Source organism: Myodes glareolus, chromosome 1 (genome assembly GCF_982192425.1).
Source record: "Myodes glareolus chromosome 1, mMyoGla1.1, whole genome shotgun sequence".
Lineage (NCBI taxonomy): Eukaryota > Metazoa > Chordata > Mammalia > Rodentia > Cricetidae > Myodes > Myodes glareolus.
In genome coordinates this window covers 100,746,701-100,818,789 of record NC_142026.1, presented here as the reverse complement: position 1 = coordinate 100,818,789, position 72,089 = coordinate 100,746,701, and the positions used below count along the sequence as shown (strand labels likewise).

At 41.4% G+C, this 72,089-nt stretch overlaps 1 pseudogene; it reads right to left on the bottom strand.

Moving 5' to 3' along the window:
- Positions 1-17,698: 17,698 nt before the first annotated feature.
- LOC125394611 (microtubule-associated protein 1 light chain 3 beta pseudogene) lies at positions 17,699-50,257 on the bottom strand (annotated as a pseudogene).
- Between the last annotated feature and the right edge of the window lie 21,832 nt (positions 50,258-72,089).

The window sequence follows — 72,089 nt, the reverse complement described above, 5'->3', positions numbered from 1 at the left end:
AGCAGGAGGGATACATGTGCCTTTAATACAGATCTTGAGGCCAGAGGGAACATCTTTAATCTGTGTCATACTTTCTGCTGGAAGTGTGTCACTGTGAGGTGGGCTTTGAGGTCTTTTCTCAGGCTTCACTCAGTGTGACAATCAGTCAACTTCCCGTTGCCTCTGAGTCAGGGCGTAGGCCTCTCTGCTCCAGCACACATCCCGCTACACGCTGCCAGGCTCCCTATCATTAATCATAAAGGACTGGACCTCTGAAACTGTAAGCTAGCCACCCTCATTTAAATGTTTTCTTTGTAAGAGTTGTTGTGGTCATGGTGTCTCTCCACAGCAATAAAAGCCCAAACTAAGACACCTACACAGTAAAATACAGAACAATCTGGACTAGAGTTGAGATCCTGTCTGAACATAAGCAATAATAAAATAAGTAAATAGTATGTTCTATTATGGAATTTGGTGCAAAGTTAAGATGAGAGCAAACAGTTGGCCTCCCAATCACTCTCAATGAACAAGATGGGGGCTGAAGACAAATTGTTGCTTGGTATCCAAGAGAACTGGGATCCCAGACTCCCAAGAATAACAGACCCTGGAGGTGCTTTGGGGTCCTGTATAAAATAAGCCACACACATCCTCCTGAACACCTAAAATCATCTCAAAATTCCTCCCAATTTAACAGTGTAAATGTCACATAAACAGTTGTTACTCTGTAGGCTTTGGGGATGTGCACAAGAAAAACAGATCTAAACATACTCTGTTCAGATAGAAATTTTTCTCCAATAATTTTCATTACACAGTTAGTTGCATCCAGATATAAATTTGTATTGCACACTATTTCAAGGGCAGCTTTGCATTAAGAAATAACCTCATTTGGGGCTAGAGAAATGGAATATTGGTTAAGAGCCTTATCCACTCTTCCAGATGACTCAGGTTTGATTCCCAGCGCCCATATGGCAGCTCACAACTGGCTATAATTTTATCCCCCCAAAAGCTGATGATTTGAATTTCTTGGAGAACATGATGCTATTTAAAAAGACTGTGTGTGTGTGTGTGTGTGTGTGCTTGTACACATATATGTGACTGTTGCTTGTAGTTTTACTGTCATGCAAATAATATAAATAAGACAATAATACCAGTAGATAACTGATGTGGAATTCCCCTCTGTATGCTGTGAATATGTTTTATTACAATTGGCTAATAAAGAAGCTGTTTCAGTCAGTGGCTTAGCAGAGCAAAGTCAGGTGGGAATCTGAAAAAGAGAGAGAGAGAGAGAGAGAGAGAGAGAGAGAGAGAGAGAGAGAGAGAGAGGAATCAGAGAGATACTGTGTAGCTGACGAAGGAGACAGACACCCCAGAACCTTTACCAGTAGGTCACAGCCTTGTGGTGATATACAGATTAATAGAAATGTGTCAATTTAAGAAGAGTTAGTTAATAAGAGGCCTGAGCTAATAGGCCAAGCAGTGTTGTAACTAATGTCATTTCTTTGTGATTACTCTGGTCTGAGCAGCCAGGAAACAGAACATACAGTCTCCGTTTAAAAATAACATAGCAAATAGAAAGGTTGATATAGGAAAAAAAATTACCTATGAACTCTTGAGTACAATGGGAGTGAAGGCTGAGGTGGAAAAACCAACAAAGGAGACTGCATCAAAAGGTCTAAGAATGAAAACCTCCAGAGTGCACTTCCTAAGATATCAGTTAGAGAGAATGTTTTGCAAACAGAGGGAGTGATGACAGGTCAAATTCTTTCAAGGGTCAAGAGAAGAGGTCTACATCTCACCCTGAGGGCAGGGATGCTTGTGCAGATCTTATTGGAAGCAGTTAGGGCAGGCAGTCCTTGAGAAGGAAGCCAGTTGTGTGACTGGAAAACTATTAAGAGCAGGAAGTTAAGGAAAGACAGAAACTTATAAGTGATTTGCTCAAGCATTTGGGCTGTAAAAAGCAAGGGAAAGGTCAGGAGTTAGAGAGACTTGAGACCCAGGAAGGACTATTTGCTGCTTATGTTTATTGGAGACGCATCCAGTGAAACTAACACACAAAACACTCGGATGGACGAAGTTAGAGGCTAGAAAGGGAAACTTCTTAGGACTGAGGAAAGGGAAGCCATTAAGGAGGACATTCTTTTCCATGACAACCGAAGAAAGCGGGGAGTAGTAAAGAGTCACTGGGAAGTGGATGAATTTGATATTCGAACTTGGAGCAGGAGTCTTTCTCCATCGTCAGGCTGCACTGTGAGGGCTGGAGCAGTGGGGGTGGGGCTGCACTGCACACTGTGAGGGGTGGAGTAGTGGGGGTGGGGCTGCACTGCACACTGTGAGGGGTGGAGCAGTGGGGGTGGGGATGCACTGCACACTGTGAGGGGTGGAGCAGTGGGGGTGGGGATGCACTGCACACTGTGAGGGGTGGAGCAGTGGGGGTGGGGCTGCACTGCACACTGTGAGGGGTGGAGCAGTGGGGGTGGGGATGCACTGCACACTGTGAGGGGTGAAGCAGTGGGGGTGGGAATGCACTGCACACTGTGAGGGATAGAGTCCTAGGAGCAGGGATGCACTGCACATTGTGAGAGGTGGAGCAGTAGGGGTGGGGATGCACTGCACACTGCAAGGGGTGAAGTAGTGGAGATGGGATGAGGACCGGAGCTGATGTTAGATGACTGAGAGGAAGTCGTCATGAGGTTTGAACTCACCATAATGAAGACTGGTGGAACTGACTTGCTCAATAAATAAAAAGTTTCCCAATAGTAGAGTTCACTCAAGTATAAACCAAGCATGGTGGCCCAGACCTGTAATCCCAATACTTGGAGAGGGTAAGGCAATGAGATTCTAACGAGATGGAGGGCAGTGTGACTAATACAGCAAACACCAGGCAGGGCTATGTAGCAAGGCCTGGTCTCAAAAACGAAAGCATTATTTAATTATATGAATACTGACCCAGGTGTGCTCACACACAGGGCTAAGAAGTCAGTTGAAAGGATGGGCAAACGTTCAAAGTCAGTCTCTGTGGTGGTGAGCACCTTTAATCACAGCACTCAGCAGAGGCAAAAGGACCCTATGAGATAACGGGCAACTGGGGTTACACAGTGAGACCGTGTCTTAAATGCATAAACAAAAATAATTTAAAAATATTTTAGACCTTGGCAATAGTGGCACATAGCTTTAATCTCAGTATTTGAGAGACAGAGGAAGGTATATCTCTGAGTTCGAGGCCAACCTGGTCTACACAAGGAAACCCTGACATACATACATATATATATATATATATATATACCAACCCTGGCTCCATAATGAGATTCTAATTCATGATCAATTATTTAATTAGAAAATATTAAACATCCCATAGATTTTGTGTTTTCTGGTCTTTGTTTTTCTGCAGTCATACTTTTAAGTTCACTGGGGAAGGTCAAGAATTCGAGGTCATTACTTCTATAACCTTAAAGCTATGTGGTAGAGGTGACATCTGCCTTACTTCAGTCAGACCAGTTCTAAATCCTGGTTCAGGTGTTCCCTACTCCACTGGAGTGGGACTAGAGGAGAGCAACCGCATTTGAGACAGGGCGCTGAGACACAGCCCAGGAAGGTTGAACTGGAACTACATATGTGCCTAAGATAGGTTTGAATTCATTCCAATCCTCCAGCCTCAGCCACCCTGGTCTATGCCTGGCTAGAAAATCTATTTTAACCTTTAAAAAAATCCTATCATTTGGATCAAGTCACAAGATGGCCCAGGGACAGGCCCCCCAAAGTTATCTCAGCTGTCAAGTGAGTAAAGACAAAGCTAAATAATGAAGCTACATTTTGTGCCACCAACTTCAAATTTTAAGGGAACTAAGACACAAGAACAAATTATAATAGACAATAGACAGAAAGACAGACAGATGGATAATAGATAGATACATAGATAGATAGATACATAGATAGATAGATACATAGATAGATAGATACATAGATAGATAGATACATAGATAGATGATAATAACATATATCCATAGTAGATTTTAATACCACTTATTGGAAACTAGGGAGAGCCAGTTTCTGGCACAAATTCAGCTTTAAGACTAATTTATCTGTTGTACAAAGCCAAGAGAATAAAGAGTCGTTTGACCTGATGTGACATTGTTGGTCAAATTTTCCCAAGTTCCTACTATTTGTGGGACATTGGTCTGGGAATCTGAACAGATTGTGCAGATAGGGATTAAATGGCTTCAAATGTGGATTGAAAGTTTGCCGAGCCAGGCAGATGACAGGCACGGCTTTGTAATCTTAGAAGGGCTTCCTCCCACCCTCTATTCCCTAATCACAGACTGGGAACATGTGTGTGGTGTCACCAAAATGATGGGTGCTAGAACCAATATATGGGAATGAAAGAAACTGCTGTGCTCATGGGCGACTATATCATGATGGATAAAAAGAGAGGATCAAAAAGGGTGAAAAAGAGGTCAGAAGTTCACGGAGTAAAACAGAAAAGGGCAGAACCATCTGGGAACACTAAGGCTTTATTAGTTTTTCTCAAATACTGTAACGGTATTGATGGCAAAACGACAGCGGTTTGGATGGTGACTTTTCTTTGCACGAGATCTATGGCCCATCTTCTCATTCCATTCTGACCAGAGTGAATATGGACTTTCCATTCTTATGACCAGTGCAGGCAGAAATCCTTCAAAGACGGTTCCGTGTGAGTCCTTACCTTTGGTCTTCGACTACTCCTGGTATCTTGTCACTCTGGGCCGATGTCACTGGTCACCCTGTTAAGTCTGTACCTTTATCCTCAATGTTTTCTTTGGTAAACCTCTGCACAGATTTCTACCTTGCCCTTCCACTACGAATCCCTGCTGACCCATGCTGAGCTCAGAGTTGGGTTTAGTCTCTCTCCTACAAGATCCTACAATTGTGGTGTAGTGGTTTAAATGAGAATACCCTTCATAGGTTCTGTCATTTGAATACTTGGTCCACATTTGACAGTGCTGGTTGGCTTAAACGATGTGGCCATGCTGAAGGCAATATGTCACTGAGGACAGGCTTTGAGGGCTTGGCCTCTGGCTCTGCCGAGTGTGTCCTCACTGCTTCCTCCTTTTAGTTCAAGATGTGAGCCGTCAGCATTTGCTCCAGCCATTGTGTCTGCTGATTGTTGCCATACTTCTCCATCAGGACAGACTCTTGTCCCTCCGGAACCTGTAAACCAAAGTAAACCTTGTCTTCTCTAAGTTGTTTTAGCTGTAGTGTTTTATCATGGTAATACAGAAGGAACTAGCATCTTCCTCATTTGTGCAGTATAATAATAAAGAGAAGTGAGGAGAATAAGCTCCAGAGAAGATGAAAAAATAAATATAAGCTGTGGGAAGCAACCATATTGGGCAACAGGAAGCAATGATAGATCTAAAAAGAACACATGAAGGTGAAGCACTATTAATACCCAGAAGCCAGTGGGAGGGGGGTAGAGTCTAACAAGGTACCAGTAAGTAGAAAGACTGGCATCCATCACATTGGCTCTTCACTAAGGGTATGTTCAGCTTCTGTTCTCAAGATATATTTTCCTTTACCTTGTCAGAAATTGCTCCAACTGGAGCTGGAAATGCAGCACTGAGGTAAACTTGCCTGGCGTGCCGGAGGGAGACCCTGAATTGGACTCCCAAAACCACAAACAGAAAAAAAAAAAAAAAGGCTTTCATTAAAACTACCAAGTGAGCTGGGTATATTGATTCATGCCTGTAATTCCCATACCCAAAAAGCTGAGACAGGAGGATTGCTTTGAGTTTGAGACCAGTCTGAGATACACAGAGAATTTGACTCCAGACAGGGATACATGCTAAGACACTGTCTCCGGGAGGCGGGGGGGGGTGATATATCAAGTGAAAGAGAAACAACCACATATGGTTTAAGAACAAGAGAAATATGATTTTTAGGAAGCTATTTATACAGTATCTCTTTACGTTCTTTCTTTGCCTTCTTTCTCGCACTCCCCTCTTCCTTCTTACCGTCATTTTCTTTCTTAACAGGATCATATTATATGGTGCAGGCTGACCTCTTGAACCCACAACCCTGACACTTTCAAGGTCTCACATGTCTCAAGGGCTGGGACCACAGGCATAAGCTACCACAGATGGCAATATGCTTTTTTAATGATTATTTTAGTTAGCATACAAAATCATGAGTTTTGATATGACATTTTCATTTGAATCACTGTTGTCTGTTCATATTTGCCACTCTATTCGCTTCCCTTGTCTCCCCTCTTCACCCCTGGCTGAAACATGGTTTATAAGGACCCACAGAATAATATAGAGCAATATCTTACTCATTGCAGACCGCACAGTATTCATCATAGCTGTTAATCTCTGCCTTGGTAGCTCAAATATGACTGCTGATAATATATAAACAAGTGGCATGTGGCTGCGGGTCAATAAAGTTTTATTTACAAAAACAAGCAGTCTGTGGACTTCTCATGGGCTAACTCTTAGATTAGTGTGTGAGTTTTTAATCAGATGCTATCATGTATGTAACCCAGACTTGTTAATCAAATATTGGCGAAATGTGGTTCAGTATATTTGTATTTGATTAGCTATTCACTAATCTGTTAAAATGTAAATTTTATGAGGGCAAAATCTTTACTTTGTCTACCATTTTCCTTCTAGCACCTAGAAACATCCCTGACACGTAGTAGATAGTATGCAAATATGATTCACAAATGAATAAATCAAACTATTTCCCATTCAGCGATGTCTTCACCATATGAAAGTTAAGTTAATAAAGCATCTGGCCCAGAAAGTTTCACTCAGAAACTCAAGAGTGATTTGTTTTCCTAGTAAAATTTCTAGAAGTTGTCCTATTTTGTCTACCTGCCCTAACTAAATAAATTTCCTGTCCAAACATCTCCACCATGCCCATTAGGGAAATGATAAATCATCTATGTTTTAAGTCAACACTTGCATTCCTTTAATTTTCTTGCCCAGTTGAAGTGCCATTTCTTTGTCCTTGAATTTCCTCTTTATTCATAGTGTAAAACCACACCCTCCGTGCCCTGCACTGCTTGTTCTTTGCATTTCTTTTGTAGTAGTCAGTGCTAATTTTTTTCTGAGGCTGTAGAGATTTTTTTTTTTTTTAATTTTTGCCGGTCCCACCTGCAGAACAGATAAAATAAAAAGGGAAGTTTTAACATTCATATTCATGAGTATTTCAAAAAAGTGAGTCTGGGACTATAGTAATCGCCTAAGTAATGAGGTATGGCCAGGGTGCTTTACCCACTACCCCACCTTTTCTGAGCATCACACTAGCTCCTGACTTTCCAGAGGCTTATTGTCCAACTCGCCGCTGGGTTGCAAGATTATGACAGAGTCCAGGCTAGGAACGGGAGCTATTTCATGGGTTCGTGCACAGATGTCTGCATGGCAGTAGGGGAAGGAGGTGTTCAGCAAAGTCTCAGGACACACAGGCTGGATACCCTATGGGGTAGGCAGAGAAAACACCAAGTCCACACAGTTTGTAGACACTAGCTCTGTGTGCTCCCTGTCCATGGTCACTACACTTACTCAGCATTGCTGAGTCTACTGCAAACTCCATTTCTTCATAAGCAAATGCTCTACTACACCTCATACAGTGCATGTACATACACATAGATACATACACACACAAACACATACACATACATACACAAACACATACATACACGAACACATACATACACATACGTACACACAAAAAAATGCACACACAAACGCATTCGCACATAAACACATACAAGTGTTATGGGAGTAACTTCCGCTGCCTCAACCAATAGTCGCTGAAATACGAGCCCACAGTGCAGCAGGGAGCGACTTCCGCTCCGTCAGCCAATAGCTGCTGAAATACCAGCCCACTGGGGCATGGTATATTTCTCTTTTAAAAAGAGAAGCAGATCCGGATCAGGCTCTCTTGGTTCCGGCTCTTGGTTCCGGTGCTTGCTCCCGGCTCCTGCTCCCGGCTCCTGCTCCAGCGACTAGGCTCCCTTCCTGACGGTTTATGGTGTATGTAAGTTTTACCCCCCAAAATAAATAACCCCTTAAAACATAACTGGTATGGGATTGATTTGCCGATATACAAGAACACATACCTATACACACATAAACACATACAAGAACACATACCTACACATACATCCACACAAACATATACACTCACACAGCAGTTTTAAAGCCTAGTGTAGAGAGTATAATGGCATAGGTCTGATCTTAGTGTCACTGAGACAAAACAGCAGCACACATAAAACCAATCTAGGCTTTTAACCCTATCTCAAAACAAAAGACAAAAGTCAAAGAAGAAGAAAGAAGGAGGAAGAGGAGAAAGAAAGAAAGAAAGAAAGAAAGAAAGGAGGGAGGGAGGGAGGGAGGGAGGGAGGGAGGGAGGGAGGGAGGGAGGGAGGGAGGGAGGGAGGGAAGAGAGAGAGAGACCTATTTCCTTCTCTTTCTGTTCTGAGTATACCTCTTCCAGGCTACAAAACTGATTCTGTTGCCAGAAAAAAGGTCAAACACAAAAAGAAAGATTCAGCGTTCCATATCCATAAGGAAGCCACCAACCTTCCCATGGCCTGAAGGGCCTTTCAGATCTGTGTTTCTTGACTCACTGACCTCTCTCAGCCTCTGCCCTGTACTCAGAATGCTAGTGAGCTCTACCTTCTGAATTTTCTTTAAAAATGTCAATAAACATTCTCACCTCAGGGTTTCCTATCGCCCGTGACCTTTGCTTAGGATTCCTTCCCACAGACAAACAATCTTTTAGCTTTTTACTCAAAAATTATTTCTTAGCAGAAGCTTCCCTTGCCATTTTACCTCAAATTATAGGCTTTTCTAGTTTTACATGCTCTCGTCCCAGCATTTTCTCCCAGCTAATATCTCTTTAGCATATTTATTTTATATTGCTGACAGTCAATCCCCTCCTCCAGAATGTAATGCCCATGAAGCTCAGGTTTCCTCTGCTACTCAGTCCCTAAAAAGTGTCTAACACATAGAAGCACATACATTTATTGAATGAATGAATGAATAAATGAGTAAGTGAGTGAATGAATGAATGTTTTTTATTTTTTTTAAAAGAAAGAGCAATTATGTTGAGCATTATAGTTCACTAGAAGCAAGGAAGATGCAATGGTTTAAAAGCCTGATCTCTGGTGATGTTTATTAGGCTCACTCTAGAGTCACCTTCCCATTTTAGAGGTAAAGGACAACAGCGATTTTGAAAATATAAACAGGAAGTTCTCTATAGAATAGCCACATATTCCTAATCATTTCCTATGACAATTTGTACACAGTCTAGCTGTGCAAATAAGGTCACTTCTACGTAACTGACAGGCATTTCCTTTCCCTCTGAAATGAACTGACAAGACATCACACATGATTGATTAGCAGAATTCTTTTTTTTTATTTTTTTTTTGTAATTTTATTAAATTATAAAAAGTTTCCATTTACGCCCCTCCTCCCAACACCCTCCCACTCCCCCCCTCCCTCTCCTCCTCCCTCTTTGTCCCCAAGGGAAGTCAGGGTCTCCTGCCCTGTGGGAAGTCCAAGTTCCTCCCCCCTCACTCCAGGTCCAGGAAGGTGAGCATCCAAACAGACTGGATCCCAAAAATCCAGTATATGCAGAGGAAACAAGTCCCAGGAAAAGACTCGGAAAGACTGCAGGCCAGCCACATTCAGAAAAACCAGCCACATTCAGAGAATCTGGTTGGATCACATGCTCGTTCAGTCACGGTCCATCTGGCCTTGGTAAACTCTCATTAGATCCGACCCCTTGTATCAGTGGGTGATAGTATCCCTCGCAGTCCTTCGTCATTTTCTTCCTCCTTTTGCTCCTCGTTTGGATCTTGGGGGGCTCAGTTCGGTGCTCCAACGCGGGCCTCCATCTGTTTCGTCATCCAACGCCAGATGAGGGATCTATGGTGATAAGCAAAATATTCATCAGTATGGTCACGGGCCAAGGCCGGTTCAGGCACCCCCTCCTCTGTCCAGAGAACAATCTGGGGATCTCTCCTTGGACCTGGGATCCCATATATAATCAAGTTTCCTGTAAACTCTAATATGACTCCCTTAGTTGAAATATATTCTTCCCTGATCCCACATTCATCCTTCCTCCCTTCCCCCCATCCCGGTCAACCGAGCTTTCTCCATTCCTCCCCTACTCCCTTCTCTCTAACCATCTCCCCTTCCAACAACCCTCCCACCCCCCTCCCCCATGCACCCAAGATTACCTGGGACTCTTGACTATTTCCTACCTCCTGGCGGATAGGTAAATAATCTTCATCAGGTTCGTATTCTTATTTAGCTTCTCTAGGATCACGAATAATAGGCTCAAAGACCTTTAATTATGGTTAGAATCCACTTATGAGTGAATACATACCGTGTTCCTCTTTTTGGGTCTGGCTTACCTCACTCAGTAAAGCGTTTTCTATGTCCATCCATTTGCATGCAAAATTCAGGATGTCATTATTTTTTACCGCTGAGTAAAACTCTAATGTGTATATGTTCCACACCTTTTTTAACCATTCTTCTATTGAGGGGCACCTAGGCTGTTTCCAGGTTCTGGCTATTACAAATAGTGCTGCTATGAACATAGTTGAACAAACGCTTTTGTAGTATGTTTGGGCATCTCTAGGGTATATTCCCAAGAGAGGAATTGCTGGGTCCTGAGGGAGGTTGACTCCCAGTTTCCTGAGAAACCGCCACACTGATTTCCAAAGTGGCTGCACAAGTTTGCATTCCCACCAACAATGGATGAGTGTTCCCCTCATTCCACATCCCCTCCAGCATAGGCTATCATTGGTGTTTTTAACTTTAGCTATTCTGACAGGTGTAAGATGGTATCTCAAAGTGGTTTTGATTTGCATTTCCCTGATCGCTAAGGAGGTTGAGCATGACCTTAAGTGTCTTCTGGCCATTCGAAGTTCATCTGTTGTGAATTCTCTGTTCAGATCAGTACCCCATTTTTTAATTGGGTTAATTAGAGTTTTAGTGTCTAGTTTCTTGAGTTCTTTGTATATTCTGGAGATCAGACCTTTGTCTGATGAGGGGCTGGTGAAGATCTTCTCCCAGTCAGAAGGCAGCCTTTTTGTCTTACTGACAGTGTCCTTTGCTTTACAGAAGCTTCTCAGTTTCAGTAGATCCCATTTATTCATTGTTTCTCTTATTGTCTGTGCTGCTGGGGTCCTACTTAGGAAGAGGGCTCCTGTGCCTATATCTTGTAGACTACTTCCCACTTTCTCTTCTATCAGGTTCAAAGTGGACGGATTAATGTTGATGTCTTTAATCCATTTGGACTTGATTTTTGTGCATGGTGATAGATATGGATCTACTTTCATTTTTTTACAGGATGACATCCAGTTATGCCAGCACCATTTGTTAAAGATGCTTTCCTTCTTCCATTGTATACCTTTAGCTCCCTTGTCAAAAATTAGGTGCTCATAGGTTTGTGGGTTAATATCCGGGTCTTCTATTCGATTCCAAAGGTCGATTTCTCTGTTCTTATGCCAATACCAAGCTGTTTTCAATACTGTAGCTCTATAATAGAGTTTGAAGTCAGGGATGGTAATGCCTCCTGAAGTTCCTTTATTGTATAAGATTGTTTTGGCTATCCTGGGTTTTTTGTTTTGCCATATAAACTTGATTATTGTTCTCTCAAGGTCTGTGAAGAAGTTTGATGGGATTTTGATAGGGATTGCATTGAATCTATAGATTGCTTTTGGTAGAATTGCCATTTTTACTATGTTGATTCTCCCAATCCAAGAGCAGGGGAGGTCTTTCCATTTTCTGGTATCCTCCTCAATTTCTTTCTTCAAAGACTTAAAGTTTTTGTCAAATAGGTCTTTCACTTCCTTGGTTAGAGTAACCCCAAGATATTTTATGCTATTTGTGGCTATCATGAAAGGTGATGTTTCTCTGATTTCCCTCTCTGCTTCTTTATCCTTTGTGTATAGGAAGGCCACTGATTTTTTGGAGTTGATCTTGTATCCTGCCACGTTACTAAAGGTGTTTATCAGCTGTAGGAGTTCTTTGGTAGAGTTTTTGGGGTCACTTATGTAAACTATCATATCGTCAGCAAATAACGAAAGTTTGACTTCATCCTTTCCAATACGAATCCCCTTGATCTCCTTATGTTGTCTTATTGATTAGCAGAATTCTTACATGATTATATGATATCCTGACTCAGCCTAGAGACAAGGAGATTGGTAAGAATTCTATCTGCATAGGCCTTTTCTGTTTGCCATTCCCATATACAAGGTCTCTCAAATCATTTAATAATTTTTAGGCTTTTAACACGACATTTGGAAAGTGGAGGAATGTTTTGTAACAACGTCTCGGGGGACACAGACTCAGCTACCATGGGATTTTGCTGTGAGGAAACTTTGCCTCAAGTTCTCAAGGTTGTGTTCAGCTGTGCCACAGCTTCAAGGACTTGTGAGCAGCTCTTGGAAACAGTTGCTCAACGAGCGCTTTGATTTTTGGAATATAGCTATCTCTGTCCTTCTAGAAGATTTGAAAACCGGCACAAGTGCCCTTCAATTTGAACTTTAGCATGGCACCAAAACAAGTGATCAAAATAATTAAAGCAAACTCTCTTCTTTAAATGCATGAGAATCGATACCCTGATATTTGGGACTAGCCAGGCTTTGTTCATAGACTGCATCAGCAAATATACACACTTTTTTATTGTGATCATAGATTTGTGTAGATCATATTTTCTTACTTATTCCTAACCTCTACTGCCTCCGCACACAGGTTTTCATGTGCATCTATGGAGATACCCATAGGAGCATGGGTGATTCAAAAGAAGTTGCAATCAGTAGTAAAGTCCCACCAATGAATGAGTGGCAGGCAGCTTGCAAGAGGCATTCCACTGAAGAACTCCCACCTCAGTTGTATTAGTCAGAGCTCTCTAAATGAAAAGAACTGATAGAATGGACAGGCACGCACACACACACACACACACACACACACACACACACACACACACACTTAAATAGATGGATAAATAGATGGATTAGAACAGTTCACAGATTGTGGTCCATGTCGTCCAAAAATTGTGATGGAAATACTGAGAGTCCAGTAGTTGATCCATCAACAAGGATGGATATCTCAATGGGACTCATCTGAAACTAGGGTCCTGAAGGATTTCTGAAGAGGTGTTGGTCTTCAGTTTGTGTTGGAATCCTGAAAAAGTTGGGTGTAATACCAGCCATGACAATAGGATAGACAAACTTATCAGTGAGACAGCAAACATGCAAAACTCTCTTTTTTGGTGTCCTTTTATATGGGCTTCCATCTAGATTTAGGCTGGGTCTTCCTTCAAATAATCTAGAAAATTCCTCACTGGATTCACTTGGGCTTTAGTTGGGTTTACTTCTAGATGTAGTTAACAACCAAGATTAACTACCAGAGCAGTTAAATTTTATCTCTTACATACTTCTGTATATAAAACCATGTGTAACTGGGTAAGGAGAAGCTGCTGGTGAGAATCTCAGGTGTGTTGCTGTATCTGTTTTATATTGGGAGGATTTTTTTTTGTCCTCAGAGGCAAGGTTTGAGCCTAGGTCTCTGTACAACCTAAGCCAGTGCTGACAGGTTATGTCAGAATGACTTTTTCCCCTCATTTTAATTAAAGCAGCGAATGCTTTCTTGTAACACTGAAGTAAATGGGACTAAAGGAACCAGTCCTGTGAGGAAGGTCTGTAATCCAAGTGCCACCTGAGTTGAGACAGGACGACTACAAATCCAAAACCAGCCAGGGCAACTAAGTGAGACCCTGTGTCAAAATGAAAAGTAAAGGGAGAGATGAGGATTGAACTCTGTGGTAGAGAGCTTGCTAATGAATACAAAAACCTGGGTTCAATCCCCTAGGCTGTGATAAAGGAGGAGAAGGAGGTGAAGGAAATGGCCCCATTGAGGAATTTGGGCAATTTTTACTCTCCTCTGGTTTTTAAGATCAAATAAAAATTTAAGTCTGGAGTCAGAAGTGATAAGGCAAGCCTTTAAATCCCAGCATTCTAGAAACAGAAGCAGATGGATCACTGTAAGTTTGGGGCCAGCCTGGTCTATATAGCAAGTTCCAGGATAGTTAGAGCAACATTATAGAGAGACCCTGTCAAAACAAAACAAACAAACAAACAAAAAAACGAAGTTTGGAAAACAATAGAAAAGGAGCAAGCAACCCACTTAGTTGTGTTTAGTGGCTTAGAATGTTAACATGACTCCATTTTTATTTTCAGTCTTGTGCCTTGGAGCCTAGGTCAGGAAATTATTCTAAACAAAAACCTTCCGTAAATTTTACTGAACAAAACAAATGAGACAATCTATCAGTAACATGTTGTGAAGTGTAGAAAATGACAATCACAAAAAGGGAAGAGAACATTGCAAAAATAGAAAAGGGGTTGGAGAGATGGCTTAACGATTAAGAGCATTGCCTGCTCTTCCAAAGGTCCTGAGTTCAATTCCCAGCAACCACACGGTGGCTCACAACCATCTGCAATGGTGTCTGGTGCCCTGTTCTGGCACACAGGCTTACATGTAGACAGAACGTTGCATACATAATAAATAAATAAATATTTTAAAAAAATAGAAAAGTTCAGGGGCAAGCCAGGCAGTGGGGGTACATGCCTTTAATCACAGCACTCAGGAGGCAGAGGTAGGCAGATCTCTGTGAGTTCGAGGACAGCCTGGTCTACGAGAGCTAGTTCCAAGGCTACAGAGAAACCCTGTCTTGAAAAACCGAAGGAAAAGGAGGAGGAGAAGAAAGAGGAGGAGGAGGAGGAGAGGAAGGAGAAGAAGGAGAAGGAGGAGGAGGAGGAGGAGGAGGAGGAGGAGGAGGAGGAGGAGGAGAAGGAGAAGGAGAAGAAGAAGAAGAAGAAGAAGAAGAAGAAGAAGAAGAAGAAGAAGAAGAAGAAGAAGAAGAAGAAGAAGAAGAGAGAAGAGAAGAGAAGAGAAGAGAAGAGAAGAGAAGAGAAGAGAAGAGAAGAGAAGAGAAGAGAAGAGAAGAGAAGAGAAGAGAAGAGAGAAGTTCAGGGACAAACATTATCTTGGGGATTAAAAACAAGTACAAGTTTAAAAATATCTCAAGGTGCAGGGAAGAAGACTCAGCTCATCAACTGCTTACCACCATGGCGTGAGAACCTCAGCTTGCTCTGCAGCACCCTGGTTAAAAAGCTGTGCACACTGTGCAGGGAGACGCAAACACATCAGTGGAGCTTTTCGGGCAGGCAGCCTGCCTGAATCTAGGAGCTCTGGGTTCAGTGACAAACCCTGCCTCAAAAAGTGAGTGGAGACAGAAGAAATGAAACCGGCTGCATACACTTAAAACCTGTGCTGTTAACCATGCTGGAGAGGTGGCTCAGATGCTAAGAACACTTCCTGCTCTTCCATAGGACCTGAATTGGATTCTAAGCACCTATTCAGGTGGTTCATCCTACCTGCAAGTCTAGTTCCAGGGAGGACTAACACCTTCTCTCTCCAAGGATGATAAATAAATAATGGTGTGGAGAGCAAATGAAAATGACATTCAACTTTGACTTGTGTCCCACAATCATACATACACATACACCTAAATGCTGCTTGTGTCCACACACATACAGTTTCTCAACAGACCCAGTGGAAGTTAAAGCCCACAAAGTCTTCAGCAGAGTAAAAAAAGAGTTCAAGAAGAATGACAAGAAAACCACAGGGCCGTCTGTAAGCTACAGTCAATCATGGGCGTCTATAGAAAGTGGAGAGGGAAAGCTATCAGTGAATAGTTTAAAACGGATGAAATGTTGCGGGACACACCTCCAATGCCAGCATTTGTGGGGTGAAGTCAGGAGGAGCCAGAGCCAGTCTGGGTTACAGAGGAATTTTGTAGCCAGGCTAGGCTACATGACCTGATGTCTAATATAGAACGGAAAGAATGATTCAAACAAATTCTCAGAATGAAAGTTTAGGAATTTCCAGGCACAAAGTCAAATGCTTACACCACATTCTAAGTTAGCTTGAGCTATGTAGTAAATTTGAGGCCAACCTGGGCCACAAAGTAAGATCCAGTCTCAAATACCAGAAGAAAAACAGAATAACAGAATGAAGAAGACAGTGTGGAAAAAGAGAAGAGAGATGGGGGAGAAGGGAAGGAGAGGGTAGGAAGGAGAAGGGGGAAGGGAGGAGGAAAAAAGAGGAAGGGAAGTTTACATTTTTTCTTTCTTTCATTTATTTATTTATTTGTTTGTTTGTTGTTGAGACTGGATTTCTCAACAGAGTTCTGGCTGAACTGGAACTTGCTTTGTAGACCAGGCTGGCATCGAACTCACAGAGATCCACCTGCCTCTGCCTCCCTAGTGCTAGGATTAAAGTCATGTGCCACCACTGCTTGGAAAGTTTTACAAATTTTAAAAAGATAGTTGAAGCATTTGAAAGCAAGGCATAATGGCTCCTAGCTGTAATTCCAGTATTCAGGAAGCTGAAGCAGGTGGATTGTCATGAGTTCAAGACAAGTCTAGACTTCACAGTGAGTTTAGGACAGCCTAGAATACAGAGTGAGATTCTGTCCAAAAAAATAAAATAAAATAAAATAAGTAAAAATTAAAAATGAAAATTTTTATGCATAAAAGGATAATCTTTGAAAGTCAGCTCTGTCCTTCCACCATGGGTTCTGGGAGTGAAACTCAAGTTGTCAGGCATGAGAAACAAACCACTGAGTACCTTGCCAGCTTTTTTTCCCCTTTGAGACAGGTCTCATGTAACTCATGTGGCCTCAAACTTGCAAATTCTTCATCATCCTGCCTCTGACTCCAATGAACTGAGATTAGAGGCATATGTGCCTTGGCTACATATTTAATCTTCTTTAAAAAAAAAAAAAGTTCACTGTAGATGTGATTCGTTTAAATCAGAAAACCAATCAGCAAAGATGGGGTGTAGGAAACAAAACCTGACTAGGACGTGAAAAAGGGCTCCTCGAGAGACGGAAACAGCGTCTTAGATCTTGACTGTGTGTGAGGTGCACCAGAGTAATGAGCAGCTCTCCCAGACTAGTGGGCCGCTGATGAGCCCCAGTGTGCTTGCAACACCCATGCCTTAAATTACTAGAAAGAACAAAGAAAACCAAGCAAACAGAATGTGACAGCTATGAATTACCAAGAGGAAGTAGAAACAGCATTTTAACTGTCATAATCCTGTAGACAGTGATCTAGCATGTATTGATTCAAGAAACAGTAGCATATAATTAAAGAAGGTGGGGAACAGGTAGAAAGCAAGTATGAAAGTTGTGATTGAAGAATGGCCACTGAGTGAACAGGGACACCTCAATTTCTTGCCTTGTGGAAAGAAAGTCCACAGTGGAAATAACAGGAAGAAGAAATATAAATAATCCAATTTTTAGATATAGAAGCCAATAAATAATCAACTCAAAAGAATAAAATGTATTTTTCTCAAATAAAGGAAAATGAGAATGGGGAAGAAGGAAACAATGGCTTTATAAAGCTCACTTGTTGGTGCCTGAGCGATGCTCATTGGCTAAGAGGGCTTTGTGACTGGCTCTTCCACAACATCCACAGCCAGTTTCCGGCACACACATCAAGCAACTCATAATCCTCTGTAAATCCAGCTTCAGAGGAGCTAATCCTGCCTTCTGGTCTCCAGGGACACTCGTACACATGCGGCACACACACACACCTATGAAAAAATAAATCTTAAAGAAATTCAGATTTTTTTAATTAATTTACATGCATAAGAAGAAAACTAAATTTTAAAATGTTTGTATATTTTAAAGGCATAACACATATTATGTGATCAATAAAATTAAAAGATAGATAGATAAATATACCGATAATAGCAAGGCTACTGCTGTTAAGAAAAGTATTATATCCATCCTCTCATGTCTTTCCCCCTTTATTATATATTTATTGTTTGTTTTTGTTTGACGACTTGGGAGGCAAAGTTCTTTTTCAGTTTCTGGAGTTTTAAAGCAAGATAGACAAGTTTTCAAGCTGAATGCCTTCGCATAAAGCTCCGTTCTTGACTAATCCCAAGTTTTCGGCAACCCTAGATAGGGTCCTATGTCCTGACCTTTTGTAACGGCCCGTTTTCTCCTTGATAACACGTTATCTCCATCGTTAACACGTTAGACCCTGGTCCAGTCTTACACAACCAGGGTCGTCTTGAATGTCTCCTAGGAGGCGCGCAACATGTCCAGGAAGCAATCTTCATCTTCTCACTCTGGTACTGCTCCAAGACATCGTGCGTGCACATGCTCACCAGGATGTGCTGGTTCACCAAGAAAGCTTGGTTAGGGTTGAGCTGTGTGCCTTCTAGTTATCTTGATCAACTTGCTCAGGTTAATGTGATCAGATACAAGGAACTTGGTTTTGTCCCGGACAGGCAGTTGCCTCTCACCCTTGTATGGCTGTATTATCCTCAGGACCTTCGTGGAGTGCTGCTCTCGGATAAGCTGGACATCTTCCACTCTTTGTTGGAATCTTCCACACTGCTTGAAGGTTGTCTCCAACCGCAAGGCGCGAGGGTTCGACTTGGTGGTTCTGCCTCCTGCAACTGCCACTTCTCGGGCTTCTTCAAGTGTTTTGCCTGCATGTTTGCTTGAGAACCGCACACATGCAGTGTCTGCGGAGACCAGAAGGGGGCTCCAGATTCCCTCAGCCTGTAGTTACAGACAGCTGTGTGCTGTCCTGGCAGTGCTGAGAACTGAACCCAGGTTGAGTTAAAGAACAGGCAATGCTCTTTTTCCCGGAGCCATCTTTCCACCTCCCATGGTTTTGTTTTTCTTGTCGGTTGACTGATGGCAAGAGCATCTAAAATTTATTTAGCACGAGTCAATTTAATTTTTTTTAAATAATATTTATTTATTTTGTGTGCCTGTGTGTTCATGTGTGTGTTTGTTCGTGTGCCTGTGTATGTGTGAGTGTATGAGAGCATCACAGATTCACGAGTGTCAACATACGCATGCAGAGAACAAAGAAAAACCTGCAGCTGGAGTCAGCTCTCTCCTTTCGTTCACTGTGTGGGTCCCGAGGGATCTGTCCAGCTTACCATCGAGCACCTTCCTGTTGAGCCAGCCAGCTCCTTGGCCAATGGAGTTCTGAATTTTACTGCTCTTTATGGTGCTTTGAATGAGAACTGTCTCCCATAGGCTCCAGTATTTAAGCAATGGGCTCCCAGTTGGGAGTTACTGTTCCATTCTTGAAAACATACACTAAGAGCAAAGCAACCTACGGAAGAAAGCATTTGATTGGGGGCCTGTTTATAGTTTCTGAGGATGAGTCCAATACCATCACAGCAAGCAGCTTGGCAGCCCGCAGGCAAGGATGCTGCTGAAGCAGTAGCTGAGAATTCACACCCTATCCACAAATCTGAGGCAGAGAGAAGAAGACTGAACCAGGGTGTTTTTTGGTTTTTTTTTAAACCTCAAAGCCCACTGACACACCTCCCCCAACGAGGCCACTCCTCCTGATCCTTCCAAAACAGTCCATCACTGGGAGCCAAACATTTAAATGTACAAACCTGGGAGGGGGGAACTCTCAGTCTAACCGCTATGGTGGTGCTGTTGGGGGAGGTGGTACAGCCTGGCTAGGGGAACACAACACCAGGGCAGGCTTCCAGCTTGTGATCAAAAATGTGATTTCTCAGCTTCCCGTTCTTACCCCCATGCTTGTTGTTTGTTGCCGTATTGCCATCCTACCATGTAGATTGTCTCTGGGTCCTTAAGCCAAAATAATTCTCTCTTCCTTAAATTGCCTTTGGTCATATTTTATTACAGGAGGAGAAAGGGTTTCAGGTGTCTCCTGAAAACACCACATTTGCACATCAAGAAGCCAAAAACTTGTGGAGCATTTGTAATTACAACCTAATTACAATCATAAAAGTGCTGCTTCTGAGTAAGGTCACATTTGAAGTTCCACATTAGTAAGAAAAGAGGAGGGGCAGATACCATTTAGCCCCTGCAGTGATGAAGATGAGATCCTATACAACTCAAACAAGAAAGAGCAAAATGAAAAAGAATGTACGTAGAGAAAATGCAAATACCCTCCACCCCTGGGGGGAGCAGGGAAGTGGAAACCTTGTGTCTACAAATATATCAAAAACATAACTTTATATTTCAAAACAATCTAAAGATATTAGGAAAATAATATGACTTGAAATCCAACGTTCTGGCTTAAATTAGAGAAATCAGAACGGATGTGGCAGAACATAGGAAAGAATGAGATTCAGGCATGAAAGATGGATGATCCAATACAGAAGTGGTTACAAGAGGGGGAACTTAAAATAAAATGCACTTTGTGGGACATACATTTTTCTCCACAATCGAAGGACATAAATTATTAAAAGGTAAAAATAAACAAGGGGAAATGGACTCAAAGAAAAATGACAAACACGGCAGGCAATGAGACTATGACATGCCGAAGAGCTTCTTAACCAAGGACACTGCGCCAAGAGACAGAGCTGAAGTATAATTCAGAAACGTCCACAGTAAGAAAAGAGGTGGAGCTGAATCAGAAGAGGGCATTTCATAGCTAGGAACATCTGTCTTAGACAGCCAATGCCAGCCCTGAAAACCTCAAGGATTTTTAGAGAAGTAGCGTAAAAAGGGAAGGATTCAACTTAGAGCCCACATTTCAACAGATGTTGACGCTATCAGAGAAGTGTGTTTAAGGTGTTCATGAGAAACAAATGAGTGGAGGGTTTGGTAGCCCAAAAAACTGAAAGCCAACTGAAAAAACCAAAGCCAGACAAGCAGGCAAGAGTGTGTCTTCCTGGCGAATTTACTAAAGGCAGCAGGAACGCAAGTGATTAGATAGGACGCTTTGTAATATTCTTAAACCACAGAATGGGGGGAGGGGACTACCAAAAAGACTTTCAGTGGTCCTCAATTAGTGAATCATTGAAACAGGTAACAGGGAATCTACCAAATCTTTCCTTTGGGTTTCTCCTAACTACTCCTTGAATAGGATACCAAAAATATAGAAATATTCTGATCCTTTGTCAAAATAAAGTTATAGCTTATCATATAAAGGACTCATCAAAGACATCCATATGCAAAATTCCCCCAAATATTATTAACTCTGGTTCCTAGGCCATCTAACATTCAGCAAAGTCTCTATTTCAAATCATAGATTCCTTTTTGCACGAAATTATTTAAAAGAATGTTTTTCATTAAAATTTTGGCTTTTAAAATAACTTAAATTAAGTTTTAATAAGCATCAAAGATTGGTTTGTGTCAGAACAAAATCCAATAAAAACTCTGAAGAATGTTTTCCTGAAACAGCATTTTGATTCTGTTTGAAATACTAACAATGAGAAGCATTTAAATTGTTGGCATTCTGACCGTTTATTTCTTTGTTTTATTGTGCCTGTTAATTTTCTTAATAACAGATTATAATAGCCCCTAGTGTGTGTAAAACAAATGTGCTACAATCCATCCTAACTCTATTCCATATGCTTCCCTGAGTCAGCTCTGTTAGAAGCAAGCTAACCCACTCAGACTGCAGCTGATATGTGCCTCCAAGCACGTTCACAGTTTGGCTGGATTTACCTACAGAAAATGAATCACGCAATCCTCAAGTCTTTGGCTCTTTTCATCTTATTGAGTTTATTTTCTATGGAGCTTAAACTTCTCTCCCATGGAGATTCTAAGTAGAAGGAAGATAGATAGGCCTTTGCCCAGAACACGTTTTAATTGACACTTCAAGCCAAATGTAGGTAGGATGTTTGACTTCAGCATAAACTATTTTTAGCCAATTTGTTCCTTGACATCCCAATTTAACAGTCGTATCAAGCTAGTAACATAGACATACCATCATGGGGGAAAATATGTGCTTCTTCAGTACTGAAAATTTTAGAGAATGTGTAATTAGTGTAAGAGGGCAAGGCCTTGTAGAGGAAATTTATTCATCTGCCAACAACTTGAACTAATGATTTCAAACATTATGAGTGAAGATGTCCCAGTGTGATGGTGTCCTACATTTTCCAAGGGGATGTGTGTCCATTAAAGGTGGTATTTGTGAGTAGACAGTATTTCTAAGACTTACTGGAAATCTTTGCTGACAAGTTTGTAACTGTTTATTCAAGGGAGACAGAGGAATGTATCCTAATTAAGAAAGGAAGAAATAAAGTAAATACTTCCGAAATTATGGTAAGCAAATTTCTCATCACAATCTTGTACAATGAAAATATAGAAGCTGAAAAAGTGGTGGTGTAGGTCTGAATACCAGCAATGTGGGATGCTGAGGCAGGAGGATCATCAGGTTCAAGGTCTTCCTGCGCCACAGAGTAAGTTCAAGGACATTCTGAACAACTTACTGAGACTCAAAATAAAAAGAGAGTTGGGTGCCAAGAGAAAAAAAAGAGAGAGAACTGGGGTGTCACTAGAGACAGGGAGCTGGTTGCTTGGAGAGAACCATAGCAGAGCAGATTCTGATGCTTCAGAACAAAGAGAAGGAGAGAGAGGGGAAGGGAGATCGGGGAGAGGGGGAGGGAGAGGGGGGAGGGAAGGGGAGTGGAGGGAGGTAGAAAGGAAGAGAACAGAAGGAGGAAAGAAGGGAGGGAGGGAGGGAGGTTAAAAAATATGTTTAAAGCAAATAGTTCAGAAAATGAGCAGTAACAGGACTTGATGGCTCACACCTGCAATCCCAGCACTTGGGAAACTGAGCCACAAGGATCACAACCTCAGGACAGCCTAACGGAGACCTTGCCAAACAACAACAACCAAAAAAGGTAAGGGTCTCCAGTTGAGAAACAGAATAAGCACTCTAATTAGTATAGGAAATACTCCTGAACAACATAAAAAAGGAGCTATTTGATGCAAAGCGATATAAAGGGGTGAGAGAACAGCCCATGTTCTAACCCATTTAAAGAAAACTAAACACAGACTCTCATGGGGTAAATATAACACGTTTGTTATAGGCACTGGGAGATTTTAGCTAACATAGCAATTTAACTCACTCTTCCCTCGTCAAATGTTATAATTTTCAGCAGTTGAAAGCCAAAAAAAGGCTTCTCTATTTTTAGTGTTAGTATTTCATATAAAAACATTTTCTATGCTCCAGAGAGACATTTGGATCTGATATTGCAGTCACCTGAAAATTCTAAGTGTTGAGAAACAAGGGGAAATATTTCTGGATCTAAAGCAATTATATCCCCATGAGAATTTACAATCCGTTTACCCAGAATTCTGACAGCTTCTGCTAAGCAAAGCTGGGTCCGGGTCTGCCTTGCTGTTCGCCACAAATGGTTCACCTCGCTGAGCCAGATAGTCCTTGTGAATTTTGTGATGTGCCACTGTTGTTTGATTTTAGCAATTGCTACCAAAACAGGCTTCATTTGAGCATATTAGAAGCAGTTTGGCATTTTGGGTGGAGCAGAGTTTAAAGGAAACAGTGAGGTTATCTCCTCCGTGACACATTCAACTGGCCACTCCCTTGTAATTCCAACCTTCAGAACGGCCACATTTCCAGCCACAGACAGTGAGTGAATTCACTTTGCGGATGTGTTATTCACAGCTATGACTGTGTTTAAAAACTTTAATTAATGAATTACTTTTTTAAAACCCACAAAGCTAGCCATATTTTCTCAGGACTTTTTTTTTTTAAAGGGGAAGGTTTGCATAATTCTTTCAAACTGCGCAGAAGGGAAAATCATTTACAGAAACACATGATCTTTAAGCACATTATGAAAAATTTAACAAAAATTCAATCTGCTGGTCAACTTATTTCCCATTTATATTTTTTTGCAGGCTAGTCATTGTTTTTTGCTAACAAAAATGTATGTATTCTTTGTACATATCATGTTGTCATGTTTATGTGTGTATTTATATAACACACACACATATGTATATATCCAGGTCGCAGCAGGATGACTAAATCAAGCTAACACATGCATTATTTACACTCATGTCACTTTTATGTGGTAGGAGGTAAGAATTCGTAAAATCTACTTCCTTGATGATTTTTAATATAACAATACATTTTGATCAACTATCATCTGCTGGTCCAATTGAAATGGGAAAAAAAATGGAAATTACAATCTGCATTCCCAGAAGTTAACAAGGCTGTACTCTCCATGTCAGCTTCCAGGCTCGGCTCTCTCCTGCATCTTAGGGTACCCAACACCGCACAAGGTCTCCTCTAACAGAATTCTCTGATGAGTGCTGCAGAGTAGCGATGGGAATCACCAAAAACGTCAAAGAAAGAGACCATTTCCTGTGTTTGAACGCAAGCCTTGATTTACAATATTAGTGTTCCTAATTGAATGAGCAACTGATATTGCTCAAATATCTTCAAACTGATATTTTGAAATGAAGGAGCAAACCTGCTCAAAAACATTGATTCTCCCATTTCCTGCAGGTTAGGTGTACACTTTAACATGAGCATCATGTAAGGCTCTCCTTTGTTTCTTCTGTGTACCTTTGGCCAAACTGCCATATTTTTTCCATGTTCTGTTGTTTGAAATTTTCTTTCTTCCTTTTTCTTTCTTTCTTTCTTTCTTTCTTTCTTTCTTTCTTTCTTTCTTTCTTTCTTTCTCTTTCTTTCTTTCTTTCTTCTTGTTTTTGTTTGTTTGTTGAGACAGAGTTTCTCTGTGTAGTTCTCGCTGTCCTGAAACTCACTCTGTAGACCACATTGGCCTTGAACCCACAAAGATCCACCTGCTTTGAGTTCCAAGTTCTGGCATTAAAGTCATGCCCATGATTACCCGTGAAATTCTCTCATTGTTCCTTCTCAACCTGCTGCCCTACAGGGAATCAGCAATGTGCTTTTGTTGTTATTAGGCTTTGGTCTTTCGGTTCTGAGACAGGGTCTCAAGTAGCTCAGACTGGCCTAGAATTCATAAGGAAGAAGACCCTGAACCTGATTCTCCTGCCTCCACTCTGGAGGACTGGAATTATAGGTGTGTGTCACCTATCTGATTTATTGTGCTTGGGACTGAATCCTGGGCTTAAAGCGTGCGAAGCTAGCATTCTACCAAGTGCAATAACCCCCAGGGCTCTTCCTGACAGACTTGTTCAGGCTTTGGAATCTCAGAGCAATTTTACTCACTCTGTAACTCTTTGTTACGCGGGCTCCCCACTTCATATAGCACCCTGCCCTCATCTTTCTGACAAATTCAGTCAAAACTTTGCCATGGATTTGATAAAGGTCTCCTTCTCAACTAAATAGTGAGGCTCTCATGGGACACAGACTAGTTTTTACAAATATTTGGGCACAAAAACTAAGTATAGTGCCTGAAGCATGGTAGATATTTATTTAACCATTTCTAAGAACACAAGCAAGTGTGGAATGTGTGTGTGTGTGTGTGTGTGTGTATGTATGTGTATGTGTATTTATATGTGTATGTATGCATTGTGGAGTATATGTGTATATATGTAGAGTGTGTGGAATGTGTGTGTGCATGTGTGTGTATGTGTGGAATGTGTGTATGTTTGTGTTTATGTGTAAAGTGTGTGTGTATGTGTGTGTATGTGTGTGTATGTGTAGTAAGAAGATTGTACTGCTCCTTTTATCATACCAAGATAAAAAGAAAAAATTCTAGATAAAGCTTAAAAGGTAATTTCCTAAATATAACATAAATTTACATTTGACAACACAAATTTCCTCGGAAACAATTAAAATTATCCATCCGTTATTGAATTTTCGTGTGGTCAAGGTCATTCCTGAGCTGCTGAAGTAGCTCAGCTAGTAAAGGGGTGCGCTGCCAAACCTGAAGATCTGAGTTCGATCCCAGAGACCCACCTAGTAGAAGGAGAGAACAGACTCCCACACATTGTGCTCTGACCTCCCTATACATGCTGTAGCTTGCAAAACTCTGTGCACACACTCGATACGTACATAGACACATATGTACGTAGATAAAGATAGAATATGACAGAAAACTTTGAAATAATTCTTGCTCTACACCAAGATTCCTTAAATTATCGTAAGTACCATTGAAAGCAAGATTGAGCTGCAGAGGCAAATATTTCCAGTGTTTTAACCCTTAACAAAATGACATGCGGCTCAGTTAACTCCTCAAGGGAATTTAATTTGTTCGAAGGGATTGGAGTAGCACGTGGTGGTCCAGTTGAAGACACTGTGTCTGCTGTCCTCAAATGTCTTAGAAAAATAAAGCTTTCCACAAAGAGGCCGCCGTCTCTATCCAGACACAGCATGCTACTTCAGCTGAGAAATTACATCATTTGTGGACACCCAGCAGGAGGGGCCTGAGGACAGTGTAATACAGACCAAGCTAATGAGAATACTTGGTTAATGAGGAAAATCACAAGGCTAAAGTCTTGAGCTGACAAAAATGCCAGTGCTGTCATGACTTAACTATAAATTATTTGTGTCTACTCCCCCATGTTGATTAATTGTTGCTTAATAGACCACAGATGGGTCAAACGGCTCTTTTCTGAAATCTGGCAAAGTCAGTGGACGGTGTCTATAAATTAAAAGAAAGCCATGCAGCTAAAAGTATTTCGCTTTCTTTGCCTAAGCTCGGTAGTGAGTCTGACCTGGGACTTTAATGTCGTGTTATGGAGGGAGTTTTCACAAGTCTATAACTTGTGAGACAAAATAACGTGACAAGGTTACAGACCTTGCTAACATACCATGTCTAAGTCAACCAAAGTGAAAAGCGAAACTCCCCTGTGAGCTGCACTAGGTCAAACCTGTGATTTGAATGGGCTGCCAAAATACAAAGGTGTTCATGCGTCTTTGATGGATATTTAAATTTCTAAAGTCAACTGATTGGACTTGCTTGGGAAATTGTTCTAATTGGTTGAGAATGGTTCCAATGATGTGTGTGCTTATTATCAATGTGGCTACAGATGAGAAGCGGGGGGGGGGGGGGGGGAGAAAGTAGGCTCAAAATTGAGCCAGGGTACGAGAAACTCAGCAAGTACTGCAACATGGTGGTTGAAAGCCACGGGTGAAAATGAGGAAACCAAGGGTTCCAGCCTGCCTCCGGTGTAAGGTACTACAGTGAAACTTGGTTTCCACGTCAGTGAGTCAACCTACTCACGAAATCTATCACTGATTCTTTCATTTGGGGATCTGGTTCTCATTGCAGAAAGCATGACTTGTTGGCTAAGGATGAATGCAGAAGAAAAGAGCCAGAGAACCCACCAGAAAGTGAGGTCTGCCTGCATCTGAGTACCAGATGGTGTATTTCAGTTCACAAATTTGGTATCTTTCAATGCCATTTCAGGTGAAAGGAATTTATTTGAAGTATTTTTAAATGACCAGAGATAGTTATAGTTTTCCTTAGTTATGATAAAAGATAAAGTAGATATAAATATTGTAACTGTAATTCTTACTTGATAACTTTTTTGTTATATATAATTTACTATGTTAAATTTAAAACCTTTTTTATTTAAACAGAAAAGGGGAGGTGATGTGGGTTTCCCCTCTGTATGCTGTGATTACTATTAATGGATAAAGAAACTGCTTTGAATCTATAGCAGGGCAGAACTTAGCTAGGTGGGGAAAACTAAACTGAATGCTGGGAGAAAGAAGGATAGAGAGGAGATAAGCCAAGTAGCCCCACTGGAGACAGTCCCAGAACTTTATCCAGTAAGCCAAAGTCTTGTGATAATGCACAGATTAAAGTAGGTGGGTTAAATTAAGATGTAAGAGCTAGCCAATAAGAAGCTAGAGATTATAGGCCAAGCAGTAATGCAATTAATGCAGTTTCTGTGTGATTATTTTGGGTCTGAGCTGCTGAGCAGCCGGGAACCAACAAGCGGCCTCCTCACAACATTGGTCAAATAAATAGATTAGATTTTTGGCTTGGCTTTTTTGTTGCTGTTGTTTTCTTTTGTTTTTTTTATTTTTTGAGACAGGGTTTCTCTGTGTAGCTTTGGCTGTCCCGGAACTCACTCTGTAGACCAAGCTGGCTTTGAACTCACAAAGATACACCTGCCTCTACACCAAGTGCTAGAATTAAAGGCCTACACCACCATTGCTAGCCAATAGACTAGATTTTTATCTGAGAAAACAGCTCCCACCCTTTTATCTAGTAAATGTTCAATTGACCCACTGTTCAGTATCATCAACTTTCTGATTATCGCTGTTCCTCATCAGCCAATGGTAATGGTGACACTGGTAGTATCCCTGCTGTGGATGCCATGTCTAGACTAATCCTCCCTCACAGTAAATGAATATACAGAGCACATGTTTATCCTGAGAGAAATAGCACAAAAAAAGAAAAAATCTGTTACCATTCAATAATATTTGCCTCCCAGTGTGGTAGCAATCACATAAAATAGTCTCACGAGTAAGAAATTTTACAGAATAAAGCAAAACATTTTCTTGATATAAATTCTCCTTCATTTCAATGCTTTTCCTAAAACATGTGAGCAAGAGATGATGTTTGGCAGTCAACATATCTTATCTCTGTACACATGTTATGGCTGTTAGCTCAGTGTTTTTGTGGGACTCCTAACGTTGGAAGCGAGTGGGTCTCTGATTCTTGCCTGCTCTTGAGACTCTTTTCCTTCTCTCAGGTTGCCTTGTCCAGCCTCGACTTTTGCCTTGTCTTGCTGTGTCCTGTTTTGTCGTGTTTGGCTGTTGTCCCAGTGAGGTTCACTCTTTTCTGACGAGAAAGAGAGTAAATATGAGAAAGAGGAGAGGTGGAAGGAGATGAAAGGAATAGAGGGAGGGGAAACTGTGGTCAGAATGTATTATATGAAAGAGTCTATTTTCAATATAAAAAAAATAAATTTAACAAAAACTATTAGAGAGAGAGAGGAGAAGCATTTTACAAGTTTTTTTTTTTCATGAAATAATCTCATCATGCCGGCACTTGCCACCTGGCATAGTGGTATATTAAAATCAAGCCAAAGACCAAGTTTAAAGAGCGTCCTTCTCATGATTCTGCCACTTAAAATACAAGCTTCTTCACGAATAAAGTAGTAAGTTAAATGACCTATAGCGCTCTATCTTCCAATTCCAAATCTGTGCTACAATTATTGTTGCATGCAACATCTTATTTAAACTCCAACCTCCATGATCACTTTTATTATCTGGTGCCTAGTGCAGTTTAGACCACAGAAAACCCTTCAAAAGTGACCCAGCCATGGTCTTAAAGTTTCTGTTTTGTAGTTCAGTGGTGGGACACTTGATGAAAATATTTAGTCTTGGGTTCAACCTTAGCACTGAAGAAATAAAATTGTCGTTGTCATTTATTTTTTTAATTTCTGCTTTGAGATTATAAGAATAAAACTAATCTCTCTTCAACAACCACATCCTATCATGTCAAAATGCAGAAATTCTTATAACACAATATTCAAAAACTACAAAAAGATATAGAAAAAAAGTAGTTTTTCTCACGTTGCTGGGTAGTTTTACTCCCCAAAATACAATAAGGTTAACTTTTTTGTTGTTGTTCGTTTGTTTTTGTCTGTTTATTTCTCTTTAGTGTTTTTAGACAGGTTCTCACTTTGTAGGATCCCTCACTGAGCTTGAACTCACTGTGTAGACTTTGAACTGCCCTTGAATTTGTGGCAATCCTCCTCCTACTGCGGTCAGAAACATGCACCACCATGCCTAGCTTCATTTATTTATTTAGAGACAAGGTCTCATTAAGTAGCCTAGGTTGGCCTCAAATCTACCATCCAATTTCCTCAGCCTCCTGAGTTCTAGAATTAGATGCAGATGTGCCACCATATCCAATTTGAAGATACCTATTTTCAAGGTAACTTATATATATTTAAAGACAATAGATCAGTGAGTAAAGGCTCCTGCTGGCAAACTGGCAAGTTTAGTTTAATCTCCAAGATTTGTGTGGTGAAAGAAGAGAAATGTCTCCCAAAAATTATTCTCTGACCTTTGAGACACTCACCATGGCAAATGCCACACATCCACACACCAACACTAAATAAATAAATGTATATTAAACTTTTGAAAATAGAGGCACACAAATACTATAAGTTATACAATCAGCAATGTGGAGTATATAGTTCTGCTTGTAAAAATTCTCCTTCCTAAACCCACAACAAAGCACCCACCCACCCCCAGCCCTACACCGACCTCCACAGGAGAACAAAACTACGAGTAAAAGGTATATAGAAATCTTCATAACAAACGATGCAACCATAACAGGAAATAAAAAGATTGATGTCACAATGAGCAAAACCGTGATTGAAGACAAAACTGGCTTGTTTTTACAGGGCTGCCCTGGAAACAATATTGTCTCCACTGTCCGACAGATCTGGATTTAAATTCTGTAAAGGCTCTGTATTAGTCGCATGGCCTCGGGTAAAATAACTAGGTCTCAGGGTCCCTTTTCACTTCAAAAGTAATGCTATGTAATAGCATATATGTCATCCTGAGGACTGCATGGGGTATTTCTTGGTTGTAGTGTCTCATACAGAACCCTATTTTCCACTGCTTGAAGATCATACACTTAGGTTCTCTGTGGTTCTTTTATAAAAGAGAAATGAGCAATACCACAGTAAGAAAACCCACTGGAATAAGACCCCTATGATGGTATTGACCTTGTCAAGGAAAACCCAGTGAAAAATGCCATCAGGAATCATGTCCTTGGCTTCTGGAGATCCAGCCAGCCCACAGCAGCGTTTCACAGCTGGACTCCATCCCTGCCCCCCATCAGTAACTTGAAGCTTGACTGTTTTATAGTTTTTCACTAGTTACTGTACAATGGGGTTCTTTGTAAAACAAATAGCATGTACTTTCTGTGTGAAATAATTCTACACTTCTAGTTTAAGAAAAAAGAAAAAGAAAAAGAGAGAGAGCGAGAGAGAGAGAGAAAGAGGAAAAAAAGAAAAAACTTAATAAGATTACCTTTGATATACTTTGTTTTGCCAAAACACATACAATTAAAATGTATTTTAGGACCATGACATTCTATGCCATGCCTGCAATGCCTGTACCTGAGAGGTAGAAGCAGAAAAACTGGGACTTCAAAACCAGTCCTGGAAACATGACACCCTGTCTCAGAGTGTAAAATTCTCCAAGACTTATTGACCTTTAATCCCAGCACTCAGAGGTCAGAGGCAAAGGAACCTCATGGTCAGCCTGGTCTACATACAGAGTTCCAGTTCAGTCAGGGATACATAGTGAGATCCTGGCTACAAACAAATGAGTAAACAAAGAAATAAACAGTTTAGGAGCTGGAAAGGTAGCTCACTTACGCACAGTCAATGTCCAGCACCACACAGGTTGATGCACAATGGACTATAACTCCAGCTTCAGGGGTCTGATGTCTCTTACCTTTACAGTAACTTGTACTCCCATGAATAGACACACACACACACACACACACACACACACACACACACACAATTGAAATTAAAAAGTGTTTTTAATTAGAAAATTAATAATCTAAATGATCTTTGGAGCAAAATATCCTGAATAATAGAATACTGCAGTTTGCCTAGGGATTTCTGATTTACTGTATCTATAGGGAGTCTGGCACATGTGTATAGAACTCCACCTTAAGTTAGTCTTTTGGTGTAAGGGCTTTGCGGCTCACTGACAAGCCGCACATCTCGTTGTCCTGTGTTGCACCATTCCTTTGATACTGATTTTTAAGTATCAAATATCAAGACATTTAGTTCTTTCAACACAAAGATATCAGTAAAAAAGATGAACCAAAAGCATCAACTAAACGCAAAACCTGACCCTGTCATCAGCAAGTAACAAGAACCTAAAACAGAAAACTCTCTTCTTTCCAAGCCAAGGCCTTGAAGGAAATGGCACAAATATGCTGAGATACCCTTGAAATAAGAACAGATGTGCCAAGCTTGCAAAGCCCAGAGAGCACATTGCTGTCCATAAATTCTGCAGAGCTGTGCCGGTGTCTGTGCCAATACAGATGGGAGAAATGAAAGCTGCAGTGTTATGAAACAATTCATAATGCATGTGATAAGGCAGGTCGAGACACACTGCATGACCAGTGTACCACAAGTGTCTCCACTTGCATCTGGTTCAGGGTCAAGGAATATAAGCATTGAGCCAAATGCAACCTCATTTTCACATCCTTGTTAATTACTCAGCATACAAGTTGAACGCCAATATATATATATTATGTACATCATTAGAAATTTTAAGAAATTCTATTTAAGAAAATACTGAAGTGGGAAGATTTAAAGAAACACATGTGAAGATGTTGAATAGTTATGGCCTACTGGAAGCAACCTGGTGGGGTCTGGCTTAGCTCTTGTTTTGATTTCTTCTTTGTTTTGAGGCAGGTTTTTATGTGGCTCAGGCTTGCTTCAGATTCACTAGTGATCCACAAGGATGCTGAACTCTTGATCCTCTTACTTCTACCTCCCAAATACTGGAATTATAGATTTGTGCTGATTTGCATGGATTTTTATTTTGTTTTATTTGGGGGGAGAAGGGTTGTCACTGTAGCCCAGGCTAGCTTAGTCATTTCCAGCATGGTTCATTTGCGCACAGGATCCTACAGTAAGTACTAATCATAAAGAGAACATCAGAAAGGTAAGTCAGAAACGGCATAGAAAATTGATAAAACTATACACCACCCTCTCTATTTACTTGTCAGGAGCCAGCTTCGACAAAAATACCACTTACCGGGGTGGGGGCATAAGGATTAGAAAAATAAGTAAACAGCATGAAGACACAAGTAAAAATAATAAAACAGAAACATAGATACTACCAGAAAGAAGTTCCAATGAATACTGAAATTCACCTGCATTTAATTTTCAGATACTCGTACACCCCAATATAACAGAAAGAAGAAGACAAAAGACTGCTTGAACATGATACAAATGACAACTCGAACAGTTATTTGCTTTAATACACTGAAACATCAAGTCAATAGCATTCTGTTATTTAGGCATTGAACCCAGCCTAGACCAAGTATCGTGAAGGCAACCATTCCCCAGGTCAAACCTCTTAATTCAAAAGAAGAAGCAGAAGTATGCTAGAGTTCTCTGACTGTCGGACAAGGCAGAAATAGGCTCACATTTTTGGGACTCCACATTTACTGACTTTCAAATTTTCTACTAGTCCCAAAGAATTTAGATTTCATTCCTTCACAAATAAAGAGTTCAGCAATTCTACATAGATACCAAATACCTCTGTTACTTAAAAATAAGACTTTTGCTTTTAAAAATATGTTTAATTCTCCTCTGCCTCAAAGTGACAGCCAGTCACATTTAGTTTCTAAATAAAATGAGGACAATGAGTTGGTAAGATGGCTTGGGAGGGGTAGGTACTGTGTTAGACTAGGTACATGAGGTCAATGCCCAGAAACTGTGTAAAGGTTGAAGGAGAAAACTGACTAGTGGTGGCTAGAATGAGAATGTCCCTCACAAGCTCATGTTTTAATACCTGGTGGAGTAGGTGAACCTTCGGTCTATGTGTTACTTTCATTGGTTAATAAAGAAACTGCCTTGGCTTTTTGATAGGGCAGAATTAAGATAGGTGGAGTAGACTGAACAGGATGCTGGGAGAAAGAAAGCAGAGTCAGTCAGATGCCATGATTCCCCTTCCTGAGACAGACACTGGTTAGACTCATGCTAGTAAGCCACCACCTCGTGGTGACATACAGATCATTAGAAATGGGTTAGTCAAGATGTGAGAGATAGCTAATAAGAGGCTGGAGATAATGGGCCAGGCAGTGTTTAAAAAAATACAGTTTCCATGTAATTATTTTGGGTAAAGCTAGCTGGGCTGCGGGAAGTGGGCCCACCACTCCTATTACTACAACCTGGTGTCCAGTTTGTGGGAAAGTTTGGGAAGGATGGGAAGGTGTGGCCTTAGTGCTGGTGAGTCACTTGGGGTCAGGCTTTGAGGTTTCAAAATACTTGTGCCATTTCCATTCTCTCTCTCTCTCTCTCTCTCTCTCTCTCTCTCTCTTGAACTTGAACTTGAACTTGAACTTGAACTTGTAGGTAAAGCTGTACACTCTCAGATACTGCTCCAGACCATGTCTGCCTGCCTGCTACCATGTTCCCCACCAGGATGGTCATGGACACTATTCCTCTGAACCCATGAGCTCCAAATATCTTTCATAAGTTGATTTGGTTATGATATTTTCTCACAGCAATAGAAAAGTAGCTAAGACACAATACCACAGAGTTGTCCTCTGACCTCCACATGTGAAATGTGACATGCACATGCCTACCTGCAAAATGCACACAATAAAACAATAAATAATTGTTAATGGGGAAGATGACTAATACAATTCTAGCCCTCTGAAACCATAAGCCCAATTAAACATTTTCATTTATAAGTTGCCTAAGGAACTATCTGATCCAAAAGAGCAACAACAGAGGAAATTCTACACAAAGGTAATTCAAGTAGGGAGCCAGGTTCCTTCCTAAGCAAGCAGGGAAGTTAGCAGTATCAGTCACATTGTTCTGGATTTAGGGTCATGAAAGATACAGGAGTAGGGGCTGCAGAATCTTCCTCAGAGGTTAAGAAAAGCCACTGAGGACAGGCATGTAACAGGGAAGTCCCAGCGTGGAGGCCTCGAGGAGCCATTGAATAAAGCTGTTAAGGTGAAGCCTAGATTGCCTTGGAGACCCCAAGATGTTTGGGGTGTTAGAGTCCTGGGATTCTGAGGAGGAGAACATTGAGAGGGAGTAAAATCCGCCTAAGAGAGAGAAATGTGTTGCTGTCAGCAAAGCTGGAAGGTATGGGAGTTCTTAGAGTCATCTAAGCCCTTTAATGATGGATATAGAGCTACAGGATTTGGAGTTTGTCTTGTTGGGTTTCAATCTTGCTTTTGGTCTACTATTACCCCATCATGTCCCCATTCCTCTTTGGAATTGTACTGTATGCCCTGTGCCATTGTATGTTAGAAGTATGTAATTTACCTTTTGATTTTACAAAGTGTCACAGGTATGAGAGTACCGCAAGTCTCAGAAGAGACTTTGGACTTTAAAATAGTGTTGAAACCATAAAAGACTATGGGGCCTTCTGAAGCTGGTCTGAATATATTTTGCTTTATGATAAGACTACATGTCTATGGGTACTAGTAAGCAGAATGAGATAGTTTGAATGGGTATGTCCCCCACAAGTTCATATATTTGAATATTTAGTGGGTAGTTGGTGGAATTGTTTTGGAAGGATTAGGAGGGGTGACTTTTCTGAAGGAGGTATGTCACTGGGGTGGGCTTTAACATTTCAATAAGCCCACACCAGACCCTCTGCCTCTAACTTGCAGAAAAGATGTAAGCTCTCTGCTCCTGCTCCAGCACCATGCCTGCCTTCCTGCTCCTATGCTTCTTGCCATGATGGTCATGCGCTTCTCTGAAAGAATAAGCGAGCCCTCAATTAAAGGCTTTCTTTCATAAGTTGCCTTGGTTATGACATCTTTTCACAGCCATAAAAAAGTAACCAAGACACCAACACAAAAGCCGCATTATTTTACATAAAAGGGAGGGTGTGATTCAGCTAGAGGAAGGATGAAAGGTACGAAATAAAAGGATTTTATAACTTTATTGGTAAAAGTATTGTTACCAAGTGTTGGTGTCCCATAACCTACCTCCTTAGTTTGCCTGTATTGCAAAAGAAAGCAGGAAACATGGGCTGTCAAGACAGATCAGTGACGAGAGATGCTTGGTGCTAAGTCTGACAATCTGAGTTCAATCTCCAAAACTCTCCCATGGTGAAAAGAGTAAACTGAGTCCCTCAAGTTGTCCTCGGACTTCCATGTACACTGGGACATCCATGCACTCATACTCATACATAAATATGTAAGTAAATATGTAATTTTAAAATGAAAACTCTAAGCAAGTCTTAAATCGCAGCACTTGGGGGCGGGGTTATCTGAGGTCAAGGCCAGGCTGCTCTAAAGAGTAAGTTTCAGGACAGCCAGGACTACAGGATTACACAGAGAAACCCTGCCTCAAAAAAAACCAAAATAAACAAATGAAATTGTTTTTTAAAAATGTAAACTTAAAAAAACTCAGGAAACAGAAATTAATATGGGAAAGTGGATTTACTTACTGTTTGTCCAGGCTAAGGAAATAAAGGACCTCATTTCTTATTACCATGCCTGTTGTAACTTAACAATTTATAGAAAATAGTGAGACAAAGCCAGATGATACATCTATTTAGGCTTGATGAAATGTACAAATTAATCTTTCCTAGGAGAAAAGCAATGTGGCTCCAGGTTGTGTGGATTGTCTGGGCTCTCTGTCCCTCAAATTAGCTTTTGTCCTTCAAATTCAAGCCTGAGAAAAATGGAACAGACATCCGTCCTAAAATGGCCCTTATTTTCTGACAAGCTCTCTCCTGTTTCCCAGACTAACCTCAGACTCATTATGTAGTCAAGGATGATCTTGAACATCTGATCCTCCTGCTTCTGCTCTGCTCCAGTAGTATTGGGATTGCAGGAATATTCCACCATGCCCAGCTGGGGTGGTCCTGATGATCAACCATGTGCCTCGTATATGCTAGACAAGCCTACAAACGGAGAGAAATCTCCAGCTCCCAACATCTTCCATCTCTTCCATCCCCCCTCTTTGAAAGGAAAAAGTCTTTAGATTTTATGGACCGGTGGATATAAGCTCCATCCCTGGCCCCGCAGAGTGGGCTCAGTGGTGAAGAATACATACTGCTCTTGCAGAGGGCCTGGGTTTGGTTTCTAGCATCCACACAGAAGCTCACAACTCTCTATAACTCCAGTTCCAGACGATCTGACATTCTCTCTTGGCCTCTGTGAGTGCCAGACACACACATGGAACACACGCAGGCATGCAGTCAAACACTCATAAAATAAAAATTAATAGTTTGATAAGAGCCATACCTGTTCCCAGCCTGGCCCCTTTCTGTGTGTGTGTGTGTGTGTGTGTGTGTGTGTGTGTGTGTGTGTTTCTTTTGTTTTTAAACAGAGTCTCACACTGTAGCCCAGACTATTCTAAAACTCATTATGTAGCCCAAACGACCCTCTAATTCAAAGCAGCCCTCCTCTGGTTTCCCAGTACTGGGATGACAGGACAGACGGTTGGGCCTTTTCATTGCTGGATGTAGGGTCAAAGTGTTTTACATATTTTCTCTGGAGATCAACTTTAAGCTCTGATCCCTGCGTGTATGATAACAACAGCTAAAAGAGGGTACAGAGGTCTCTATAGAATTCAGAATACTTCTTCTGTCTGCCTGGGCTCCAGCCCTCTCTTCTAGCCCAGGATCACAGTGAGACTTTCTGGATGTTTTCGTATGAGGGCCGATTGTGTTTTGTTAGCTTCAGGCAGTATTTCCCGTTTGTCTTTATTTGGAAGCTACCCATCGTTAAAAGGTATGTGTGGATGCCAGCTTGACAGAAGGTTACACCAAAAACTGAATTTGTATTATGCCAGTTCATCTAACTAGGCGCTCGGTTGGTGACCTCCCTGCCCTGTATCATTCACAGCCAATGTAAGCCGTAGAAATATTTTTCAAAAGGTGTGGAATAGCAAGCACATTCCTCAGGAAGCTGGTGCAGGAATGAGGCATGCAGCATCGCTGGCTAGCACGCATTCTGCTGCCTATTTGCTGACTCACGTAGTCACAGTCGGGTGGGGCCGCAGCTGGGCCTTCCATGCCGCAGTCCTGACTGGAGCTTATGATTCACTTTCTCTGGCTTTTTTTTTCTCCTCGACACATGGGGTATCAGTTTCTCTCTCACGGAGTGTCGCTATCCTAAGCATTAGAGGCCTGGAGTCAGACAGACAGGAGTTCCGGTCCTTCATTGTGGTTTTCAGCCAAGCTTCAAAGACTCTGCTTGTTCCTTGATCTTCCCACTTCGCATCCACCCAGCCCTCCCCACTGCCTCCCGTGCAAACTTCAGACTCCAGCACCAAACAGCAACCCAGCTCCGACTTTGTTGCTTTGTTGTGTAGGGAGTTGGTGCCTTGTTAGGAATGGCACCCGGGGCCTTCACATGCTAGGCAGCTTCTTTATCACTAAGCTATATCCCCAGTCCTTGATTGTTTCCGTTGTTTTGAAACTATATTTCATGCTGACGTCAAATTGCAGTCTTCCTGGCTTTATCTCCTGATTAGAGGCAAATTAGCTACTTTTTAGAGTCAGGCTCCCACAGTAAATATCTTCTTTTGCATGTTTATATTTTCTACTAGTTCTGCTCCTCTCCTCATGTTCCAGAATGAGGAAAGCCTGGTTGCCAAATATTCAGTTTCCCAATAATACATATAGCTCTCTTGTAAAGGCTTTAACAAAGGTGGGCCAAGTTTGGTGGCTAGGGGGATCAGGAACTGAAGGTCAACCACTACTGCAGGGCAAGTTCAGGCAAGCCTAAACCAAATGAGACCTTGTCACAAAAAAGTGGGGTGTGGGGGATCAGACACAGTGATGATGTTAATCCCAGCAAGAAGCAGATTTCTATGACTTCAAGGCTACCTTGCTCTCTATATCAAGTCCAAGGCCACTCAGGGCTATATGATGCCACTCCGTTTCTAAAATAAAAACAAAAGGAGAGAGAAAGAAAATGAGGGGCTACCATAAGACAAGGTCCTCTCCTTCAAGTACCTGATAAACTAATGAAAGACACGCTATTCTTAATGATTCTTGATTGAAACTGTCATCTTACCAAATACAAGTCCATATTTTAATGATTCTTGATTGAAACTGTCATCTTACCAAATACATGTCCATATTCTCTTGCAGTAATTTGGATGCAGGTCTCTTAGCTGAAGTAGGTGTGTAGCGAGTGTTCCTCCCACACCCTCGCACCCAGGCCAGCCCTCAGCATAGGTCTTAAAACCATTTTAAATATGGTCATCACCTGAGCCTAGTTTGTCATTATCTGTTTTGCTCTTTAAACATTAAGTTCCGAAAAAATAACAGCAGCTCATTTTAGGAAATGAGTCATGGGATTTCCAAGAACTGAGAATTGCCATACAGGATATACCTCACTCAGAGCCTGTTTCAGAAAAGAAAAACTTGTGAGGAATCAAAAATTGGCTAAAAATTCAGTCTCCAGCTAAGTTCAGGTGAGCCAGGCAGCTCGGAATGAACAGGGCAATGGTTCTGCAGCACAGCCGATATTTCCCCCGTGAAAACTGATCCCTACTTCTGGAGTATCAGCATATGTGATTGAACAGCACTCCCCAGGCATACGATCCATGGTGGCTGTATCACCCCCAAAACAGCATCAACATCTAATCTATTTTATCTAACATAAATTGTCCAGTTAAATATTATTTATAACTCCTACAAAGAAAAAAAATTCCAGGAATTCTCTATGCAATTCTTATATACCTGCCTAACTTGAATTTGTTTAAAGTTTGGAATTCATCTACTTCAATACATTTTTAATCTTTAACAGCAAACTAACGCTGATCAACATATACATTCAAAATTTCTACCCAACTCAAAAATTTGCAGGCTACAGATTATTGGAAATAATCAAAAAAGTGAAAATTATCACACAGTTTTGTTCTTTGATATAGAAGCAAAATAATATTTACACCTGCCCCCCCACCCCACACCCTTTTTGTTTTTCTTCTCAGCCAGAACAAATGTTCCCTCGCGAGGTTGTATATTTCTATCTCTGGTTATAGTCATCCATTCTCTCTGAAGACTATCTGAAGATGTTGTCTCTACATGTGCTCAGTCAACAGTCATGAACATTGATGTTTCTGCTGATTTCTTTCTCTCTTTTTTTTGGTATAGCATTTATTTAGTGGGTATTGGGAGGGTATAAGGGTAAGGGGGCTAGAGAGGAAAGAGAGAAAGCAGGGGAGGTTGCTTCTTCAGAAGAAGGACAGACAGAGACAGAAAGAGGTGGAGAGGAGGTGGAAGATCCTTGCCTCAATGGAGAAGGGGGAGATTGGGAGTGGGTGGAGCTTGTCTCTTAAAGGGACAGGGTACCCAGGTGACAGGGCAGGCCAGCAGAGTTATAATTACAACATTCTCACCTTTCTCTTATAATGAAAAGGCGAGGAGTTAGGCATGGCAGGTTAAGGGGATGAGGGTGTTGAGTTCTCAAGTCTGCTTCCTGCTTATTTGTGGACATCGGAGTCTTGGGGGACCTGAGAAAGCTGGGATGCCAGTCACAGGGTAGCTGGTTGCTTCACTCCTGTCCAGGATTTGTGGTGCAGAACTGCCCAATGTCTCTTTGATGTTGCCCTGAGCAACTAGGCTGTTCATTCCAGTCAATTCTGTCCACTGTCTAGAGATCTTAAAGAGTTTAGATGAAAGGCAGTTCTTCCTAGTGTTTTGTGCTTTCACTTGACAAGAAAAAGCAAACTGGGGATGGATGCTATTCTGTGCCTATCTGTCTTCTGTCTTTGGAGGAAATGGGGTGTTGCTGTTAGGAACCTTTTTCTCTGCATTCTGTTGGTGTTGTGTGTAGCGATGAGGTGGGCACAGGAAGTTGGAAAGTGGTCCGAGTCCAGGATTCCCATATGCCTCAGCCCGACTGCCTGTGGGAGGGAGGAAACACAGAGAAAGCCTGGCTGAGTCATACACCAATATTATGATCCCTGGCAGGTTCCCTGGTGGGTGGGAGACCACAGCGGGCAGGAGACAGACAGTTATGCCATGCAGAGAGAGAGAGCTTAGGTATAGAGTTTATTGGGAAGGGTATAAGGGTAAGGGGGTTATGGAGGAAAAAGAGAAAGAGAGAGATAAAGAGGAAGAGACAGAGGTTGCCTTTTCAGAAGAAGGATGGACAGAGAGAGCCCACTGATCTCTTCCTGTGGGTTCTATATGCCAAGATTCTGGTGTGTCTGGCAATTAGTAGTGACTCAAGACAAACACATGATTCTTGGACTGCCTCGCTATCAGGTAAGCTAAAAAGCAAATAGGAGAGGAGGGAGAGGAAGAAGAGGAGGGAGATTTCACCTAGAGTCACATAGTAATTTAGGTTCCGTAAAGAAAAAACAGAAGACAAAGTCTTAGATTTTTAACTGTCTCTGATTGTACCCAGCTGAAGGTCATGATCTCACACCACAGCTCATCTTCCCAGTGACCAGCTAGCTCCTGCTAAGCGTATAAACACCACTGAGTCCCTTGCTAAGAAAGGCCCAGCTTAAAACACTTCTCAGCCTCTCGCATAAACAATTCCTGTTGGATGCTTGGTTATTTGTGAGAAGTTTTTCTAAAATGGAAGTTCCTGGGTGTCCATAGAAAAACTTCTGTCTGCTCAATTAGTAGGTCCTTAAAGAGGCACAAACTCCCTCAACAAAACTGTAAATAAGGAGCTTCTACTGAGTTTAAATTTGCATGTGTTCTAACTCTGCAGAAATTTTCCATTTAAAAATTGTATACATTCTCTGGTTTGTATTTACCAGAGTTCTCCTCCACCCTAAGTCAGGGTCTCACTATATAACTCTGGTTCTCTTAGAACTGACTAAGTAGACCAGAATGGCCTTGAACTCACAGAAATCCTCCTGCCTCTGCCTCCTCAGTGCTTATTTACAAAAATCATTTAGGGTATTTCTTTGATGTTGGTGTTTGGTTTTGGTTTTTGCTTGTTTCGTTTTTTGAGACAGGGTTCTTTGTGTAGCCTTGATTGTCCTGGAACTAGCTGTGTAAACCAGGCTGACCTTGAACTCACAGAGGATCTACCTGCCTCTGCCTCCCAAGTGCTGGGATTAAAGGGGTGCGCCACCATCTCCCAGCTGTGTTTTTATTTAATTGTTTCTAAATGGACACAGGAATGAGCGATTTCTACGGTCACAGTGAAAACCTCCTGAGATCTTCTGAATTTCCTTTCAGAGCTCTCTCGTGTCACACGGATCTCGAAAGAAATATACCCTTGAACCACTTGAGTGAATGACAAATTAGAATTTCCATGGCCACAAAATACCTGATGACCTCATGGGAGCCTTCAGCACTGGGAAGGTTTGTTCTTTAAGCCTAAGCAAACCGAAGAGTTCTGACCACTATATAAGCCATCTGCCTAGAAAGCCACCCTGAGACAGGAATTTTACCTCTGTGAGACAGCAAAAGTGTAAAAGTTTAAATAAAATGTTGTTATAAGTTCCTGGAAGTCCAACAGTAAGGAACTATGCTCATTGTTCCTTTTTCACTCGGACTGCCACTGGGGCAAGATTTGTGAAGAACTGCTTCTGAGCTACCTGGATGGGAACCAACTGGGATGCTGAAAACAGCCAGTTCCCTGGTCCTGAAGTATACCTATGGAATTTCTGTAGAGGCTTGATAGTCTGCATCTCGCAAGCTCCTCAGGCTCACTTTATGCAAATTAGTGTCAAGAATCGTTGTGCTGAATATGTTCATTCACGGAAGACAAAAGGGCAACTATGAAGGAGACACCATGAATGAAGCCGATTCAGCCATCTATCCCAACAACACTCCAACTATCAGGATATAACGTGAGTTGCAGGTACTTAAAGGGAAACCAAGGAGAAATAAATAGTCTATGGGAGATTCATTGGTCACTAGTTACTGCTCCTCATAAGGTCAAAACACCCAACAGAAGCAATGCAATGATTTCAAAGAAGATAGCTGGGGGGTTTGGGTCCACAGTAGCTGGAGGTTGAGGCTGCTGCTATCACATCTTGGTGGATCATGAAACAAAGCGTCTGAGCTAGAACAGAAGATATCACCTACAAGGAGGACCCCGGAGACCTACTTCTATTAACTACTCTGAGCTTCCACAATCTCCCAAAACAACACAGTGGGGGAGCAAGTGTTTAAACCCAACAGAAGCAAGGAGTAGGGGGAGTTCTATCCAGACCTTAACCATTGTACTCACATGAATCATTTGACTTTGTTGTATCTTGTTTTCTTCTTTTTTAAATTATGAGTAACACTTGAGCACTCTTGAGATGTGAAGATTAACTCAGTGACAGTAATAAGTGTGTTGATATATGCAACTAGAGGCTAATAAAGGAAAGGATTATAAGGCAAGGCTCCTGTGTATCATATCCTGTCCTGAGAATGCTGTCACTTGCATTTTAGCTAACAGCAATAGCGCTGATGCTCAGGATTGGCAGCAAGTTAGAATAAAAGTCAGCATTTTTCATGGAAACTAGGTCACGTGGTCTAAGGAAAAAAAAGGGTGACATTTACTTTGTTTGAGAACCCCGGAGCGGGATCTGCCTCAACCTGCCTGGTTCTAGAAAGTTTTCGTCCTGTTGACAAGACAATTAGCCCGTGAGAACTACGGTCTCTCCAGCTGATCCTAGCAGAGGAAGAAAGCACCTACTACGACCTCTCCTGTCATAGCAGCTGTGGTCCACCATCCACTGACTGTGTCTTGGAATCTCAACAATATCTGAACCACTGAAACGATTCCTTGCTTGGACTCAGAGACCTAGATTAGGAGTTTTCTAATTAAACTTTTAATTTGGGCTTCAAGCATTTGTTATAAAAATCAAGCTGAAGCTGAGAGAATTACCAAGGGTCTAGGGAACACAGGTGTGTCTCTTATGGAAAACACACCCATGTCTTATGATTATTTTTTTCTCCATAAGTGAAAAAACCACTTTAACCTTGACTCCTTATCTCTGCTTTTACTCCCAGACCCACAGAAACAAGTACCCCTGACTTGCCCCACCCCACCACACACACACACACACACACACACACACACACACACACACCATAATTTTGAAAGCATCTATAAGATAAAAATTCAGGTTTTTGAAGCCAAAAATGTCTTCAGAAAATAACTGAATTATTTTCTTTCTTTTCTAAAACTTTGCTTCTATGTGCCACCACATCAAATTGTGAAGCCAAATTATACTTTGTTGTTTTGTTTTGTTTTTTGTTTGTTTGAGACAGTAACAGTCCTAGCTTTGTAACAGTCCTAGCTGTCGTGGATCTAGCAATTTATAGACCAGGCTGGCCTCGAACTCACAGAGATTCACCTGTCCCTGCCTCTACTTCCCGAGTGCTGGGATTAAAGGTGTGCGCCACCACCGCCTGGCCCAAATTACACTTGTAAAGTTTTTGTGCTATAGCCTGGCATAGCAGTACATGCCTGTAATCCCAGGACTCAGAATCTGCGGCAGGAGTTCCCGATCCAACCAGGGATACACAGTAAGCAACAAACAAATGATGAAGAAGGTGCTCGTGTTTTTAAAATCTACCCAGGTTGTGTTTTTACCCATCACTAGGGGTCTAAGCTAATCAATCCGTTCTTCATAGAACTGCCTTCCCGCTTTACAACTCTGGTTCGTCCTTGCTACAAATCTGCTGAGCTGGCTTGCAAGCCCAGGAACAGTCCCATATTGTAGGAGTCTTTTGTCGGCAGACCTTGACCCACGCTGTTAGGAGCCTCACCCACAAACGTATTGTGAAACAACAGCGACCCTGGATCAAGTTGCTCCGTGTACCCATCCTCTTCGGAACAGTGGGACGTACTCTGTGATGTCAATGCTATCTTTGGCACGATAAGACCTTAGATTCTGTAGCACGTTCTTCAGTGTTGCTTTATGGGACGCACAATAGTAAATGTGTCTAGAGCGCAGCTGCTGTCTCTTCTTTTTTTTTTTTATCATATTTTATGGCAACATCATAAATGTTTCTGGAAAGCTGCAGTGGGTGTAGAAGGAACCTGGCCGACACTCAGGTTTTTACAGAAACACATGAACTACCTTGACGGTCCGCTGGATCAAGAAAACCCTGTTTGTTGGGTATTTCAAAGGAGAGCTTTAGCGAAATGAGCTCCGTTGTTGCTGCTGCTTTTTGACAATAGCCGTGAATCATTGATAGAAAAGTATGAGAACCCAGTCAGCAACTTAATTATATATCATTACCTAAGATAATGGCAACATTTTAGGCATGAATTAAACCTTTTGTGGTGGAGTCTTGCATCATTCCCCAGAGTTGGTCCAGTCAGTGATTCTAAAAAAAAATCTATAGACAAAGCTCTCACGGTTTATTGTTCATTTAAGAGTGGCTGCCACCTTTCTTTGTATTCATTTTTCAAGACTGCGGGAGGAAGAAAGGACTTCTGTTCTGTAGACAGAAGAACAGCTCTGATGAGGGGTAGGAGGTAACTATTACATCAGAGAGACTGAAACTCGCCGCCAGAAATGGGTCAGAATCATGCTGTTAAAGCCTAACCCAGGGAACTATTTGCCCTGACCTCTGACCTGACTGTAGGCTTGTCTTTATCCAGGTCTTTTTCTAAAGTAGAACCATCTTCCTGCTGAGGAGCAGGACCCCAGTTGATCACTCCCCACACCTGTTTTCTATTCTGAAGCCTGTGTACAACACAGTTGTGAGGGGGAAGTATCACATCCCCTGGAATAATGGTACCAAGCTCCCTTCCCTTGCTTCTCCAGTTAAGTTCTAGATGCAATGGTAACAACTTGTAAAGATGGGGAAAACTACCGAAGGGTCATGGAGGTGGACAGGTATCTGGCCGCAAGGTCTTAAGCATCCCAATCCTTTTAAACAAACATTGGTCTAAACCACAATCACGGGACATCTGCACTAACCAGACTCGGTCCCCACCAACCTTAGTTTGACCCATATTGTGTCTTTAAGTTTGTTTTAAAGCAAAAGCAAAAAAATAAAAAATAAAACAAAACAAAACAAACAAACAAACAAAAAACATGGTTTATAGGTTTCTGGTTCCAATTCTGAGACATTGGAAAGCTCTAGGTGGGCATTTCTTCAGAGCCCCCAAGTCCATCCTTCCCTGGAAGATGTGGCAGGAACTCCAGCCAATCAGAAACTAGATATGTTCAGGGAGGCGGTGCTGCTCAGAAGCTCTGCAAATGTGCAAAGACTGAAGTATATTAGAACTCATAAGCCATTTTAAGCGGACTTTTCTGTGAGTTCAGCCATCAATGTTTCTTGGAAAACAGATTTGCAGAGTCTTCTATAAGCCCATTCCTGTCTTCTCACAGTGCTTGGAAACAGAGTTCTCGCCTGGGTCAAGGCTTCCTTCTGTGGACTTTCATGTGTGGAAAAGGAGCACATAGTGTCACAGTTTGTTTTGCCATATTGGTCTGGGGATTTTCTCTCTCTCTCTCTCTCTCTATCTGTGTGTGTGTGTGTGTGTGTGTGTGTGTGTGTGTGTGTCTGTGTGTGTCTGTGTGTCTGTGTGTCGAGCTTTGGGGTTTTGTGTTGTTGTTCTCTCTGCCCCCTCGTGTGTGTGTGTGTGTGTGTGTGTGTGTGTGTGTGTGTGTGTGTAGAACCCTGGGTGCCTGACCTCTCTGTGTGAACCAGTCTGAACTTGAACTCACAGAGATCTACCTGCTTCTGACTCCCAAGTTCTGGAAGTCTTTCTTTTCGAGACAGAGCCTTGATAGGAAGTCCGGCTGGTTGGTTGTTTTACGTATGCTTTATTTGACCTTATGTGTATGTGTGTGTTTGTGATAGCTTTTATTGTGTGGATATTAAATAAAGACATTTTCCCTCAAGAGCCCTCTTATTTTCCCCCAACACTACCCTAGCAATCCCCTCGAAGTTGAAGAAAAGGCGACTGAGAAGCACAGAGTATTAATAGCAATCCACTCAATGAGCCACATACGGCAAGGACACACTGACTATGCTCCCTCTGGGTCTGCCATAAACAAACCATGGATGGAGCTATAGCATCCTCCACTCTCAGGACAGGTAAATTCCCACTAAAGCGAGGATGGAACTGTCTGCACCCCAGCTCTACGTTCATGTCAGTAAGGGAGATACGACTTTGGAAGTCTGTCTGTCCACATGGGCTGCTTCTGGACGTGGTATAGAATTGTTTTGCGATCCTCGTTTTCACTGTCCTGTTGTGATTGGCAGGAGAAGGAGAAAGTGGAGCATGTGAGCTCTGATCTCTTCCACCGTGTGAAACAAAGCACAGCTTTCTCTCTTCCAACTGAAATGGTATTGTTATTTTAGCCTTTTCTCCCAGGCCTATTTCTCAACTATAATTATTCTTATAGTGCTTCTCTGGTAACTCCTTGCTCCTCCTCTTGGAACACTGGTTCTCAGGACTAGTATAGGCTCCTGTATCTATCTGTGTGCTACAGGCTTCTTATATGAAGGAAAACCAACTCTTATTTGTTTTAACACTTAATACGTGCTTTCTTGTATAGTTTAACTGCAAACACTCACTTATTAGCCGTCCCTCCAAAGTGAATAACTGCTTCATCCGTAAGCATTCCTGAGCAATTAAACCTTTTCCACATTGGAATGAGTCTTTATTATTATTGTTTTGTATCTCATTCAAATTTTCTAAATTTCACTTATCAGGCCCCAAAGTGAACAAAGTTCTATTATAACTGCAACAAAATCCTGAAGGACCCTGAACAGAGTGAAGAGCTAGCCACTGCAAAACTCCTCTCGGATTCTAATTAGTCCTCTTATATTTGTATTCTTAAATCATAATTTTATTGCGATGATACTATATTGCTAGGTTCATGTGTCACTAGTCACACCTGGAGATTTTGAATTCTAGAATATACAGATTTTGTTTCTTAGAAATATAATATTGACTATTGTGTATTAACTGGTTGTGTATCTACGATTTTCAGTTCACCTCAGTTCAGTGTGTGTGGGTGTGTATGCGCGTGTGTAAGTTTGGAAAGGGATTGTGTGTGGAGGATTGTTTGCTTCATTATTTTTCACAAATAAACTCTTGCTATATTGCTCAAGCTGGCCACAACTCCTGCTCGTTTCTGCTTCTCACAAGTCCTGGCATTACAGGCTCTGCCACCCAATTCTATGTTTTTGACTTCTGTAACATTTGTTAATCTAATCATTCATTCTCGAAAACTGTTTCCACCTCTGTGTTTACTTATGTCCAAGAAAGAGAACTGAGAGGAAGTAGAAGCAAGAAGAAGAGAAGGAAACCATTGTGGAAGTGAAACTCAGAGTCGGCCAGTGTGGAAAGTGTTTAAGGAGATGCTATGAAAACAGAAATGTCCTTATAATTTTCTATGTTGAGAAGACTATGTGGACACAGATATTAACAAACTAAAGCAATCCTGGGCTGACATTTTGCTTATAACACTTTAATATGACTGTAACTTTCCAAACTATTGATAACTATGCCTCGAAAAGTCAAATGCAGTCAGATACAGTGACCCACACTTGTAATCCCAGCACTTGGAAGCCTGAACAAGGAGGTCGAAGGACTGTGGACAGTTCGAGGCTAGATTGGACACCAGAGTGAAACACTGCCTCAGAAAGGGAGACAGACAGAGAGAATCAATGGATTGTAGTTGGTAGTGTTAGCTTACAACACCATTTTGGAGACTGAGGTTGAAGAATCATGAACTCAAAGATAGCTTGAGCCACATAATAAGAACCTATCTAAAGCACACACATACACATTATTACCAAAATATTTTTTCTATTTATTCATTCAATTTCAGTCATTTACAGTAAGAATTTGTTCTACTAAGTGATGTTATTAAAAGCTCATGACATTCTCTATCTGTTGTTTTGATTTAAATCAATAATTCTCAACATATGGGTAGAGACCTTTTTGAGCACTGACTGACCATTTTACAGAGGTTGCTTACAACAATCTGCATATCAGATATTTATATTACTCTTCATAACAGAAAAATTACAGTTATAGTTACAGTTACAGGGGGACTGGAGAGATAGCTTAGCAGTTAAGAACACTGGCTGCTTTTCCAGAGGACCCAGGTTCAATTCCCAGCACCCACATGACAGCTAACAACTGTCTGTAACTCCAGTCAGGATCTGATACCTTCACACCAATGCACATAAAATAAATAAATTATTTTTTAAAATTACAGTTACGAAGTAGCATCAAAAATAATTTTATGGTTGGGGGTCACCACACCAGGAGGACCTGTATTGAGAGGTTGAAGTCTTAGAAAGGTTCAGGACCATGGCTCTATATGGTTGAAATGAAGAACGCATCCTGCTAACTATATACTCCACGTTGCTGAACTACTCAGACCAAGCAATCATTTCAGTTGAGTCTATGAAAGAGACTGCATGATTTCTTAAAACACAAACTTTTGACAACTCTGAAATTGTAATTTCACTTATGAAATAGAGATTACTAGACAGTGCATTCAATGTTTTCAACACGTGAATAGCGTCTACACAGTCACACCACAGTGACCACACCTGTCTCATCAGAAACATACATGTCTATAAAGAGATGTTGACATTTCTACCTTGTATAGTACAAATTGAAAGACTTCCTACTTTCAGGTAAATTCTAAGGAAAGACTGTTCTTTAGTCCGTGGAAAGATCACTGGAGGAACAAAAGCCTGACTCTAGAACTCTAATCTCTTCTGCTACCATTCCTATAAATGCAATTGTCTGCTTTTCTGGACTAGGGCTGGGAAGCAATCTTAAGCTACTCATTTTAAAAGATGCTTGATCAGATGACAATGAGTTAAATATGATGCGTGTTAAAGCACACATTCAGATCACAGAAGTTGTCTTTTATAAAACAGTCCTTCGACCAGATGTTCGAATCCAGTGGTAGGATGCTTGCTTGACATACTCAAGGCACTAGGTTTGATCCCCAGCAAATGGAAATTCTAATGTAACCAGGAACATTAATCTGCTTAAGAACCACTCATTGTGAAGTGATGTCTCATTTGTGTTGAAGCCATTTTATTAGTCTCCAGATTTATACAGAACTGTTAGATTAAAATGTCCTAAGAGCTAACAATAAAGTAATATTTGAATAAAGAACTAATTTTTAAGAGGGGCTCGGTACTGCATTACATCTCCCTAAATATACCTTCATGAACTATCCCATTCATAAGCATCTCAGGTCACTAAAATGACACTGTTGAGTTTTAGGTTGGCCCGTGGAGGGGTAGCACTTTCCAAAGAAGAGGCTCTGCTTCAATGACGAACGAGGTTTTAGAAGTAATTGCCAAGATGAGATGTAAATATTCTCTAGGCTGGTTGGGTTTCTAGGGATACACGTTGGTTTCTTCAAAACATAAATTAGGATGTAGTAATAGTGCCTGTCCCACTATTTGCTTCTAATCTAAATCCAATGAATGTGAACAATAAAGAAAGGAAAAGAAAATCACGAAACCTCCTCAGAAGGAACACCTTTTTGGCGTCCTACAGAAACCTCATTTAAGGCCTTGTTCATTATGAACCTTGCTTCATGAAATATTCCCTCCTATCTGCCAAACCATAGAGCAACCCTTGTAAAAATACGGTGCAGATAAACAGTGGCCGTCTTACATAATGAGATGTCCTTGCCAAATGGGAGTAAAAGAAGACAAGAAACCTGCCTCCCACTGAGCAACATGTTCCAGGCCTAGCGAGCCTGAAACGCCACCATCATTCATGGCACAGTCTGGCTCCCGGCAGAGAAGCTCAGCTTCATGCTGGGCTACTGGAGAGGAGAGCAGGGCCGCGGAGCCTTTCACAGCACAGAGGAAGCCAACTGCCTCCTTTCTCCTGCTCTTGGGGTGTGATGGTAACACAGGCAAAGATTCTGCCACCATCGCCTGTATCACCACACCCGATTTTGGGGTTGTAATGGGGATGAACCCCAAGCCTTTGTGCCTACTAGTAGCGTTCTGTCATCCAAGCAATATCCTCTGTCCTCGATTGTGTTTTCTGGACCAGAGACTGTTTCCAGGGAGAGAATCACACTGACTAGAGGAGTCAGTCTAGAGAAACCATTAGAACCTATTGATTTCAGTCCTCAAGGGAGACACTTCTCCAGACACAGTTTGTATGGCATCCAACGAACCCTCCTTTTTCAATAGCGTCCTTTATTATATGTGCAGTCCTCTATATATTTTGTAGTTCCTATGCCTCAGCTTCTCCTCAAATCGAGATTAGACTACCACCCATTTTGCACTGTTGCTATAGGTATCAAATGAACTAATTTGATAAAGTTCTAAAAACAGTGCCTGAAACTCTTAACGAGGGGCTTTGTAACTGCTCAGTTAGTAACTAAAGTTAAGCCCAGACTCCAGGCACAAAACAGCATCCATATTATACAAGGAAAGGGTGGACTCTACAGAAACGAGAGACAACCTTTAGGGGGAGGATGCTTATTTGTTCCCAGCTACCCAGACTCGAAATAACTACCCAGAAACTATTAATTAAATCACTGCTTGGCCAATCACTTAAGCATATTGCTAGCTAGCTCTTACATCTGGAATTAACCCATTTCCATTATTTTATATTTTATCACAAGGCTCGTAGCCTACCGGCAAGGTTCTGGCTGGCAGCTTGTAGCTTTCTCCTATGGCGGCTCCATGGCTTCTCTTGACTTCGCCTTCTTTTTCCTAGCATTCAGTTTAGTTTTCCCCGCCTAGCTCTGTTCTGCTCTGTTATAGGGTCAAAGCAGTTTTCTTTATTCATTAATGGTAATCAGAGCATAAACAGGGGAATCCCACATCACCTCCCTTTTCTGTCTAAATGAAATGGAAAGTTTTAACCATGTTGGACACCAATTTGTTATAGGAGGCCACTTGTTTCTTTCCTGGCCACCTGGCAGCTCAGACACAAAATAATCACACAGAAACTATATTATTTAAAACACTGCTTGACCAATGACTCTAGTATATTTCTGACAAACTCATATCTTAAATTAACCTATCTCCATTAATCTGTGTATCATCACGAGGCTGTGGTTTACTGGGTAAAGTTCCAGAGTCTGTCTCCAGAGGGGCTACATGGTGTCTCTCTGACTCTGCCTTCTTCCTCCCAGAATTCAGTTTCCCCGCCTAGCTCTGTTCCACCCCATCAGGCCAAGTCAGTTTCTTTATTAACCAATGGTATTCAGAGGGGAATCCCACATCAACAACCAGTCCTATCTTTTATAAGAACATTTCTTAAATACACAAACTATTTCTGAGTATTGTGGCACACACCTTTAATTCCAGCTCCCAAGAGGCAAAGGCAGGAGGATCTCTGTGAGTTTGAGGTGAATTTGGTCTACAAAGTGAGTTCTAGGACAACCAGGGCTACCTAGTAAAATACTGCCTTGAAAACATACACACATACACACAAAGGTATTTTGCATTTGCTTTAAAAATATTCAATTACTATTTGAGCAGTCTTGGTCACTGAGATACATTTTATGCAATGTTAGCCTCTACTTACACCCCCACCCTGTCTTTTGAAACAGAATCTTGTATATCCCATACTGCTTTCCAATTCACCGTGTATCCGAGAATGGCCTTGAACCCCTCACCTCCTCCCTGTATCTCCCTACTAGATTTGGGGAAGACAGAATTGCATTCCGCCAGCTTTAGAATCCTTCTCTACCATGCCGTTTCAAAAGCGCAGACTTTTAATGCAGCCAATAAAAGCTTTTGAAAACAAAATTAGAAAAGTCAAGACATAAATGCAATACAATGAACAACGCCATTTCTTTCCACTATCTTTTCTATTGCTGAACTTGACACTTCTGTGCAAGGAACTGAATGTTAGAGCCAGTTGTGGCCCATGGCTCTCTGAAGAATCAAAAGTAACCAGTACTTGTGCCCTCCCCTTTATTACTTTTTCATACACAGAACATCAAGTGCCAGATATATATTGAAATAGCATAATTGCTACTCACTAGTTTGTATACTATGGGACTAAAAACATTTAAGGGCATCTAAGAAAAAAAAAACAACACCCAACTCTGAGGTTTTGAATCATTAAAAAAGGATTCCAGGACGCTACATCTAATGTCCATCTCACTCTGTCACCCATCTTCTTTAAAACATTTTTGTACCTTCTCTGTTTTAGTTTTATAGCTGAGCAGGCAAGGAATAGATCTCTTTTTATGGCCATCTGGCTAGCTTTTGTATTACCTGAAGATGTTACAAAGACGGCAGTGGAGGAAAAGTCATCAACTATCTCAGCCACCTATGAATCCTGTAATCTGCAAAACCAACTGCCCAGCAAAGTGCGTTTACTGGTGAAACAGTGGCACAGCTGTTTTGAGGGTAACCAATCTGTAGGAGGAAGCTACTTGTTGGTTTTTGACTGCCCGGCTAGCTTAGACCCAAAATAATCACACAGAAACCGTATTAATTAAATCACTGCTTGGCCCATTAGCTCTATCTTCTTATTGGCTAACCCTTACATATTAATTTAACCCATCTCCATTAATCTGTGTATTGCCACATGGCTGTGGCTTACCAGCTAAGGTTCCCAGCGCCTATCTCCAGTGGATCCATGGCTTCTCTCTGACTCTGTCTTTCTTTCTCCCAGCATACAGCCTAGCTTTCCCCATCTAGTTCTGTTCTTCCCTGCCATAGGCTCAAAGCAGTTCTTAATTAATTAGTCAATAAAAGCAACACATAGACAAAAAAACCTCCCACACCACCAATCATCTTTGAAAATAGATGTATGGCCTATTTCAGAAGAGACAATTCATTCCTAGGAGTGTAGATTTGGCCAAAGAGTCACATCTGGGAGCTCATAAGCTCTATAGGAGAACCTAATACAATTATTTTGCCAAATAGTCATAGTACCAAATTATTGTCAAATATTTGTGTTTATCCTCATAGTTTTGTATAATTCTTGGTCCTCATCAGAGAAGCTTCTTTGTACAGTAGGTGAGAGATAATACAGAGACTCCCAACCAGTCACAGTTCACAGGATATGTGCCTATACAGCGATCATCATTAGTAGGTAATAATCATTAATAATAATCCCAAACCCGCCTCACAAAGCCCAAGAAGTTTCACAGAAAAGGGGGTGAAAAGATGACCAGAGTAAGAGTTCAGGGAGAACTGTGGCAAAGCAGTGTCTTCTAGACACAAACAGACCCATGGTGCTCATGAACTCACCGCACCTGTGACTGCCTGTACAAAATGTGCACAAGATCAAGCCAGTCAATGTCGTAGCTAGGAATGAAGGAGGGTCTCTTGAAGCTCCACCCCTACTGGGTGGGGAGTCAGTTTTCCTCAGAGTGCACATCCCCTGAGAGACTGACTGTTGTTCTCCAGTGTGTCCTCACACACTGATGCCCTTATGGGCAGCACTAATTAGACAAAATGGAAGAAGAAGGAAGAAGAGGAGAAAGGGGAAGGAAGACGAAGTAGAGGAAGAAGAAAGAGAAGGAGAAGAAAGACACAAAGTGGAGAGGAGGATGAGGAGGGAAAAATTCAGGAAGAACTGGAGAGGGAAGAGGGAATAGATACATTCAAAATACATTGTATATGTGTGTAAAATTCCCCCCAAAATAAATATTATATTAAAAATTGCTTACCACATGTGAAACATTATAGACATGTAATAAAATAAGAAAAGATGATCAAAAATATGAATTGGTTAAAAATACTACATAACACCAATGGATAAAATATTTGGAAATATTTTAGTTATATTTAGATGCTATCTGATTTAGGGGAAGAAATTCAACATACGAATTAAATTTGACAACTATTTATTTGGTATTTACTCGGTAAAGTAAAACACAGGAAAGAAGATAAGAAGCTTGTTCACTCTCTAAAACGCAAAGACTGGTGACAAAAGGCAACACTAACTGTGAACATTTTTTAACATTTATTTATTTGTTTATTTATTTATTTATTTATTATGTATACAGTATTCTGTCTGCATGCATGCCTGCAGACCAGAAGAGGGCACCAGACCTCATTACAGATGGTTGTGAGCCACCATGTGGTTGCTGGGAATTGAACTCAGGACCTTTGGAAGAGCAGCCATGCTCTTAAGTGCTGAGCCATCTCTCCAGCCCCTAACTGTGAACATTTTATTTTGTTTTGTTTTCGAGACAAAGGTTTCCCTGTGTAACTATGTACTAGAACTCACTCTGTATTCCAGGCTGGTCTTGAACTCACAGAGATCTGCCTACTTCTGGCTTCCAAGTGCTTGACTCAAAGGTTTGTGCCACTACCACCCCCTGACTCTTTAACTGTGAACATTTGAGCAAATGCTATGACTCTTCATCTGGTCAGAAAGTATAACTGAAATTAAGCACATTACATTCAATATGCTTATGTTGAACAAGATATGAAAACTGTGTGTGTTCATGTGTGATGGGGTCTCATGTCGCCCAAATTGGCCTTGAACTTGCTGTGCAGCTGAGGATGACTTTGAACTCTTGATCCTCCTGCCTCCACTTCCTAAAGTCTGGGATGCTGCCACTCCTGGCTTGGAATTATAATTACGTGATAATTCACATAGACATGGTTAAGTGCTACTTAAAACTTGGTGTTCTTGCCAGGAGAGGTTTACTTGTTTGTTTTGGTTGGCACTGAGACAGTTCCACTAAGCAATCTAGGCAGGCCGTGAACTTGAGATACTTTTGTATCAGCCTCCCCAGTGCTGTGATGACAGGCATGTACCACCATGTTGAGCGAAAACTTGGGTTTTGAGCAGATCATGACATTCTCTTCTGCTAATAAGGTACTGCTATTGGGGAAAATAGGAACTGTCGAATTCTCTCAAGGCTGACCTCAATCTATCGCATTGACCTCTGCTTGTTTCTTGTTTCTCTGTTTCTGTGGTGCTGAAGATGGAACCTAAGATCTCACTTGTGCTTCCCAAGCACTCTCACTAACAGCATCCCTGTGCTGGTCCTCTTGACAGAAATATCCAGTGAAATGTTTTTCATAATTCTCATTTCTAGATTAGAAAATACGGGATAGCAGGTTATCTCCAATCATTCCCCATCTAACTTTTCGAGACAGGTTATCTCAATAAATGTAGCGCTCCCTGATTCAGCTAAGCCCGGGAACCTCCTCTCCTATCTCTCCAGTACTGTGATTACCAGCTCAAGCCAAGACTTGGAGGTTGGACGTTGAACTCAGGCTCCCACGCTCACATAACCAAGCTCTTTCCCAATTAAGCCATCTCCTCAGCACCCTCGTCTCCATTTTGTTCTCAAGTTTGCTATTCATTGACTTGTAGACCATAAAAAAAAAAAAATACCGTAGTGGTGTGGGAGAATTGTCTGTATTCTGCCAATCATATTTTAATAAAACACTGATTGGCCAGGCAGGCAGTATAGGCGGGAAAGCCAGACAGGAAGTAGGGGTGGAAAAAAGAGACTGGGAGAATTCTGGGAAGCAGAAAGCTCCCTCCGCAGTTCTGCCCAGACCACCGGAGAGGAAAGATGTAAGCTGCCCCGCTGAAAAAGGTACTGAGCCATGTGCTAACGTAGATAAGGATAATGGGGTAACATAAGTTATAAGAGCTAATAAGTAGCCTAACCTAATGGGCCAATCAGTTTGTAATCTTATGGAGTCCTGTGTGTGATTTTCTTTGGGGTATGCCGGTTGTGGGGTACCGGGCGGGACAGAAACCCAAGCAAGCTGGCCCTCGTGTTACACCGTAGGAATTCCACAAAAGGGAATGGCCGGGCAACAGAGGCTATGCTAGCTCACCTCCCATAGTCTCTAGGAGGCCAATGCTTGTGTGCAACCTCTGCCCAAGAAGGTTTTTTCCCCTAGGGGAGACTGAGCTCACCTACCAGTCAGCTTGTCTAAACAGAAAAATCAGAACACAAACCTCTCAGGAAACATTTGACTGGTTAAGACACGATGGCGACAGCAATTCTTAGAAGCTGGACGATTTCCCAGCAACCTCTTCGGTGTCAGCCCATTCCATTCACTTAATAGAAGGGGAGTCTAGGGAAACCCTTGGCAAGAGGCAGTCTCACTCTGGCTGTGAACATGGGACAGAAGGCCGTGAAATGACTTGTTCCAGTCCCTCTGTTTCATAAGCTGGTACCATGCTGGCTTCCGACAGGCTCCTGTTATTAACTTTGAGAAGTGTCACAGGGGAACTCACCTTGTCTTCCCTAGCAACTCCAGACATCTTTGTTCTATTTTAAAAAAAAAAAATTGTTAGATAGGGAAAAGTCAATACTATGTATGTATTCCTTAATGAATATTATTCTCAACAGTCAGGGTAAATGATATTTATATGAGATACGGTTTGCATTGCTTTGAAAATGCCTTATTATTTTTTTTAAGTAGTTTGTTTCACATCCATGCAGGGACTGAACTGCTATAGAAGATGCAAAAACCAAGGAGTTATAGTTGGAACCAAACTTGTGACCTTGTGCGTAATGGCAGAAAATCAGAAAATTCCAGTCACAGAAATACCATCGTAGTCAAACTACTATAAGCTGCCCAGTATATTTAAGGGACACACACATACACACACAATGGTGTTTTGTTTTGAGTTTTTGTTTTCTCCCAAGGCCCTTTCATTACCACATTGCAAATTAGTAGCAAAACAGAAGGGAAAACCAGAGGCTCAAATGATCGACTCAGAAAGCTCCCGACTCCCAGAATAATCTCCCTAAAACCGGGTCCATTTTTCAGAAGTGACGGCTTTCCTGGGGCGGAGACTGCAGTGCAGAAAGCCTGAAATTCCTGACCAAGGCGCCAAAAAGATCACCTTTCCTTTAAACTTTGTTTTGAACATCCCCGAGTGGCAGGGAGAATGTTCGGAGCAGCCTGTTGCTGTTGCCCAGGTTTCTCTCGTTCCTTCCGGGTTAACCTGAAGCCGGATTTCAGCGAGCCTGCGTGCCATCCGCTTTGGAGTCCAGGCTCTTCCTTCCATGTGGCAGCTAGACGGCCAGCGTTCGTGCTGATTCACTGGGACAGGCTAGAAGGGTGCAGGGCCGTGACCGGTGGAGACAGGGCCTGGAGCTCATTGTAAACCTCCAGCTTTGCCTAAGCTCAGCCGAAGATTTAGACTTTCTCATCAGCTTCTTCATCGACAAAACGGGAATCAGCCTGGTATTAGAGCACTTAGCTTTGTTTTCTTTGATGAAGTGCTTTGAAGATGAGAAGAGTTGCGTTTATTTGGTTTAGCAGCATAAATTAATGGGGTCAGAAACATGACACATCCTCTGTCTGGTGGCGCTTCTTGATTTTCTTGTCCTGCCTATCCCATTGCTTACACGGTCCAGTTCGGTCGCTGATGACTATCTCCGGGTAACTTTACTTTCAGGATTTAAACTCAAAACCTTTCCGATTGAGCAAACAAGGTAGGCTTTAAGGAATGTTACACTCATCTGTCTCCGGGCAGATTGTTGTGTCATACCCAAGGGAAGCTGGCCACAGACTTCCTTACATTCTTCTTAAGGTCTGTTAGGAAGCTCAAAGTAACATCTGTGACAATTAGAGAATCAAAATTGCTCACTTTCTCGGATTTAAATTAGAAAAGTCTGAATTTGACTAATTCCTGGAGTATCTCACCTTTTACCAAGGCTCAAGATAATTATATGCTTATCAAGTAAAGCATAAACATGCTTACTTGCTTTTTTTTGGAAAAAAAAAGTTTTATATTTTGTAGGTGCGTCTGAGTGTATGCACATGTGTACAAGAGCTCATGTACGTACTTCTCCCTGGAACTGGAGGTGCGATTGGTTGTGAGCTGCCCTGTGGTGCTGGGAACCCCACCCTGGCCCTCTGCAAGAGTACCAAGTGTTCTTTAGTGCTGAGCTATTTCTGGAGCACACAAAACATGTCTATTCTCAGTGATCGCTCGAGTTTCGTCTGATGCATGATCACGTAGCACTCAAAACACATATATGTAGTTCAAATGGTTTTGAATATGCTGAATAAAAGCCATGAAGATCGTTGGTTTTATCTTGTCGCATTTTGTTTGCCAGGTTCATAATGTCTCCCCAAAGAATCAAAAGAAATAATTGTTGGAAAATGTACTTGGGCCAGGCCTGGTGCTATACCCTTTAACTACAGTATTTCAGAGGTAGAGGAAGGCAGACCTCTGTGAGTTCTAGGCTACCCTTGTCTGCATGGCAAGTTCCAGGCCAACAATGACTACAGAATAAGGTCCTGTCTTAAAACAAACAAAGAAAGAAACAAAAATGTACTTGAAGTCACTGTTGTGATTCTAGCACTTTGAAGGGAGCAGCAGGAAGATCAGTCGCGTCAGGACACACTCAGCTACATTAGAAATTAGAGACCAGCCTAATACACATGAAACAAACCAACGAATAAATGGGAAATGGGGCCAGAGAGATGGCTCAACAGTGAGGTATCAGCTCCCCTGGGAACCGGAGTTACAGACAGTTGTGAGCTGTCCTGTGGGTGCTGGGAATTGAACCGGATCCTCTGGAAGAACAGCCACCACTGAGCCATCTCTCAGAATCATAAAGTATGTTTTACTTTGTTTTTTTCTTTTAGACATCAAAAGATGCTTCAAATATAAGTTTAAAAAATTGCCCAAAAAATAAAATTCAAAAGTAAAGAGACAAGAATTTAGTTTTCTTGGCCCTGGTGGTGCAGTGGTGGTACGCACCTTTAATCCCAGCACTCCGGTGGCAGAGGCAGGTGGAGCTCTATGAGTTCAAGGTCAGCCTGATTTACCGAGTGAGTTTCAGAACTGGCTCCAGAGCTACACAGAGAAACCCTGTCTTGCGGTGGTGGTGCGGGGGGGGGGGATTTAGTTTTCCTAATTTGGGGACTGTTGTCCTACAATTTATCTAGACATTTTAGCCAACATTGTATTAACTTTGGACAGACCAAAAACAAAAAACAAAAAAACAAAAACAAAACAGTGATAATTACATTTTTTATAAAGTAGGGGCATATTTTGTTTATATAGAGACTAAATATCTTTCCCATTGCTTGAGTGACAATTCTGCTGGGACAGTGTTCTACAGCAATTTGGCTCAGTTAGTCTATCCACATGTTGGTCACACAGTAGTCTAGATTCTAGATGTGATTAGGAATTAAGCCAGTGAACTTTAAATTAATCAGATTAGCCTTCCTGATGTACCCAGGCTTACATTAGATGCTTTTCTCATAGCTGTGATTAAAATCCCTGAGAAGAGTGACTTAGCAGAAGAAGGCTTTCTTTTGGCTTATACTCTGAAAGGGTATGACCCAGCACCGCGAGGAAGACACAGCAGAATTCCTGGCAAGCAGGAATGTGTGGACAGGTGCCTTCTCATCTCTGCAGCAGGAAGATGAGAGCTCAGGCCCAACCAGGTCAGACTGGAGGTTCCAGAGTCCACCCACTAGCAAACCCACTTCCTACAAATTCCACAAATTCCTGAACCAGCTCCCAGCTAGGGACCAAGTGTTTGGAACTATCAGACTGCAGGGTGACTTCGCACTCAAACCAGCGGATTCACACAGTCCCTATTGGTTCTGTCCTGTTTTCCTGGAGAGCCCTGAGTAGTAAGACTGCCTTTTCGTCGTCCCTTTTGCCCTTGGAGTTTTCCTCTTGGCCTTCACCTCTCCACACCTCCTTGGATGACACTGAATCCATAAGTGGTTAAGAAGCATAGACCCAGAAGAACAGAAGGGAACATCAAAGACATGAGGAGACAAGGTGTCATTGTGGTCATGCCTTGACTATGGGACCGGCGCCCCGTGGCCTTGGTTGTCTTTATGGAAGGACATCGTGCATCATCAACAGAACAGAAAAAGATGAAGGTGACACAGGGAATGAGATCTATACAGATAAGAACAAAATACAGTTGAATACAAACACACTCTTGGTACTCGTGGGAATCACATGGGTTTTCAAGATTGTCATAAACTTTTAATATCGCAATTGATTTCAGATGACAGACTTCATTTGCTTCACAGCCCATGTGAAGTAAATGTTTTGTGCTTTGGGGAAAAGTTTATATCCTCGCCCCCCTCAGAGTGACTGCGTGACGCAGGTAATTCCTACTGCAATGGCTGAGCTTCTCTTGGGCTCACTGAGAAAAAGAGTGCCACACTAGGAAGCCCACTGATATCTCAAGATCAGAGCCTCTCAGCTCATCATGTTAAAGGACTGTCCAGGGTGGCTGTCTCTGCTGTGTCAGCATCATTTTGTGATTACTCTGGTCCGCTGTGGTGAGGCTCAATTTTATAGACAGTAATACAAAGCCAAGGCAAACCCAAGGCTAGAGATCAAAGACTTGAAAATTTCTGTCTCTCCCTAAGTGGGGTGGTTCATGTCTACAATCCCCCTACCTAGGAGTTTGCAGGAGGAGGATTTCCATAAGTTTAAAGCAAGCCTAGCCTATATATTGAGTACCAAGTCAGCTGCCTACCATGGCATGACCCTATCTCAACCCTCTCACCCACCCTCATGCCCCACCAGAGGAAAGGCAAACAAAAATCCTTCCCACCTTCTACAGTCTCTAGAATAATGCAGAGAGCACTGAGAGAGGACTGGGTTTAGACATCGCAAAAATTCCTCCCAGTACTCAAATGTGCAGATTTGAACCTCATGTAGCAGGTCAGAAAGGGTCAGCGTAAGCCACACAAATTGAGTAGCAACGTTTTCCCAAGTGAGCCAGTCTACATCCATGCACATGTGTGTGTAAACTTTCATGGTGAAGCAAACAATACTTCTCGGTATCAGAGGGGTCTGGTGTTTGGCACCGTCTTGAAGTGGAATGCTAGAATGTCTCTCCCAAACATTCTCAAAGCTCATGTTGAAAACATGGTTTTGAATACACAGCGAAAAGAATTTAACTCACTCTGGTTGTTTTAGTGAGATATCTCCTGTAGTCCAGGCATTTAAACACTTGGTTCCCAGTTGGTAGCTGCTTGGGGAGGCTTAGGAAGTGTGGCCTTGCCATTTTAACTTCTCTGTGTCTGCTTCCTGTTTATGGTCAGAGATGTGAGCCCTCAGCTCTCAGCTTCCAGCTCCAGCTGCCAAGTCTGCCAGCTGCTGTCTCTATTGTGATAGTGATGGACTCTTATTCCCCTGGAACCATAAACCCTAAATCAACTGTTTCCAACCCATGGGACCACCCTTTGGGGATCAAATGACTCTTTCAAAGGGGTCACCTTAGTTATTAGAAAGCACAGATATTACAATTCATAACAGGAGCAAAATTGCAGTTATGAAATAGCAGCGATAATAATTTTGTGGTTATGATCACTACAATACAAGGAACTGTATTAAAGGGTCACGGCATCAGGAAGGTTGAGAACCACTGAAAGTTCCTTCTATAAGTTGTCTTGATTATGGTGTTTAATCACAGCAATAGCAAAGAAACAGATACATCTGTGCTTCCAAATTCTCATTCAGAGCTGCCCCATGTAAGTCTCCAAATAAGTCAAAGTGAGAGGCTTGACTCTAAATGAAGATGGAACCAAAACCAAAATTGACCAAAGCCTACAGTACTCAAGAGGAAAGGAAGAGCTATCCTGGTGGTGTCTGAGTGCATACTATATACCAAACATCTTTATTATGTCTGATCTTGAAATGTGGTACTCTTGTTGAATTGGTACAATGGCCAATGCAAAAACCAGTGTTTCAGTAATATTTCTACACCACATTATAAACAAGCCAACATGGCTAAGCAGTTGCTCATTTCTATAAATCCATAAAGGAAATAAAGGTAATCATTTTTGCAAAATTATTTACATAGTATCATATAACAAAATTATTATATTTGGCTCACAATAGGCAAGCTTTGTTGATTTCATTTGGATATTTTTTTTTCTTCAAGCAAAAATAGAATATATCTTTAAGTATTACAGATAAATTTTCAAAAGGCATGCCAGTTTGGGACTTAACTAAAATATATTTCAATGAGAGTGAGTATTTCCACAGCGTGTTTTCTGAGAACTGTGTTGCCTTTAACTAGTATGCCGCCAACAGAAGGAGCAGCTGGAGGAATGCCTAAATTACCCATCAGCCTCTAGCCCAATCAGCAGGACAAGAACATTGACCTGCTTCTCCAGAAGAAGAGGTCAACTAGAATGTTGCTAAGCTGGCAGAGAGCTTGCCTCCCAGCACTAAAGAAACACTGTGTGGTTGCATAAAACTATAATCCCAGGTCTCAGGAAATGGAGGTAGGAGGATCATCCTCAGGAACATGTTGAGTTTGAGGTCTACCTGTTGTTTGTTTTGAGACCCTGTCGCAAAATATAGAGGAAAGGGTGGAGCAGCTCAGCAGGTAAAGGTGCTCTCACCAAACCGAGACCTGAGTTTGAGACCCAGTTCCCACACAGTAAGAGACAAAACCTACTCCCTTGCTGTCTCCATAGCACATTTGCACACACACACACACACACACACACACACACACACACACACACACCAATAAAGGTAATTTTAAAATAACTTGAAGGAAAAAGACAATCTAAGACTTGAGAAATGGTTCAGAGTTTAAGAGAACTTCCAGATCCTTTGGTGGAGATGTCAGTGCACCTTACTACATCCCACTGACAGTCAAATGACGTGCTCCTGAAGTCAGGATATAGCTGAATGCTGGGTGCTAGGTTAGTGTTATCATACTTTCCCCCTCATAAAGGCGCAAAAACTACCAGGGCGGTGGTGGCGCATGCCTTTAATCCCTGCACTTGGTAGGCATAAGCAGGCAGATTTCTGTGAGCTCAAAGTTAGCCTGGTCTACAGAGTTCCAGGATAGCATAGCTACACAGAGCTGTCCCAAAAAAAAAAAAAAAAAGAAAAGAAAAGAAAAGAAAGAAAAGAAAAGGAAAGGAAGAAAAAGAAAAGAGCAAAAGTCACAAAGGTACAAAAATATGACTCCAAGTTTATAGCAGCTTAGATTTTCATTAAATTAAAACTCCATTTGTTCAGACTACTAGAATTTTTTATTTTATTTATTTTAAGACAGGTTCTCACTATGTAGCTTCAGCTGATGTGGAACTCATCAATGTAGATTGTAGATAGACTGGGATAGAACTCTGAAATCTACCTACTTCTGCCTCCTGATTGCTGGAAATGTGAATGTTGTATTTTTTTAATTAATCATTTTCTTTTACTGAGACAGGGTCTTGGTATGCAACCCAAGCTAGCCTAGAACTTGCCAACCTCCAGCCTCTGCCTCCCAAGTACTGGGATTACAGGCATGAACCATCCATCATTCTCGCCTGGCCTTACAACATATTAACCACATTTTTATGACACAACTTTTTACTCATTGTTATGTATATTTTCAGGTATATTCATATATTTTAGGCATCTCGTTATATTTGCACTTAGATTCATATGCAGATTCTTATAAAAATGCCCTGTGATCATTGCCAGAGTCTCATTTCACAAGTGAAAAGCACTGCCATTCACAGAGACTGAGCAACAGTAGGGCTGTGTAGGAGCCCGAGCATCTCAGACCCTGAGCTCAGCCGTGCTTTTCTCAATGACTGCTTCCTTGTTTATAGTTGGGTAAGGTCTTTCAGCCTCACTTTCTAAGCTCTTAAAGGAACTGCAAGGCTACATGCTAAATTTAGATCTCTGCCAATGGCCAATTAATTATGTTCTTTTTAAAGAATGTTTTTATCTGTTCTTCAGTAGTAGCACATGCATAAAAACTTGATCGTATCCATCTCTAACACCCTCTTCCTATTCCCTCTAAGGCTGTTCAACGCCATGCCTTCCTTTTGCTTTTTGTGACCCAGTGATTTCAGTTAGCCCAGCCCTCAGGTATGTGACTTTGAGACGACTACCATATGTCATGGACAATCCCCAAATCATGCCCCATCCACCAGCAGCTGTTGGCTGTCAGTAGCTAGGGGTAGGGCTCCGTGAGCCCCTTCCCCACATGTGCTAGAATTCTGACCAGCTGGATGTTGAGCAGGTAACCACAACTGCTCTGAGTTCATGAGTGTGACAGCCACACCCCATCAAGAAGACAACATTTTCCAACACTTCTTCTCTCTGTCCTCTGGCTCTTACACTCTTTCAGATCCTGCTCCCAGGACATTCCCTTGAGCCTTGGGGAGGGGCACAGGATTGATACAGGTGTTCTCTTCGGGGCTGTGTGTTCCTTTAAAAAGAATAATACAAATATTTAAGATTCATGGCATTTGACAAACAAAATTTGTTTTGTTTCTTTCTCTTTCCCTCGAGTTCCCATTCTTTCTTTATGTCCTTAAAGGAAGTAAAAAAAAAATGGTCTTTAGTTTTGGTTTTGTATTTTTTTTGTTTTATTTTGGTTATTTGGTTATTCTTTTGTTTCTGATTGTTTGTTTTCAATGTATATGTTTTTGAGTATTTGTTTTGTTTTTCTCTTTTTTTTGTTGTTTCGAAACAGAGTCTCATTAAGGAGCCTGAAACTTCCTCAGACTTGTAATGCTGCTTCTTTTCCCTCCTGTGTGCTGGATTGACAGTCTGCCCTACCAGGCTTGGCTGTACAAAGGTCTTGACCCAGTTAAGAGTTATGTTGATATTTATTCCGAGGAAGCAGGGAGTTTTAAAACCGTCAGACACACACTGAAAGGAAACAACCTTGTGCATTAACGTATTTGTAGGTCTCCCTCTTCATCACTGTTTTGTTGCTATAACCAGACACCATGACAGCTCTTTCAAAAGAAAGCATTTCATTGGAAGCCTGCATACAGTTTCAAAGGATGAGTCTCATCATGGCAGGGACTATGGCATCATGCAGGCAAAGTGTTGGAAACATAGCTGAGAACTACATCCTGATCTGTAGACAGAGACAGAGTACCAGTGCCTGGCATGAGCTTTTGAAACCTCAAAGTTGAGCCACAAAGACACACTTCCTCCAACAAGGTCACAGTTCCTAATCCTTCTAATCCTTTCAAATAGTATTTCGTGGTGACTAAGCAGTTAAATATATGAGCCTATGGGGAATATTCTTATACGAGTCACCAAAGTCTCCATATTCCTTAGTGTCATTGACATTGGATATAGAATGGTGTGAAAATAAGGTATTTCTTTCATACATTTGGTGTTGTTACTGGCTACTATGCTTTTCTTGTTTTGGATCCTTGCTTTGGTTTAGTTTTGTTTTTTCAGGCAGTGTCTCAATCTGCCCTTGAACTCCTGTCCTCTTACCTCCATCTCCCCTGTTTAGGATGTACTACTACGCCCAGATTTTGTTTCCCCCTTCAGTGCTAAGAATTGAATCTAGAGTCTCAAACATACTAGATAAGTTCTTTACCAGAGAAAAACATCCTCAGCCCTCTACGATGTGAAAATTGGTGGGGAGAAGTTGCAGAATATTATTGACAGAACTCTGGGTTCTTATCCGAACTTTACATCCAACTCCATTATTCAAATGAGGAATCAAAACTGACTTTTTCACTTATATATCCAAACAGGGAAGAAATTTTATGTATTTGCTCTCTCCTTCTCAAATAGACTTTATAGAGAAATGAAATGACCTACTGGGTGCTTTTAACTAATCAAGCTCTTTTAATAAATGTATTTTGCATTCTCCAACTCTCTTCACCTTTTCTAGAAAGAGCCTAAGAATGTTTTTGAAGACGACCAGCTGTAAATACGAAGTTATTCCTTGCTTGCTGTGGAAGACACACCCCAGATGTCTGTGGTATTCTTTCACCAGGGTTATTTTCTTTTCCTTGTGGGTTATCATTTCCCACCAACCAGAGCTGGCCCTTTTATTTTCCTAACCAAACTCTGCCAAACAATTTTGAAAGACCTGACATTGTGTTTGAGGCATGCTTTAGCTTGAAAGTTAAATCCCATCTGAATTCTTTTTATTTGCCCAGGGAAGGAGTGAAGCTCATATGAACACAAAATGAGCGACAGAACCTAGACAGCTGTTCTTACACATCTGCCTGAATGTATTCAAGAAGTTGCATAAAGGAAACAAGTAGTTTTATTTCATATTTGTTTAAAATTATTATAGCATATAAAAGGAATATTATTTTTAACTAACAAAGTATAAAAATAGAAGACGAGACCTATAAACTCAGTGTGTGTGTGTGTGTGTGTTTTCATAAATCTACAGTAAATAAACTTTTAGGTAGGATAAATCTGAGGATAAGTGATAAATTCTTACCTTTTCAATAAACTGTAAGTGACTATGATAGTCAATATAAATATATATTTGGCATTTAGAAGTATTAACAATGTAGCTAGGCATGATGGTATGTAATTTTAATGTCAACACTCAATAGACAGAGGTAGAAGTATTTAAAGATTGAATTCAGCCTGGACTACACAACAAACTGTCAAAAAAAAAAAAAAAACGGGGAAGAAGAAATAGTGACAATATAGAAGCTGTTTTCTGAGTGCCCAGCCTAGATATCGAGGAAAGCACTCTCTACACTTCATCTCAACCAGTCATCACAAACTCTGGCTCAGAATGTTTGTGGAACCCAGATGTAGTGACACACACCTTTAACCCCAGCACTCAGAGGCAGAGGCAGGTGTATTTCTGTAGGTAGAAGTCTAGTCTCTTCTACATAGATTGTTACAGGACATCCATGGCTACATAGTCTCAAAGAAAGAAAAAGGAAAAGAAAGAAAGGAAGGCAGAATGGGAGAAAAGAAAGAAAGTTAGTCTATGGACCACCAAGCAAGCAAGGGATGAGCCAGTGTTCACACTCAGTTCTTCAATTCTGGGAACATGCGTGTGAAGAAGAAATTCGGGTATACCTTTGACTCTATCACTAAAAAGGCTAGTCAGGAAGATTGGGAATTCATAAAAATATCTTCTCTCAAACTGCAACCAACAGTCCTCCAAAATATGACATTTTAAATAGTATACAAGTTCTACATGAGTTAATCAAAGGAATTGGAACTATTGCCCAGGTTCTAGTTATAGTTAACATTATAACTATTTCTTTTAATTTTTTTTTTCTTTCCATTTTTTTCTTCTGGTCTTTGGCTCTTCGGTGTTCAGTTGTTTTAAAATATTAGTTAAAGATGGGTTACATTCTTTTATACTGTGAAATATTTGTTTAATGATGCAAAGATGTGTTGCATTCTTTTATATTGCATTTTTTTTAACTCTATGAAGCTGTGTTACTTTGTCTGCCTAAAACATCTGATTGGTCTAATGAGTTGAATGGCCAATAGCTAGGCAGGAGAAAGAAATAGGTGGGGTTGCCAGGCAGAGAGAATAAATAGGAGGAAAATCTAGAGAGAAGGGAGAGGAGCGAGAAAGGAGAAGGAGAGGAAGGACGTCAGGGGCCAGACACCCAGCCAGCCATAGAGAAGGAAGAAAGATATATAGACTAAATAAAGGTTAAAAAGCCCAGAGGCAAAATGCAGCTAAAGAGAAATGGGATAATGTAAGTTAGAAACAAGCCAAGCTAAGGCCGGGCATTCATAAGGAAGAATAAGTTTCTGTGTATTTATTTGGGAGCTGGGTGTTAGACTCCCAAAGAGTGAAAAAAACCAACTACACTCAGTCTCACTCTGTATCTCAGGCTGGCCTGAAACTTGTGGCTCTCCTCCTGACATGGCCTCCTGGATGCTAGGATTGAGGTATGAACCACTACGCCTGGCTTTATCACTGTTTCTTATATCTTTATTCATATTCATTTGGACTTCTATTAAGTTAAAACAACTAGTAGAAAATTCGAGGTGAAATAGTTGGATTAAAACAAAAGTTGCAAGCCCAGCAGTGGTGGCGCACACCTTTAATCCCAGCATTCAGGAGTCAGAGGTGGACAGATCTCTATGAGTTCGAAGCTAGCCTGGTCTACATAGTGAGTTCCCGAACAGCCAGGACTTTGTCTCAAACCCCCCCCCAAAAGTAAATAAATAAAAAATAAACTAAAATAAAAGCAAAGTAATTTCTCACATAATTTCTTTCTGAAGGACACTGAAAAAAATTCAGCAACAGAATCTAGTAGTGCCCTTTTTCAATTTGATTCTTTTCTGAGTAGTTATTAAGTGTATGTAACAAAAAGGAAAGTTTTAAACCAGCCCTTTATTTGCTGGGTTTGACTCAAATTGGAAATACGGCTGCTATTACTGACCTACACTCCCAGCTTGAAATCTTTCTTTGTTTTTGTTTTCATTATGGTTTATTTTGATTTTGTTTTTTTTTGTTTGTTTTTAGATAGTCTTCCTATGTAGACCAAGGTGTCCTGCAACCCAAGATTCTTCTTCCTCAGCCTGTCAAGTGCTAGGCTAACAGTGCTGTGTCATTGTGACTTACTTCTTATTCTATCTATTTCTTAATTAATATATATTAATTATATATGTATGATTGTGCTAGTTAGTTTTTGTTAACTTGATACAAGCTTAGGTCATTTGAGAAGAAGAAATCTCACTGAAAAATAGCCTCGGTGAGACTGGACTATGGGCAAACTGTTAGTGCACTTTCTTAATTAATGATTGATGTGAACGGACCCAGCCCCTTTGAATGGGGCCACCCCCAGGCTGATGGTCTTCTGTTATATAAGAAAGTGAGATGAGCAAGCCGTGGGGAGCAAGCCAGTAAGCAGCACCTTTCCATGGTCTCTGTTTCAGTTCTTGCTCTAGGTTCCTGCTTTTAGTTCCCACCCTGACATCCCTCAATGATGGACTATAATCTGTAATATGAAATAAACCCTTTCCTCCCCAAGTTTTGGTCATGGTCCTTATCACAGCGATGGAAACCTAATTAAACTAATTGTGTATGCAATTTTACTCATTGTACATAAAGGGTTCATTATGATATTTTCATGTGTGTATATATTGTGGTTTGATTAAGAACAGCCCCCAGAGGCTCATATATTTGAATTACCTAGTCACCAGGGAGTGAAACTGTTGGAAAGGATTAGAGGGATTAGCAAGTGTGACCTTGTTGGTGTAGGGGGGAACTTGGAGGAAGTATGTCACTTAGGAGTGGGCTTAGAGGCTTTAAAAACCCACACCAGACATGGCCTCTCTCTGGCTGTTGCCAGTGTACAGGATGTGAAGCTCTCAGCTACTTCTCCTGTGCTTTCAAGCTCCCTGCCATGATGATAATGGACTGAACCTTTGAAACTGTAAGCAAATCCCCACCAAATAAGGTTTTTTTTTTTTTTAAATGTGTTTCTTGGTCATGGTGTCTCTTCACAGCAATAGAATGGTAACGCAGTATATCATGAATTTCATCGCATTGCCGACCCATTACCTTCTCTTATCTTCCTCCCATTCCACCATTCCACCTAATTCCTCTTCCACCTGGCTCCACCTGACGCTTCCAGGCCTTTCAAAAAAAAAAAAAAAACCCAGCAAGTTTTGATAAGGTTGCTCATGTGAGAGGTTGTTCACAGGAGTATGGTCACACTACCAATAGTTACACACTCTCTTCTCCAGCGTCTGTTAAATGACTCTAGGTCCTCAAACAGGGATAAGGCTTTGTGAGCCCTTTCCCTCCTTGAGAGATTTTTGGTTGATTTGATCTCATAAAAATCTTGTACCCGGTGGTGGTGGCACATGCCTTTAATCCCAACACTCGGGAGTCAGAGGCAGGAGGATCACAAAGTATGAAAATATAGAATAATATGATTTGAACCCAGAACTCCAGAACATTTGCCCACCATCCCTTCTGAAGTACTTTAGGAAGAATAGATTGCACAGATGAGAAATGCCAATACTGATGAATATAAGCAGCACTCCATGTGCCCCCTTCTTAATTCACATCTTAAAACACTTTTGCTTGTGACAGCACGACAGGAAAATATTTTTATAACAAAATATTTAATATAAAAATAAATCTAAGCGCTAGTTTTAAAGGTGCTTTCCTAGTATTCACAGTTTTGGAAACCTGATGGTTTGAAGTGGGCAGTTTTTCTTTCTCTTCTTTATTTGTTTGAATCACTTTAAGACCTTAGTGGTTGGATTTGTTTCACTTCAAGCACTCACCTAACAGAGCCAATACTAGTGAAGGACCCACTTTAACGCATGCCCAGAACTGAAGGCACAGAAAGAGATTCAGAAACTCAAGTGTGATGTAGATTCTCCCCTTTCCTGCAGTCATCTCTTATTTAGCCTCTGTTGCTGAGCATTCGTGAATCTATACCTGCTGTCTAGAGCCAGGTCTAGAAATCCCGCCCCACTTCCTGAGCCACTATACAATAAAGAACAATGGATGATTTTATCTAACGTTATCTCCAAAGATGAAAATGTTTTACAACATACCTCCATGTTGTAAGCTGTCAAGCTGACGTTGTAGAATCTGCCCAAGGGAAGTAACAAATGGCCCTTAACTTAAGTCATTAAGATATTCATTGACTAGATAAGGCAATCTGAATCACTGGAAGAAGTGAGCAATGCATTTTAACTGCTCCCATCTCTACCTTCTCCAAAGTGCACAGCCAAAGAGAACACCGGGGAAGCAGCCATGGAAATTTTCTCCATGACAAAGCCGAGAACAAGGATGTGGTGTGTTCTTCGGTGCATCATCGAAGAAGGAAACGACTTTCCTACATTGCTTAAGCTAGTTTGCATATTTATTTCCTCACCACGATGAGAGCACAAACAGGCATATATTAGAACCGGTTGCCTATCACACCGCTGCACAAACTAAGTCCTAGCAAAGCATTTTATTTTTAGATCCTTGTAGAAAACCATTCCTAGTTTTCCTGAAACCCCTCCAACAACGATGCTATCCTGTGCCCTTTTCAAGTACCAAGGTCTTTCAAAATTTTGAATTTTTATTTATCTGTTTGCTTGTTTGTTTTGAGATAGGAGTTTACCACCTTGCCCAAACGGTTTTAACTTCACTCTGTAACCCAGGCAGACCTTGAAATAGTGATCCTTCTGCTTCAAGCCTACAAGTGACTAAGATTACAGGCTAGCATTCCAGGCCAAGGATGAGTTTTAAAATTCACCCTCTTAAAGTTAACCTTCAAATTTTTACCAAAGCAGATATAGTGGCTCATGGGTATAATCCTATAACTCAGGGAGGTGGGTGTAGGAAGATCAAGAGTTCAAAGTCAGGGAGGGAGGGGAGAGGGAGGGCGGGAGGGAGGGAGGAAGGAAGGAAGGAAGGAAGGAAGGAAGGAAGGAAGGAAGGAAGGAATTACATCTCTTCGTTCTTTATAGCTGTTGATTGTTTTAAACAACTTTAGAGAAAATTGTCAACAAAGTGTGTATTGCATTAATTATCTTGCAAGTATCCCATACTAAATAAACTATTTACTGTTTAACCATAGTCATGGAGGGAAGATGACAAAATCCTATGTAATTGTTAATATTAATCTTGTCTTGACAGAATCTAGGATCACCCAAAGGACAAATTTCTGGCCATGTCTGTTTCTAGATTGGGAAAAGATGGGAAGACCCCACCCTAAATGTGGATGGTGCCTTTCCAAGGCCTATGAACCCGGAGTGAATAGGAAAAAAAACTGGCTGAGCACCAGTGCTCACCACTCTTCTGTCTCCTGACTTGAGATGCAATATGACCAGCTGGCTCACTCTCCAGCTTCCTTCCGTGACTTCCGCACAATGATGGGTCACCTTGGATCCATAAGGTGCACTGAAGCATCCCTTTCTATGCTGCTTTTGTCATGGATTTTATCACAGTCACAAGAAAACTAATGCATCTTATTCACACCGCAGGAAAAAGGAAGCTGCTAAAAAGAAAGTTGGCTTAGCTAGTGCTTGACAAAAACTGGATTGCAGCCAGGCAGGGGTGGCGCACACCTTTCAACCCAGCACTCAGGAGGCAGAGGCAGGCGGAGCTCTGAGAGTTCGAGGCTAGCC